We start from the raw sequence: 64,768 nt of genomic DNA on the forward strand, positions 1-64,768 counted from the left end.
GTCATGACAAATAATGTGGCAACTGATAAATTTTCAACTTTCTTGTGTAGTCATATACAGGTTGTACAAACAATGAGATTTGTGTGACTGGATTAAGATGAACATTTTTTGCCAAGTGACACCCCCCCCCTTGACAGTCAACATCTGTATAGTGTTGTCTTATCAGCTTCTGTACTAAAATAACGAAATGGCGCAAAACTTACAAGGTGGGATAAGTATCAAAACTTTGTTTTAAGGCGTCTTCGGTGTACAAGCTAAGTTTGGCTAATAAACTGCAAGATTCTGCTATGGAAGCATTTTGATCGCTGACGCGTTTGATTTTTCAAATGGAAAGCCAAAAGTTGGAATGTATGTATATTCATGAAACAGCATTAGGATGTTTTCATTACTTGCGTCCCTTTCCAACCAACAGTCCACACTGACAGCCTGTGGCACTATTCAAAGCAGTCTTGCCGAAGCTAATCAAACCAATATGGATAAAAATTATACATTTCTTTCTATTTTGGTTCTGAAATCAGTCACACTCACTCACTGTTCTCTCCTGTGTTACAATGTATCATTAATGAAAAATGAAATTGTTTCATGGCAGAACGCCAAATATTAAGTTTAAAACTTAATTAAACATGCACGAGTAGACCATATCTGATAACAGCTTTAAAGTTATGCCATTGACATTCTCTGACATCGAATGAACACACAAGTAGTCTTATTTTCAACCGAAATAGTTGCATCACCACCCAGCTGGGTACACATTTTTCAGGAGCATGTACAGCTGAAAGCCCAGAACCTTTGTTATCTTTCAGACATTTTCAGACCAGATTAGTTAGCAAAGAATCTTTTTTCCTAAACTTCATTTTCTCCTCAATAATATTTTTCATAAGGACATCGGTTATTCAGAACTGGTTAAAGATAAGTCTGTGTGTATCCTCCCCACTCACCTGAATGTGATTTGTAGCTACTGTCCCACATTTCGCTAAAGTGCACGCTAAACATTTCTCTAAAATGACAGAGACAAAAAGCCCTGTTCTTAAACAGCGAAGTGTGTCTTTGGTAGAGTGTACAGATCTTCCCCCACCACAAACCGTTTGAGAGCTTGACTTGATTCAATGTGGCCATCGGGCAAGTGGTTTGAGGCTTTGGCGTTTCCACATGCCACCTTGTGCGGCACGGTGTAGAAATCGTCTCCAGCCTGTACACGTGTCAGCGGTCCATGTCGTCCATCCCTCTGCCCGTCTTGGCTTCCTTCGCCAGCATGAGTTGAAGAGGCGGACTGGGATCTTGCAACTGTCTCGGCCTCACGCCGGCGTGTGTCGGGGATCGCGTAAAGCGCCTCGCCAACGCGCCTGTGGGCGGGACGTTGGCCAGACAAAGGAGGGGTATTTCGAGCACTCAGGGGTGTATCTCCACCTTCTCTCTGTAAGGTGTAACTACTGTATATGTGAGCATCGCTTCTTGGGAATGGGATAAAGCGTCTCAGGGTGGGGGCAGCTTGATCAACGTGTCGAGATCTGCTTCTGTTGGTTTTACGTTTACGATGACAGAAGACGACAGAAATGATTATAGCTCCAAGGAACAGTACGGCGAGGCTGCCGCCGACAGCAGCCCAGAGTACCATCGGCCGCTGTGTAGCGGTAGTGGGGGCGCTGGTAAGGTGCGTTGGTTCGTCTCTTTCCTTGGAGATCGTTCTCCATGTCAGTTCGCTTCCATCACCCAACGTCTGCTCAACCAGTAGAATCCTGTGCCAGGAACTCCGTTGGTCACAGTCTGAAGAGAATGTAACCTCACATTGAATTCTGCTCCCGTTGTCAGAGGCCACTAACGGTGAGATGATCAGCCGCTTTCCTGACACGACAAATCTGTCTGTGGTGTTAATGGAAACAGACTGGTTATCTGTTCCCTTCATGAGCCATCTAATTGCAGTTGAGTTTGGATCAGGGTCACCGTCACAGACAAACACTCCCTTACCGCCAACAACTAGTTCTTCGCTTTCACGAATATTGGTGACTTCGTTTACTGACGTTTGACAAATAGGTTCGTCGGTCACGATGAGTAATGAGGGACTTGAGGTTGCAGTTGGAATAGAGTCTATTTCTTTGTAAGTAGTGCAAGAGTACCACCCGACGTCGGATGAGGTGAGATTATTAATAAGCAGAATGTAGGTTGTCCTGTTAACCGTAGTATTCAGAATAACTGAGTGTTTGTCGACATCAGCTGATGCGCTAAGGTTTCCGCACCTGGTTACAGTTGTCCAGTTACTTTCATTTATTGCTTTCTTCTTCCAGTAGATTACTTGAGTTGGACAAGAAATGATATTCTTGGTTTGGCAATAGAATTTCGCCGTTCCACCAACTGGCACGCTCTGGTTGTGTGGGATCAGATGAACTTTGTCAGCCTCTGATGAATGTGGAACTTTCAGGAAAACGCACACGAAGAACGCAAGACCAGCTGCAGCCATGGTCACCTTGAGAAAAGCCAAATCAAAAATGATACTCACTAGATCTGAATGCTTCATGAAGAACAGGAAATGAACCTTACAAATTAAAGTACCTCCCCTCACAATAACGAAAATGTCTCGTCACTGCATTGAGAATGAAAGTATATGTTGGGCCTGTACATAAAATATGTTAAGTAAAACAAAGTTATTTCAGCGTTTAATTCATTGCCGAATTCAAATAAGCCAACGATCTACCGTAATTCAGAAATATTTTCGACAAGCACAGTTTTTGCTCGCAATCTAAACAGAAAAAAATAACAAACGGAACATTTCCTCCCTGGGTTACAATGCACTCAGCTCTCCAGTAAAGCATGGATAAATTTGATGAACTATTTCTAGATCCCTAACCGAGGGCTGGGAACAAACCCAACTCCGCCCAAGGAACCATAGAGTGCAAATTTCATAATGCTAGTGGGCGCTAGAGATTTGCATTTCATGTTGATGCTAGGATGTATTCTACAACTGGCTTGAAGCTTTCCAGATGTCTGTAATTAAAAGAGCGAAGTCAACAATTTGAACTGCATGTATACGATGAGCGTTTTACGACATATCGTGCACTATATAAAAAAAGTCTGTTGAATTACAGTGTAGATTCTATTGTTAACTGGCATTACACAAGTTGCTGTTTTGGGACAGCACGTTCTACTGTCAATTTTCTCTGTACACTAAGAAGAGACTGTTTTGGAAATGTACATGAATTTAGGACATGGTAAGAAAAAAATTCTATTCGTATGAACTGATTGCTACTTCGTACGTACAGACGCATCTCCTCATCGGTTGAAAAGAGCCACACTGGTATATAGTAGAAAGCGTTGTTTTGTTGGTAGGGCCGGACACGTACACAGCTCATGTTGCTCATTGTCATTCGGGAACCAGCAAAGTAGAGTTCCTCCCAAAGGAGACTCCGTTGTTTAGGAAATCGCCAGCAGCGTTGGGGGGGGGGCTTGGAGGGCGCACGCACCCCCGGCAGGAAAAAAAAAACGCCCCTCCCACTTGCATATTATTATTATTATTTATTTCTGACAATGTCAAGGGTTGTGGTAGAGACAGTGCAGTCAATCTTAAACATGAGGACCACAAACATCACAAGTAGTAAGTTATGTAAAATGTCATTAAGAACTCTGTGAAAAGCTTAAGCAAAGTCCAAGAAGATAATATCGACACTGTTCCCAGCATCCAAGCTGCTGCTCCAGTCATTGATGGCATCTATCAATTGCGTTTCACAAGAACGTTTGGCCTAAAACAGTGTTGATTTTCGTCAAAAATATTGTTGTTATTGAGGTGACCAATAAGATTATTCTATCAAGGGTTTTCTCACAACTCATGTGAGTGAGATAGGCCTATAACTGCTGGGATCGTCCCCTTTGCCCTTTAGAAACACAGGGACAACGTGAGCCCTTCGCCAATCCTCAGGTATAAATCCTGTTCGTTAAGAAGCATTAAACAATTTAAATAGTGAGGGTGCAAGGTATTCTGCTCCCACTTTTAGGATTCTGGGAGAAATGTTTTCTGGACCTTGACTTTTACTGATATCGATGTCTTTGAGTAATTGACACACTTCATAAGGAGTACATGTAATATCCTCCATGATGTTAGCATCGAAGTCACTATCAGAAATGGGTTCCTCTTAGCCAGCATGCATGTTAAACACAGAATAAAACTGGGCTTTCCTGATGTGATCACGATTATGCACATGTATATGTCCAAGATGCAGTCAGCTCCCCCCCCACACACGCACACTTTAGCGTGAAGCCCCCGCCCCCCCGTGCAATCCTGGTTACGCCGCTGGAAATCGCACCCTCTCTTGGTCCTGCACGGGCCCAATTAGCTGAAGGTTAGTCATGCAATTCAACATGTAGATAACGAATCTGTCAATACGGTTCAGTGATCCGTAGGTAGAATACTCCGTACCTACGAAATAGTGCAGTCGAATATTAGTTTACCCAGAGCGGTGGCGTAAAATTGTTTCCGGGATTTTCGCAAAGGAAATGACTGGTTACTTGGCGTGCAGTTAACAGTGGATATGAAATTGCGCTAAGAGGAAGGCCCCATTAAGACAAAACTAAACCATGGAAAACGAAACAAACACCTGCCATTTTTTATGAGCAATTGTTTATCACCTTTGAAAATGGAACGATACTGTCATGTGAGTGAAAATACTCAAAACACGTTTAGAAGCCAAGCCAAGGTTAGTATTTATCGAACAGTTTCCCTATCACCTTTAGGCCTACACAGTAATAACAAAGTGCGTAGGAGGGATATGAAATATAACATAGCACGAAGTGAAACAGAGTATATTAGTCATTGTAATAGTCCGAGCACGTGTATGGCCTTCCAAATCAAAGTTTGAAAAGAAAAGTTTGTGTTAAGTTTGGGGACAGTATTCTGCTAAGCTAAAGCACATTATAAAGGTTCATTGTCCCTGTTCTTTGCTATGCCACCTTTAAAAATAGAATTTCAGAGAAGAGATGATTTTTCTAGGATAGCCGTTGTTACAAGCTTTTCAATGAGACATCTCTGGAAAGAAATCGGTCTGTGGAAGTAATCATAAAAATTATAATTAATTTCAATTTTGAATTGGGGGCGTCCAACTCCTAATTCAAATAAGAAGGCTGTTGACAGGAAGTGTTCACATGCTTTCTTGCGATTGTAGTTAATGAATAATAATTTCAACACTGCACAATGCACATATAGTTCTAAAGTGGTTTGGTGCGTGCATCTATACATGTAGGCCTACATTTTGTAGTAAATCTGGCCTGCCAAGGTGATCCAGGGTGCATTCTATACGTTTCATTTTACCGCAGCTTCGCCTCGGAAAACTGTACCTAGTTTACTAATAACATACGAATTACTAAATGTTTTGCATGCCGTACTGTACGCGCCTATGTATGTCTTCAACTCATTAGTGCGCCCTCTATCCGGGTCATCATGCGGCTGATGGATTCGAACACCTGGTTGACGAACCCTCAAACGCCAGGTATTTAGGTGTGTCTTCACACGCAAAATGGAGTATGTTGCTCCTCTTCCCTCCGAACGGGGCTACATGCCCTCTGACCGTCTCCCCGGATTTGCGCCTGATTCATCCAGCCGTCGAGCTCCCCCCCCCGTTCCCATGGTATCGAGAAATACGCCCTCACATCTGTAATTTCTCCAATACACCCTGTTGTACACCAAAATTTAGCATACTCATATACCTAGTGATAGTCTGGTGTCTGGCTGTGCGTCAAATTTGCGTCTGTTTTATTACAGTATCTGGGATGCAGCGTGACAAACACAATTTTGTTTACCCCGTTTCAATGTTAAAATCATACCAGGCAACTTAATTAAGGTATCACATACCGTATTAAGGAAAATAGAAAGGGAGTTGTTAACAAGGTGGAAAGGACATAAAAATTCACGTATTCACGCAAAACGTCCTCATACGTAACGTATGTTAGCATTAAATGAATTACCAAGAACACGATGATAGAAAGTTATCATATGTTAGTGCTGCATCGAATCAGAATAGGGGAAGAAACGTAGTAGGCAAATTTGTTACCATTTTAAACGGACTGAGATGAAATGGTGTTAAGCCCTCGAGCCAAGGTTGGGGGACTCGTGCATCGGGACTTCTTAATGAAGTCACGTGATTTTGTAATTCTGAAGGGTATCTGAAGGTGAGATTTAATAGATTTTAATGCTGGAGATATGAACTCTGGGTCTCAAGGACCTTGTGGCCGTAAAACCTGACTTAAGCTATCACTAACCTTTTTGTTCACAAAAGGGCGCTATTTCACACTTTAGTTTCCACTTACATATATATCTGGAGGAAGTATTGCAAATCTATGCAAAAAAGAGTGGGTTTTACTCGTGAGTTGGTGGGTTCTTTGGCTAATGAAGCGACAGAACCACGATAACAAGCACGTAATGTGCCTGATTTCCGAGGTTAAAGAGGAACTTGAAGCGAGAACGAAGTGTCGTCACAAACCTTCTCTCCCCGGTGTCCGATCATGCATGAGTTACTTTGACCTGTTTACTGACTAATTTGAAGACTTACATGAGACTTTCTGGGTAGCTGCTACGTTACAGAAATGAAAATCGGGAAAAAATTGAAAATTTAATTGGATTTAGAAGAAAACAGTCTCACGTTGTCTCTGTATAGTGCAGAGAGCAGTAAGACAACTGGGTTTTTGCATTTACCACGTAATACGCACATTCACAATGTGACAGTAAAAACAGTCCTCTCCTTTTCTGATTCCTATTTAAAGGAAAGTAACATGTCTTCCTTCCACCTGATAAGCTACTGATTTCAGGGAATGGAGCATTTAGGACTCAATCATCTGAGACAGCAGATTTTCCTTCCCGTTTATGTATTTTTTACGAGGTCCTCGGCGCAGTCAGTGTAGGCCGGAAAAGCCGCTACCCACGCTGGCCTCAAAGGCCAAGCTACACAATATTCTATAAATAACAAATACCCCCTCATGTGAAGTAATTGATTAATCATATGACCGACTTTTTAAAAACGACTTTTCTAAATTGCTTCTCCTACAACTCCTCAGAATGAGGTCGGGCTTATGTTCTTTGGCCAGGCTGAATATCAAAAATTCATCCGTCATTTTACGCCGTACAGGTTTTTGTAAAATTGGCAGTGACACATTTTACACGCGAGCAGCTCACCTTAATTACACCTGTAATCTGGCCCCGGCAAAGTGCACTTTGTTGCTTGAACTGGACCCAAATTAATCTGGGAGTATCGTCTGGAATTCCACTGGCCTTTAGAAAGTTGGCACAATAAGGTGTTGAAGCAGCGCAGTCACATTTTCTCGGCTGACAAAGGATAGGGCTATAGGTTGATGGCGTTGCATGACGGACACAAGATTGCTTGATCAGGGCGTTCATTGCCGTATTGATGAGACGGCGCCCTCTCGAATCGAATTGCCGGCAAAAAGGAAAAATGTCTGAAGCAAAAATGATAATCTCCTCCCTTTGCCTTTTCAGTATCGATGAACTGCAGTGTGTCAATTATTGTAATGTTAATGATCTTCATGCTTTTCAAGGCTTTACACCGCACCAGTGATCTCAAAGCGTCTTGTAATATCAATCATCACCCCGTTTATAGGACGAATTAATAGTCAGTATCGGCGAAGGTGTGTCTCTATATTTACAAATAGGTCATTTGGGAGACATTTTGTGGTAAATTTTTCAGCATTAGGGAGACATTGGCATTTAGGGAGACATTTCAGTGTCTCCCGATTTTCAAACTACCAGAAGGAGGCCGAATTTTAGTGTCCAAATTTTGAGAGATGATAGATTAGGGTCTAAATTGAAAACATACAAAGTTTGGTTCAGATCAGACTAGGGAATATTGAATTATGGGACAGCAAAGTTCTTATGGGAATGTGTCCCTAACGACCCATTAGCGGTAACATATACTCCACTGCTACCTACTTCAACATTTGGGACGAGAGAGGCAGTAGCCTGTCAAGCCTGTCCCAAGGTCTCGTCGAATACCAGCAGCTAGACTGAAATCCTGTGACCCTTTGATCGCAACCCTAATTACCTCACGCCACCCACTGACGGATTGACGGATTAAGGACAAGATGTCATTCAATGAAAATTTGTGCGTATGTCCATGCATGAAAGTAGCTATCCTTGTTGAATTCTCTACGCCCCTTTATGCTAAACATGTCCCTTTTGTTCCTCGCATTCCTTGGTTGGTTTGGCTCCTTGTGCAAGATATGAAATTGCCCATAAAATTGCTCACGAGATGAAAACCATGAACTGAAGTGACAGTGAATAGTCAACGAAAAAACAGGACTTTTGTTGCTTAGTTAGGTAGGGGCTTGTGTGTTTATATCTGCCTAAGGTTACATTCCATTTTTTTTGCCAATGAGGATCATTACGGGTTTACTGAGCTAGGTTGTTATCATTCCCTGCCTTACTATAATAGACTTGCCAATTCTTAATCAAGAGGCGTGATTTTTTTTTTTTGCCAGGGACTGGAGGGATGCTTGATGGGTTGCGTCGTAAATGGAAATTATTGTCAGGCGATGGATATTTGAAAAGCGGAGGGAGGGGTGCTGACACCACATGGCATTAGAGGGCGTTGTTCCTGATTCAAATCTTTAATGAAAAAAAACCCCGTATTTTTTCCTATTCCATCTCCAGCGATAACGTATACATGTTGGTTGTTGGGAAGTCCGAAAAATTTCTCAAACTCCGCCTTATTTTTTCCCTCATCACCACGAAACAGTGGGGGTATGATTCAATAGACCACCCGTGGTCAAATGTATGGGGGTGTACACCCTATTTCCCGCGATTTACGCCTCTGCGGGAAACGTGTCAGTTATCAGCAAAGATCGTACAGCGCCGCGAAGCGGCGCAAGATGGCGAACTTCACAGTGAATACACGTAAAACGTTGTAATCACCTGGGCGCCATTTGAGCAAGCGATACGCATGCGCAATGCACATTAATGCAAAGGCGCAGGCGCCTCGGCAGGCACGTCACCTGGTGAGCCTGCGCCTAAGCATTACCGTAAACTGCGCAGGCGTATCGCTTGCTCAAATGGCGCCCATGGTAATTATACCTTTTGGACAGAGTTATCCATCTTGCGCCTTCGGCGCTATACGATCATTGGTTATCAGCGACTTAATGGATAAAAGAGTGTGAGGCCAAACAGCCCAATAAACACTTGAAAACCTTTGGGTCAGACTGACCCGGATCTGGGTCCTCTGGTATTTGACTCTTTCCCGGTCTACAGAATGGCTCTCTTCTGGGTCACCGAAAAGTCAAAGAATGACCCTCTTCTGTGTCCGTAAAGGATCAAAATGAGTCAGAAGAGAGTCATCGTTTGACCCGACAACGTGTCAGGTCCCACGGAACCCGGATATGGATCAATAATATGTGAGTTTTTAGAATGTAGTAACATTTCACCTTACGATCAAACTTATCCTGTTGTTTGCATGCTTGCTCAGTTGAATCATGGAGCTAATTAAAATAGGTCAGAAAGGTCAGAAAAGGAGTTCAAAGTTTGAGCCTGTCTGTATTGTAAGCATGATTTTGCGACCAATCAACCACGGAGGGTCATTCTTTGACTCTTTACCCTAACACTCCTAAGTCCTCCAACAGGTGAAGGATTGAGGAGTGTTAAGGTTAATAGCTCCATGGTTGAGTGGTCGCAAAATCATGCTTACAATACAGACAGGCTCAAACTTTGAACTCCCTTTCTGACCTACGTCTTACCCCAATACTGCTACTGTGGAAAGATTTCATTACAGAAAGTGTCTTGGGTATGTCACTGATTTCGCCAGAGGCGTGACCCAATCGAAACCGGCAGTTGCGTGACTGCAACACTCTCTAAACGCAAAAGCGCTGCGTTATGCACAGCGCACGCTTGAAGACACCCAGGGTGAAGACAGCGGAAGGATATGCAGGGTATCGGTTTCAGACGTCCAGTTGATTCGCAGAGGCTGGCAGCTCGCATTTGCTGTAAGGACGTACAGTAGTAAGCGAATTGGGCACGTGGGACTCAGACCTAGCGGCATAAAGGCTGACCGTCTGCGAAAGGCCACAGTGCATGTCGAATGCTCCACGGTTTTACAAAAATGTGTCAATTCTCGTTAGGCTCACTCGGGAACCAATTACACTGCACGCTGATCAATCAGGGCCTCTGCAGTGCAAAACAGGTTTGAGCGTGACTTCTGCAAGACTTTTCACCAAGTTTCAAGCTCGGGCCGATCCGACACTGATCTCCCCGTGTTGACTGGAATCGTTACGCAAGGGAAGTCGAAAACAAATTATTAAAATTGTGCTTAACTTTCACGTCACCTTGCGTGTCCCGTGGGAAATCGAAAGGACGGTGGCCGAATCGAAGCTGGGGAACTACAGGGTATTTTATCCCTTAGCGTTCTGGATGGTATTTCCTCTGATGCTCTGCTCATGGTTATTTCCGAAAGAATTTGATCCATGCGGGAAGCGCCAAGGTGAAAGGTATAACCACTGACAGCCAGGGAAGTTGTCTTCGATCTTCGGACGTCGATTGCGTCAGTTCCTGCAAGAAACAGGTTAGTGTCAGCCATGCCACGTATCCCACGTCAAAATGTAGGCATAAATGTTTTTAAGACAACGGAAGTACATGTACAACTGTTTTGGAAACGATTGGGCTCACGATTTAAGTAGATGCCAATCGGGAAATGGCCAAGTGACGCGTGACGTCTGCGAAAGAAATTTGGAAGAATTGGTTGGTCCGTGATGACAAACCACACATTATATAGTCTTTATTTTGATTTGTAATACAATAGCCACCTAATTGCAGTTAAGCCACAATTCAACAAAAGTGACAACTTAACAGTAATATTGCTAGTCAGTGTGTTCATCTGAAACTCTGATAAGTTTGTCACAGTTTGTCACACATGTATCTTACAAGTGTTAAGATTTTCACATTCTTCGCACGGTAATAGTAGTGATGAAGCTATTTATACATCAATTTGTTTGTTGGAAATAAAAAAATTATTTCTCACTAGTATACGCAGGCCTATGCCTGCGAATTCCTTTGCTCGCATTTTACAAATCTTGAGTAATTCTTGAATTTGGATCAAAATTTGCTCGGGATGGATTTTAACGCCTATATACCTTCGGTGCCAATTTAAATGGATTTGGTTTCAATATTTACCCGATTCAGCAAGATACGAAGCATGCCTTTAAGCTGGAATGCAATATTTTTTTGCTAACTGAATATTGATCTCGAGATGTAATAATTATTAATAATTAGACTTCTGTTTTGTAGCTGTTTTTATTGGTGAAGCAATGGAAGATGGAAATAGGAAGTGACCTCCCTCCATAGTAAGCCCCTGGTTCCGAGGGTATTTTCAAGTTCATGCAAAAGTTATGATCCTTGTTGTTTGACTGTGTACCCACTTTATTATGGAATTCCATATCTGCCGTCGCCCGTCGTGCGTCGCCTGTGTGTTTTTTTTTTTTTTTTTTTTTTGGTTTTTTTTTTTTGTCACGATTGCGCAGTGGTATTTTTAACTGACCCTTGATGTTTCACATGTACATGTACATCAAAAGGGTTGCACAGTATCTGCAAAAGCCGGGGTTTAACAAATGACAATGTGATGATTCCATTCACTTCTAAAGGTCTTTTCCGATTAAGGCAAGTACAAATCCCACCTGCAAAGCATACACTAGTCACATAATCAATTCTACCACTGTCTCTTGACAGGAAAATATCGCCTCTCTGAGAATTCAACCAAGTGTTTTTTGGGGAAAAACATTTTCAGCAAAAATGTTCCGGCCAACTTATCCACAGTGTTATTCTAATTTGCATACTGTAAATATGTGCCGACTTGTTTTCATCAAATTCCAGGAAGAAATCTGCCAACCGATACAGATATTCCATCTTATCCCCTCAATTTCACCTTGAAATCCAGAAATACTAGACGTGCTGTGGATAACAAACTGTTTATTAAATGTATTGTTAGGGGGCAATTACCACTTGGTTTAAGTTTCAGAAAATATGACATGTTGGTTTTTGTGGGTGTGTATGCCATGGTGGATAGACCAATGAGAACAGGTTGTCCAGCACATCAGCATTATTTATGGGGCTAACAAGTAACGTTACTGTTTAAAAGACTTCTGTGAGCCGACCTGCAACTCAAGTCATGTCTAATTTGGAGTATACAGCAGATTTCATTATAGGTATACCCGCCCTCAAGATAATTTTGAATCAGTTTGTCTCTTATGAAAACTATTAAGGAATCAAACATTGATTTATTAACAAATGATTTATTATTTACATTCCGCTCTGTGGGATATCGTGCGGGGACAGACAGAAATTTACATAGGCTATAGACCTAAAGTCAGGCTGTTAACGAGTAAAGTTACGTCTAGAGTAACTAAGTTATCGAGAAATTTAAAACAATCTACCCTAACAAAAGTCTTTTTTGTTAATTTATTTAGGTAACCAAAATGGTATTATTTCATATAAACGTTACTTAACCGATATCAGGATATTATTTCTTCTTTCAATTGGAGTTTGGCGCAACTGCAAAAACAAATACATGTACATCTTCTAGTACTATTGCTAAAATGAGAGTCGGGCATGGTGGATCGATCGAACAAGAACATGTACATGTGAAACGATCAAGGGTCAAAGTTAAAAATACCACTGCGAAATCGTGAAAAAAAAACCACGGGCGACGCACGACGGACGACGCACGACGCACGACGGGCGACGCACGACGGACGACGCACGACGGGCGACGCATGACGGGCGACGCGCGACGCACGACGGCAGATATGGAATTCCATACTCTATCCAGTCTCCCGGTAAAGCCAGTTTAGGGAAACGTCTCCTCAGGGCAACTGCAGAATAAAAAAACTTGTGTTAGCATCATTTTACATACATCCGCACTAGATGTAAGCGGACGTGAGGGTATTCAATTTCGTTGACGATAATGAACCGTTCATCTTTAAAGGCACGTGCACTCACTCTTTTTCTGCTCTAAGTCCCTGAAACTTATTGGAAGCTATAAGTTAGAAAGTCCTTTTTATTCCCCTTGTCACTCTCTGACTGCAAGGCTTAAAGATCGCGCTCTTCGTCTGACACGATTGCTATTTTGGTGCCTCCTGCGTTTGCCACCTACTCCCCAAACATGCCGGGCAGTTTGTTCGCTTAAATCTGTGCCTAAAAACGCTTTCCCCAGCCTTGGTTTTGAGACTGCTCAGGCTGCAGAGGGCCCACGGCATCTTTTAACACTTGCGCACGTGCAGGGTTCCGTCGAAAGAGACCAAACTTGTCCCTCTAGGTTCTGATCAGAATAAGCCATGTTAACATCTTTCGGAAGTGAGCAGTGAGTAAGTAGAATAGAATGTTTGTGTGCGTGACCACGGGGAACTAAATGCATCCTGACGAAGATAAATACACAAGCAGAGCGGCGGAGTGACGGGGTAACTTGGGGGAGCAAAGCTCTCAAGTGGAGATCTGAAGGCTATTATGTCTGCTATGTGTATTATACTTTATTTGTTTTGTAAATACGCGTACAGGGCTTCACACAAGTGTTCTTATGCTTTGCTTTACAGACAACATATATGCGGCAGTTATCGCTGGAATTACGAAATAGTCTTCCAGAGGTGACGGGCGTTAGGCTGTCATTTGCGTTGCGTGAAAGTCCGCGATGAAGTAAAAAAGTAGCTTCCCGATGGTTTGTTTAGAACGCAGAAAGCCTAGCACAGAGGCCAGCCTCCGGCAAAAAGTTCCAACATGCAAACGTAATAAAATGTTGACTCGATTCTTGTGGACATAACGGAAGCCGATGCTGACATAGCCTAGTTTCACCTTTCGGCAATGAAAAATCTGATTTCTTATGTGTGTATAGGCCTATAATTTATAGCTTTCCATTGAGAAAATGGTCTTTACTGCGTTTTATTTAACTCAGAATTCAATTTTTTTTCCTGCGCTACGAGTTTTAGGCCCTATAAAGCAATTCGTGCTTTAAAGAAAACTTTTTGAAAACCATGGTGAGCAGTCACAGATGAACGCTATATTATATTGAACTCTTGTGGCGTAGGTTTTCAAACCAGTCGACCTGGGGGGCATTGCCACGGAAATATGAGATTTTTTCTGTGTGAAGCTGCAAGGAAACGTACTTATTGGGGTGGCTTAATGACGTCCCCAAGCGCTATACGGTGTCTTTGCTAAGGTAACTTCTTATGGTTGGTTAGTTGCCTAGCCTAAATGGTCTCAGCCATACCTCTGGCGCGCGTAATGCTTGTATCTTTAATAAGCCCTGCTAAGTTTTAAACGTCACTCTCTGGCTTAACAAGTTTGAATTAAATCTACCATTATTAATGCCGTACTAATTTCCTGAGAGATAAACACATCATTGTTTCTCTTCAACCAGCAACGATACTATAAAGTGAAATTTCTGAAGGAGCACTTGAGCGTAGGCAATTTTTCAGGTTCATCATACAAATGAACTAGGTCTTGTACATAGGAGCACAGACTCGGGGGGGGGACATTGTTAGAATTATGACTTTTCTTTTACCTTTCCCTGCTCTTTACAGTAGTATTTTGCCTGGTAGAAGTATGGCTGGCCGTCAGTAATAAACAGCAAGAGAAAAATTCACTAATTGTAAAAAAAAACTCACGCTGCTTGCAAAATGCCAAATAATACAAACCACGACTATATACTAAACTGAAATACGACCTTCTTTGAAAATAATGGGGCAGATGTATATTTGGAGGCAAAATTTGACCCCAGTCAAGAAAAAGAATGATATTTCAATCTCCAAACTTTGGCCGCCCATGCGTATACATGTGTATAGTGGGCGATGACAGCGGTCAAAGTTCGGCACTTCTAGAGTCCAAATGACATACCCCAAATGCTAAATAGGCCTACGCGTCAAAAAGATCAATATAAGTATATAATTACAATTAGTTCCTTAGAAGCAGCTGAGTCGAATCATAAGCAATGACAGTGACAGTAAATCAGACTTGTTTTTCGTCAGCCTTGCATAGTTGAAGGCTCTTGAAGATGATTACATTGTTGAGTGTTGATGCCGTGGCACTCAAAAGATTTAGCTCTTGAAACGGCCAATAATTGAGCTGTCCGTCAAGCCTGCTCCTTGCCCTGCCGTCAATCTACTCGTGTCCACCAATGAGTCAATCTGTCTGTAAGGAATGTCATTAAGTAAGGTAGCGCTAGCTTGCGTCTGTTATCATTTCCCTATTTTCCCCAGTGTTTTCAAAAGGTAAATTCAAACTGTGTGTACAAGAGACACGTAAAGGCCAAGTCCATGGCAATAAACTGCGGCAGCAGTGGTGTTGTTCGGAAGATTGCTGAATAAGAGCAACTTACGGGATTTTTTTTTCTGTCAGCGGTGGAAAACACAACGCAGCATCACGTATGCTGATGGGTGATGACAAAGATTGTGAAAAAACTGACTGTTGAAAGGTCACAGATGCAAATTTACGTTAGGAATGCAAACTTTGGGTGAGGAGAGCTAAATGAATCAAGTTCACCAAGATACTATACAAAGCAACGCAAAAGAGGAATCGCCCTATCAGGGTTGAAGTGGACTTTATAAAAAGTATTATTTCACCTTACGATAACAGGCTTTGATATAGCATGATGGGAAGCTTTGACTGAATTTCGACACGGATAATAGGAACTCGTCAATTTCCAGATTCTACTGCAGAAAATGGTCTCCGCAGAACTGTTATAGAGACTGGCGCCAACTTCAAAGCTTGGAACCAAAATGATTGTACATTGTGTATGTAGTACACAGCTATTGTGAGCTAATTGTCAGTGTGTATACTGACACATGATCCACCATTTTGGTTCCAACGATTGAGACACTCATGTTGCAACTCTCTCTAATATCAGCTCTGGGTCTCCTCACCGGTGGAAAATGTGGCTGACCGCCTGGTTCCCGTCTCTAGAGTTAGTCGGACTTCGAACGATAACAGATAACGGGGGCCGGTCCATTACCACACTCGAATAAAGGAGGGATGGGGCCCGTGGAAAGTATCTGTGAACAGAGGTTTCGGCCCTTTCAGGGAATCATGGTGTAGGAGGCGAACACGAACACGTGACCAAGACGGTAAAGGCAAAATCTACTATTGCCACTGTCTGGTTGTGTAAAATTTGGGTCAATCATTTTTTCATCAACATTCCAAGTGTACAGGCTATTATAAAGAAAGGAAAAGGGTTACATTTTCGTGGATAACAGATTTGGCAGATCGGAATGGCATTTATGATACCCGGTACATAGTTGTGGTGCGTTAGGACATAAACTTCTAAGTTCTGTTTCTTCGTTGGAAGTGTCCCAATTCATAGAGATTTCTTTCGAAAGTTTGGACTCTGCAAGGATCAGTTAAAAAGCTATGTGTTGCCGTGGCAACAGGCTGACGCCCCTGCACCCTCCTTTTTGGGTATAATACTGAATAAAGCTCACTGAAAAATAGTAAAAAGAAAATATTGTATAGGTTGGGCCTTTCTATCGGATAGTGTTGGGTTTTTTTATTCTAATATCACCAAATTCACAACAGTGCCCAACTCGATAATTTTTTGTGAAAAACAAAATTTGAAACTCAGTATGACATTTGCTTGGAGGTGCCCGGAGGGAACCCACTGCATGACAGTTCAAGAGGTGAAGCTTTATTGCGGCAAGAATCGAAGATGCTATGAAGTGCTGCTCAGACGTGAAAATGCAAGTGTGTCAGGGCACGACAAGAGCAGACTGGAGTCACTGTGTTATCGGGTCTTTCCCTACCTCCAGAAATGTCGCCAGTGTGTTTTCCTGTGATAAGTCGTACATTTTAAGCATACATAAGTAAAAATTTGTTTGGTACCGACATATCATTACAGATTGGCTAAGAATTACTAGTAATGCTAAATATACGTATTTCTCCTACCTCATTAGGCCTGTAAACTGAATGAAGTAGTTTAGCTCTATTAGGGCTTACCAAGAGCCAACTGATATTCCTACCATGAGGATATATGCTCCACTTAGAACATGAACGATGTATACAATATACGCCATCACAGGCAGGGTATTATTCTCTAAATTAGAAAGAATGAAACTTTGGACTAGACAGTTTAGATTTAAAAATCACCGTGACTTATTGTGTGAAAAAGAAGTCCTCATAGTGGACACGCAGGTGAATTCTCGATCTATTGGAGTGAACAAATTTCCTTCGAAGTCGTCGTGGTCTCTGGTTTTAATCGGAGGGCGTGAATGTTCACTCAAATGGAGAGAATTTTCACTCTGATATTTAGAGGGTAATATTTCCCTTATCAGATTAGACTATAATGCTATTAATATCCTTTCATATGTCCAAGGAACTGAAATCATAATCTGTCTAGCTCCCCCGGGGAGATAGATTCTAATTTATTGTTCCATGAACTGCAGCAGACTTCCAACGCCCTATGTGCTAGTGAAAGGTGCCGCCCATTGGTGTATCGGAAGCATTATTTACACGAAAATGAAATTTCCAGACAGTTTTTGATTGGAAGTGATTGCTGTTTTCAGGTCAGCGCCACAGGTTTGAATTTGAAGTGGCTTTAAGGGCTTGAGATGGCTCATCGCGATTTTTTACCAGTTTACACCCCAAAATATTTTGTTGATGCCTATACTGGCGGCAGATTTTCCCTCACACGTAACTCCTGAATCATATTTCCTTTCCAGTGCCTGAAATGAAATGGTAAAAATAATCATGGGGCGCCTCAGTGCATCTTACCGTAATTTGATTTACCTTTCATCACGATACCTATTGGCCAGTTGGTTTGGCGTGGCTGGCAGACACCCGCCAGCCTTAAAATGAGCGTCGACTCCCCGGCATGACACCGGGCTTAGCGGCGATTGAACCCCGGGCCGTTTAATCCGTTCGTGAACAACTGTCTTCTAGCTTAGCTAATAACAGATACCTTTTGCTCCAAGTGGAATCCCCCATCCCTCCGATTATTGCATATTAACCTTCAACCGTAATCCCCTTGGCTTGAAGGCGATTTCCCATAACAGCGTCTACGATAGACGCAGATTCCAGCTACACCCTATACGCGATCGCCCAGCAAACACTCGCTGTACCAATTATTTGTGGATCGGTTACGCAGATCACACATTTTATATACGACGGCGATCGAGTTTCCTGCTGGATCTACTATCGATTTTTGTCTCGTATTAAAAAGGAAAGGAGAACGCCGAGAATGGAAAAGCTATCACAACAATTCACAGAATGCTGGGAACTGGCGCGGGCAGTTCCAGGGCGTTCTTTTAAATTTGCATTCGTACCACGTGCAGGCACTGCAGTTGTGTTGACAGGGGGCACAAAGGAAAAGCGATGAGCAACCGTGAACATATGCTTTATAAAAAGGCTGAGTTTGATGTGTTCAGGGCAGACGCAAGAGTCGTGTTGACCCATGCGAACGAGATAATGAATTATCCAAGGCAATACTCAAGCGCAGATCCCATGGGGTTTATTGCATGTTGTTGAATTTACCGCCGTGGTATTCTCAAAGCTGTCTTCGTACAAATTTGTCAATTCTTAATTTTTAAATTAAGAATTGAATGTTCACAGAATGGAGTTTTTCATTTTTTAATTAAGAATTGAATGTTCCCAGAATTGGGTTTATTACATGTTGTTGAATTTACCGCTTTGGTATTCTCAAAGCCGTCTTGGTACAAATTTGTCAATTCTTAATTTTTAAATAAAAGTTACATCAATAGGTATGCTTCGTTTTCCTCCCTCCCCTTCCTTTTAAACTTTTATAATTAATGACATAACGTTGTTTCAGACCGATAAAACAATTCATTTCTTATTGGAAATAAGACAGCTTTTGCGTGGACTATATTTGATATTCTAAAACTGGCTCTGTATACGACAGACCACGCTTTGGTGATGAGAACTGTACATGTACATTTTGTATAAGTCGTAGTGCAAGAATGTAGCTTTTAGTGGTCAATAAACAAGATCAGACAATACAAAGCTGAGGTTAAAATAGTAATCATGTGGGCCATGCATCCCTCAAAACACATGAATCTATAGTGAGCTGAACAGTGTTATACGTGAAGGGAAATGGTTGCTTCATCTGAGAAATTGTACACACCCTTTAATACACAAAACTGTGATGCAAGTGACTCTGTTTATCTGTCAATACGCATGACTGGTGAGACTGGTGAGGGCGTTTTCTTGAATATTAATTTTGGCCGGATTATTCCAGATTGAGGAAGAACGAGTTGTTAATACCCTTCCAAACTTGCTGAGAATGACGATCTTTTTTTTACCTCGACAATATTCTGGCGACATAAACTGGGTATGGGCCCACACGTGCACTTGACTACAAGCAAACTCCCGCTTGTTCTCATGTACTGACCGACTTCTGTCAATATCTGACAAGGTCGACACGATAAAGGTCAATGGTTAGAACACACAACATTCTCCGTCCAATATCGGTTCTGTCAGTAAAAGCCCACTCGAGCTCGATTTTGAGCATGGCTGTAAAATTTATCAGACGCGGCTGCATATCTCGTAAAAGCTAATTTGGAGATCTTCCTGGAAAGATCTATCTAGTGGAAACAAACTGTAGAAAAAAATTAATCTCGCAAGATCGAACTTTGGAAAAATACCTCATAACAATTAAACTTGAGAAGATATGTTTCGTAAAAATACCTTGGAATAATATATATATCATAGAAACGAACTTGGAAAACTATATATATATTTCACTTTTTGAAATGTTTTACTAGTCGGCTTTTGTAGTTCTTCATATTTCGCTATTGGGTCAACTGAGGCCTGGCCAACATGGCTTTTCAAATTTAAAGCCTTCGCAAACCAAACGCGTCACTGTTCAGGGTACAATAAACTACGTTGCGTTTTGTGTACGTGTACATCAGAGGAAAGGTATAGAATTGACGAAGTCTCCCTTCACAGCCTCACTGTGTTACGTCAAGGGTATGCATATCGGGAAAACTATGTGAACAGGCCAATTAATTAGATGGCCAATTCTGGGAAGTGCACCAATTAATTGAAAGGCCATTCTGGTGGGGAGAGAAAGTTATTGCATTTGCACAAATTGGCCTTAATTATCGACAAGTCAACCACACATTAAAGCAAGGATAACTTTTTTTGTTTGGGAGCAGAGAATAACATAAAAAGTTAAAAAATTAATGTCATTGATGCTGATGAAGATTGTGAAATTTGTGATTAATGATATTTATATATTGTACGCCACATTTTACAATGTGAGGCACTGAACGCAAAATAGTCTGGCATCGCCCCATTTCACAGATTACATTAAATAAGACAGATTCTGGGAACAATACAAAATGGCTTACCTCGGAATGAGGCCTATTTGGGGTTCGATTCAGGTCTTTTCCACGGTGGGCATTGTTCTTGAGCACATCGACTAGACTGTGTAGGTAATGGGTTCCGAGGTAGTTGCGGTTACAACGTCCCTATCCTGTCCAACTTTTCGCCCCAACGATGGACAGTTCTTCCCATCTCGGCACTAGTTCGGCTGGGTGGGCTGGGGCGAATGAAGGAGGCAATTCTACTCAAAGCCATCGACCACCTAAAACGAAAATGAACCATGCACTCGAATTCCAATCTCCATGACGGTTGTTTATCCCCAGGAAGTGAACCATCTTCGAACCAACCAACAAGTCTGACGAAGAACAAGCCTAGTCAAACACCCTCATTATCGGGAGGGGGGTCAGGCCGAAGATTTTTTTATACTCATTTTTGCGAACAAGAGGAAACGATGATGAAACATTATATTATGGCATACATTGTTACAATGTATTGGTGCACCATACCTTTGTACACTTTAGTTTTTTATTATTTTCCCCGTGTTTTTCCTTGTTTTGTCTCAGAGCAGGAAGTCGGCCCCTATCCACCTGGATCCGCACCTGGGCACACACGTTTGACACCTGGCTAATCGATCTCGGAATCGTACACTCTTTGCATTACCCTGCCATGATTCATGCCCTCTTTGCATTACCCTGCCATGATTCATGCCCTAATGCAATTTAAATTCCCCACGTGTTGTGGCAAGTTTGTTATCGAGATGGAAAACGGCTCAAGGAAACTTTGATTCACTGCAGTCGTAATAATAGGGTTTATATGGCCTGACATGGGGGTTAATGCAAATTCTGATAACTTGCCTTGGTTTACAACGCCAAATTCTGGAAGGAAAATTATGGCTGAAAAGCAATTTGAGAAAATGAATGGAGGCATATTTATCTCATGAAATTGAAAAGATATCAAGTTTTCATACATTTCGGCCCCACTTCTTATATACAAGACGTCCTTTGAATGTTGCGATGCATCTTTTTCAAGTTGGTACACGACGTAGTTATTTAATCGAAATTGTACGCCGCAGGCAATCCGTTGTCAAACGCGATAAAAACGTGGACGATTCCAGGAATGTCATGTCCACTGCAGATTACTGCCGACAAATTCGCTGAATGATTCCCCAGGAAACTGTAATTGTAGACTAAACCCGGAGGAGGAGGTTAAGCAAGTAATAACTGTTTGCCCACGCGAATCATGCAAGCCACACCAAGGACGTGTCGTCACCGCTGCCAGCCTCACTGAACGGCAGCTTTGGAACGTCAAGGCAGGCGCGTATGCGAAGACAGCTTCCGCAAACAGACATTTTGGTCACTGCATTGCACGAACTATACGGGAAAAAAGAGCTCTGCTTTTGTTTCTTTGCACCCTGAGCCTGTATCGCGAGCAACATTTAAAATTCAAATCTTAGGGTGCACAAGAAAGCCCGATCCTCTATAATTGATATAGTTTCAGGACCTTGGGATCGAGATGGGAAAAGCCCTCCAATGGTAACGTTTGTTTAGTCTCGACGGTCGTAGACAGAGTCCCATACTGCCCCGGTTTCGGAAGGTTAACGATGCATGGCCGTGTCCACACACTTCACGGATGCGTAAATACACTCGCAGATGATGTGCTCAAGAACAATGCCCAACATTCGACCATAACTCCACAGTGGTACGCAACTCTACCAGTTGCCGACACGCCCTAACATTCGACCATAACTCCACAGAGGTATTCAACTCTACCAGTTGCCGACACGCCCTAACATTCGAAGATAACTCCACAGAGGTGCGCAACTCTACCAATTTCCGACACGCCCAAACATTCGACGATAACTCCACAGTGGTAGCAACTCTACCAGTTGCCGACACGCCCTAACATTCGACCATAACTCCACAGAGGTACGCAACTCTACCAGTTGCCGACACGCCCTAACATTCGACCCTAACTCCACAGTGGTAGGCAACTCTACCAATTTCCGACACGCCCTAACATTCAAAAATAACTCCACAGTGGTACGCAACTCTACCAATTTCCGACACGCCCTGACATTCGACCATAACTCCACAGAGGTACGCAACTCTACCAATTTCCGACACGCCCAAACATTCAAAGATAACTCCACAGAGGTACGCAATTCTACCAGTTTCCGACACGTCCTAACATTCGACCATAACTCCACAGTGGTACGCAACTCTACCAGTTGCCGACACGCCCTAACCATTCGACCATAACTCCACAGAGGTACGCAACTCTACCAGTTGCCGACACGCCCTAACATTCGAAGATAACTCCACAGAGGTGCGCAACTCTACCAATTTCCGACACGCCCAAACATTCGACGATAACTCCACAGTGGTACGCAACTCTACCAGTTGCCGACACGCCCTAACATTCGACCATAACTCCACAGTGGTACGCAACTCTACCAGTTGCCGACACGCCCTAACATTCGACCCTAACTCCACAGTGGTAGGCAACTCTACCAATTTCCGACACGTCCTAACATTCAAAAATAACTCCACAGTGGTACGCAACTCTACCAGTTTCCGACACGCCCTAACATTCGACCATAACTCCACAGAGGTACGCAACTCTACCAATTTCCGACACGCCCTGACATTCGACCATAACTCCACAGTGGTACGCAACTCTACCAATTTCCAACACGCCCTAACATTCGACCATAACCCCACAGAGGTACGCAACTCTACCAATTTCCGACACGCCCAAACATTCGAAGATAACTCCACAGAGGTACGCAATTCTACCAGTTTCCGACACGCCCTAACATTCGACCATAACTCCACAGTGGTAGGCAACTCTACCAGTTGCCGACACGCCCTAACATTCGACCATAACTCCACAGTGGTACGCAACTCTACCAGTTGCCGACACGCCCTAACATTCGACCCTAACTCCACAGTGGTAGGCAACTCTACCAATTTCCGACACGCCCAAACATTCAAAAATAACTCCACAGTGGTAGGCAACTCTACCAGTTGCCGACACGCCCTAACATTCGACCATAACTCCACAGAGGTACGCAACTCTACCAGTTTCCGACACGCCCTAACATTCGACCATAACTCCACAGAGGTACGCAACTCTACCAGTTTCCGACACGCCCTAACATTCGACGATAACTCCACTAGGACTGCTCGTACAACGACTGTACCGAGCAGTGTATGTATGTATGTATGCGTTGAAATAAAGTAGCTATAAATGCAGCGAAAGACACGTTGACACAAGAATTACAGGTTTTCCCTGTCAAATTCAGACAGCTTTAGCATTTAACATTCATGTATGGGTAGCAGAAGTTATTTAATTTTGGGCGTCGCCTGCCATTTTGCTGGTGTGGTATCTCGACCGTGTGACCCCAGATTGTTGAACCGTCAAAGGCAATCAAATTTCAACCTTCAATGGCCAGACACTCATAAAAGTTATTCGACATTCACGCCAAACTCACGATAAAAAAGGGGGCAACCATGCTCTTCTGGAAATTTTGATTTGAAAATTAGGGCCTAAGTTATCTAAATTTACCCCAACATAATGACCGACTTTTGCTCAAGCCAGGACTCGAATGTATCGGCAGTCGACATTGTCAACCACTCTTGAACAAAATATCAAGTACATGTAGTTTATTTCTCTTTTCCTCATTCCAGAGGACAAGGAATGTTTACCTCTGCGCGTTTTCCTCACAGACTTTTTAAATCGGTTCTCCTTGTCAACCAACGTCCCTGCTTTGTACACCGTGAGGGTATGTTACTTCGAACTGCAGTCGGCTCACGTCCCACTGCACTGTTCTGTGCTTAATCGCAATACATTTTAATAGGGTATCATCAACAGACTGCTGCAATATTTAGCCAGGATTCCAGCCACCCCAAGGAACACACATACTCAGTAGTACCAAGACACGCCCGGAGAATTGACCCCTAGTTCTTGAACGAGTCCTGGGAAATGGCGCAGGTGCGCTGAGATCAACTCGGAACCAGGTTGCGTTTGGGCATCTAATACCGCACTAACCACAACTACCGACAACTTCCTCTGGGCTTCAGACGTGGTGCCAGAAAAGTTTCATGTGCCTTCTCCACTTGCCAAACCACTCGCATGAAATTTTGTCTCGGAGCCAAACGTGTTGAGGTGGGGGGCTCTCCAACTTGTTTGCATACGGTCCCTGATGTTGGGTTAAAAATGAAGTCGGCGTAAGTGCGGTTAGAAATATTTTTTTCCTCATTATAAGATTTCAATTTACAGAAATATTGACCTTCTAAACGTTAAGTGAAATAATGAAAGGATGCATGGTGTCAGTGTACACACTTGTGAAGAAAGGAGACTGGAAGTCTCTTTACTCATCGCCCCATGAATTTATTCGCACACCACTGATGCAGGTGAAAAACTAGAGAAAAATACATAGGCCTACTCACATTACTGAATACATTATTAAAGTATAAATTAAATCCACAATCAGACAATTACATAAATTCAGGAGACAACTGAACCAATCACGAACGAAGTAGGAGCTATTCGGCAGCGTTATCAGTCACTGAGTTTCAATTTATTCGGTTAAATGCACTACATAGATGCTCCTAAGACCATGAACTTACATCGTCCCCGGGGTGAGAAGTGCCCAGTGCACACAGTGATGAGGCTATAACGGATATGCTGGGTTTTCTGGGGGCTCCCAGAATCATATCGAGATGCTGTACGGACAACGAATGACAAACAAATGTATTCACATTAATGTACTATGATTCATTATTGCATATCCTAAATCGATATTTGTATAAGCACTTTAAAGTTCTGAAGCAAACAGAATTCGTGTTTGAATCATGATTATGGTAAGTGACAAAGGAAAGAATAAGAGCGTCGCCCCTGAGGAATATCAGAGTATTTTGGCGTCAACTGGATCACTTTTGCACACTTAGAAACTCTCTTACAACGTAGGCTACAGAGCTAAATCGGAGGCAAAATTCATCCTCGGAAATGTAGTTGCTATTTATGAAACAAAAAGTACTTGCAAGAGGTGGCCACAGAGATGGAACGTAGTGAGTTGGTCGAGAGCGTGTGGACGCAACTGAATCCAAAAACGCTCCACGCCCGACTACGTGGCAAACGGGCAGCCAAAGACATTGGTTGATGTAGTGAAATTCCTACTACAACATTACGTAACTACAATACTGAACATACCAACAGGTATGTTCAGTACGACTGAACATACCCCTCCGCCTTTGTGTTGGTCATTGTTGAATTCTTTACTGACTGGTCGGGGGGGGGTGTTAGGTAACAACAGTCTAAAGTGTGTGTAGGGATTGGACATGGGTGTGTGTGGGGGGAGGGTACCTATAGGCCCCATATCGTGCACGGTATCGCCAAGATGGTTAATCTTAAAAGAGCCGGGGCCAGAAGCCACCACCCTCAATATTTTCCCGGTATCGCCGCAGTGTATTTTTCAGGAGCTAAGCTTTTATGATTTTTTAGAGTAACACTTTGCGATCATTTTGACACCAACTTTGTTAAAATTGAACAGGTCGGCCAATGCGGTGCTCAATACACACGGGCTGGCACGCACGTAGCCTTGAACTTTAAATGACCTGGTTATCTCTCGGTTGTTTCCGCCGAGGTAATTCCTGTACGATTATCTTTTGAATTACTGCAAAGGCGTAACAACTAAACCATGTGTTTGATTGAGTTCAAACCTCACATAAAGATTTCTTTTAAATGCATGCTAAGTTTCAAAAAACTTCGAGCATGGTACATCCGAGTCCCGGGGGGGGAGAGAGAAGCCATCTCGGCTGTACTGGGCCAAAACATGCCAAAATAGTCAGGCTCTTTGAGCGTTAAGCGTTGTTGTTTTGTTTGTTTCGACTAGTTTTAATTTCCCCTCATGAACAGTCGCCGACGACTGTAAATGATTGAAACATTACTCGCCGTTAAAAAGAAGTATTTAATTTTAAGGCCCGTGGAAGGGAACTTGAGATCAAACGGAGTAAGCCGACCGCATCCCGGCGGTTAGTTTTTGTGCACAATGTACGCTGGCACTTGAGCGAAATTCAAAAGCTCTTCACAGGGTTCCAGCTAAGTGCTCTTGCGTTTGCGTGCGCCAATCTCCCGGAGCATACATCTTCAGTTTCTGTTTTATCGGGTAAAACACCGCTTCCACTGCTAGTCCAGAAAAGCACCCTCTAGGAACCCTGGGGGTTCACCTCAAAACGTGTGTGTGCAACGACAAGCGCTCTTAAACACGAGAAGTAGATTTTTTTCGATACTTGGCAAACCTCCCCAAGACATTTTAGTGTAGTCAACCCAGCCGGGCGGTTGCACGCGCTGATAGTGGCATGGTAAATGAAAATACGCTATTGATTAGCGGCAAGTAAGGGGGGGGCAGGTCCTTCGCTGGTCTCTCTCTGGAGGAAGAAAAAATGCAAGAACACGGTGTCACATTTAACAGTTTTACCACGGGCGAAGATGCAATCTAGCGTGTTTACGCAGAAGGCAACATGGCTAATATGGCTGTGTCAACACTCCGGCTGGAGACACGAGGGCAAGTGTAGAATGCATGAACGTGCGGGTGAACAGGAGAAAAGGCTATTTTTGAGCTTTTCAAAGCGGGGCAAAGCGAGCCAGCCTTGTTTTTCCCCACACTTTCCCTGAGAAATGGAAACGGTCACGAAAGGGAAGAAAGGTAAAAAAATTATGGCATACTCGGATTTCAACACTCAAAGGAAAAGCTGTTAACGCAGACAGCCAAGAAATTCCTTATTAAAATTCTCTCGAAAAGCCACTGTAAATTGGTTGACTTACTGGCATTAGAACACATTGAAAACATGTTACCCTCAACCATTTGATTTCAAGGGGTGCCATCATTAGTGTCTGCATCCTTATCAGGTTAAGGAATGCTATGGCCTGGCGAGAATTCAGTAATTGGCTGTCATCACTGACTTCTGTGGACAGCATGAACTGGCATAAACCAGGTCAGTTACCAATAATAAAAATGATAGGTTTCTCTTCTCAAGTATAAATTGAGTCGTGAACGGCAGGCTGCTTTTTTTTTACAATGTTCGTTTACCTCTTCGACATTATCCAGTGTGTTCACTAATAACGGGTGTGTAATTATCTCGCTCGCTCAAGCGACAAAGGATGTGTCACAGATGAACTACCTTACGTTTTATGCAACATAACTGCAAGCTTACATCGGACTCACAGCAGTACGGAGCAATACTGAACATGGAAGTTAGAAATGGGAGGGGGGGGAATCGACGCGCTGGCCTCTGAACCAGCCAAGTTGCAGGTTTCACTGGATCGAATCTGGTATCGAGTGATTATGCATTGATACTCTGTCGTATTGATTTCCCCGGAGTCGGACACACGCAGAGTTAGCACTGTCTACAGGGGGCCTCCGAACCACGCGCAACGACAGATTTTTTTGAAGTTTAAGTGTCTCTTTCCACGTGTTTGACTTTGGGAGAGGTTCAAACTAGTAAGAACAGCTTGTAATTTAAATACAAGGCTGTATGGGGCTTACAAGCACCCGAAAGTGGTGCAGCTGAGGGCACTTTTGGCCGAACAGGACCTACGAGGTACAGTGGTGCGTAGAGCTCAAATTATCTGGACCTGTTGTTCACAAAAGGAAGTCAATTATGAATTTCACATGTAATTACATGTATATATGTATATTACAACGCATTACAGCGACATTTTGCACTGATTTGCAGCAGACAATGCACCGGCTTGTTTAGATATACTTGGGTTCTGTTGGGATCGAAGTTTCTTACCGTTGTCGTATACCTTTAATAGTGTTGACAAATCGGGTACATGTATGCTACAAAGAACGGTCTTCTTTTTGCCTGTCATAGGGAGCCAATGCAATAAAGCTTTTACAACATTTTGCAAATCATTGAGGCGACATCACTCAGTAGGAAAGGATAAGTGACCAAGATTTAGGATACATGTTATTGACTGGTTCTTCGCGTGGTATATAGCTGAACCAAGCTTGCTGCTCTCTCGTCCTGTTAAAGGCGTTCCAAGTGAGAGTGGCAAATGTATTTTTCATTTGTCATTGATCGGAACCACCCATCCCATACCCAGCAATTAAGGCTCAGCTTAAAAAAAAACATTTTTCACGTTTGCGAGTTGATATGTGATACTGTGAAATTTGAGGTCTTGTACAGGTCTCGCCTAACTTCTCGATATCGTCCGTTTTACAAAGTTCAAATGTTCAAAGTCGAGAGACCTTAAAAACCCTGAAAAATCCCAATCGAGGCTTTACAACTGATCTAAAGACGAAAACCTATTGCGAGACTGTGACATGTGTAGCCTGTTTTCGTAGAAAAGCAATTATGGGTTGCAGGTTTTGTTCTGCCGTCGTACGTGCTTTTTTTTGGGGGGGGGCATGTGCAAATGGTTGCCAAATTAGACCCAACTGATTTCGGATCAAAAGCTGAAATTCACTGAGGAAGGAAACAATCCATTTCCAGAAATTGCCAGAGGTGACCACGATCATTAGGCCGCCTCGTCATTACGCATCGCCGTCATAACAAGATGAGCCTGACGAGATACCAGGTATCTCACCATTATGCACGAGTGCGTCTGCACATACAGTTGCAGCAGACGTTGTCGTAATAGTGTTTGCTTTTGTTCAAGAATAGCCACAAATTCAAGTTCGCAGGAAATACGGCGAGATAGCATCAAAATGACGAATGTCTTCTTTGAAAGCGTAAATTGGCGTGATGCCGGTAAGAGGATGAGAGATGATCGGGCATTTCGGGCTTCACACCTTATACTGACCTTATTCAAAAGTCGGCCATATTTGAAAGTGAGGTTAACTTTTTTATTTTGGACACCCAATAATAAAAAAAAATAAAAGCAATAAAAATGTTTATTACAAATTAATTTCATTTATAAACATAAATAATTTAAAGTGTGTGATTTTATGTTTTAAGCAACATTAAAAAAATGAACTTGAGGTATGGAGCCAAAAGTATTCTGGCGCCACCCCATTATAAAGGCAGGAAACATGATAAAAAATGGCTCGTTTGCTAAGGTCTGTTAGTGTTGAGGGAGAGATCCTGGAAATTATGCAGGTTTCATCAGTAAGACGAATGGGCAGAGGAGTTTCTTGAAGACGTCGTTAAACCAGATTACTTTACCGTAATGAACCATCCAATTCCGATAAGAGCAACATTCGTGCCAATATATGCGGAACGTATTGAAGTAATTTATTATGCTATCATTGATAGGGATGACGCGCTGAAACAAGGCTCAAGTCGATAAAGTGTTTAAGTGAGCTTCATTTCTCTTGCATCAAATAGTCTTTATTGCAACAAATCTGGGCAGGAAATGAAACAATCTTTTTAAAATTGACTTCTTCCAACAGAACCGTCCGTAAGTATGTACGCACGAAGGGGAGGGGTTGCTGGTGCCGTTGCATACACCAGGCGTACAGAGGGGAGGGGGGCTCAAGTCAGTGCGTACCGTACGCAAACCGAAAAATTGCCTTTCGTGAATCTTTATCGTATCAATACACTTTCTCATACAAATAACTACCAGAATCAGTTCTTGTGAGTCGAAATTCAAACATAGTTTTCTCCACCGTCCACCCCATCTTTTATTCTCCCTTGCCAATGCCCATTATTAGTAAACCGCAACATTACTCTTGACACAAAGACCGGTAGCGTCTTTCGGAATTGTGGAATGCGTTTGCGTACCGGAGGGGGGGGGTTGGAGCCACTGCGTACCCCACGCGTACGGGGGGGTTGGGTTTGAAAAGTCGGCATTTCATGCGTATGTACCTTATGACTGGCCCCTTGCCTTTTACTGTACGTGTTTGGCAAAAACAAATTCATCGTCAGATTTGTAGTTAGCCTTGTTTATTTTTTTGTTTCAAAGGGAGCCATTAGACTCCATTTATTCCGCTCATTCACCACATATATTACAGAGATTTATGCATATACATGTACTTATGAGATAATAGCAAACATTATTTACAAATTAAAAATTAGGAAATCAAGACAAAATAGAAAAAAAGCACAGAGATAACAAAACTTAAACGGTCATTTGCCCACCACAATAAAGTACATTATTCTTTGCATAGAAATACTTGAACATATCTTCACTCAGCCTTGATCTGAGTGAAGATATATTAATATAATATTAATATAATATATTATATATTATAAGATATATATATGGATTTATTTATTTATTTTTTATTTATTTATTTTTTTTTGCTTCTCCTTGTTTAGTCTCTTTTTTATCTTTTTCTTTTACAAGGAAAGAGGCCTCTGAATTTCATACGGGGACCAGATAAGAACAATCGCGTTTTCTGTTAAATTCTATTGTTCCTCTTTGCGGTAAGAAATCGTCCGTCTTCGCAGAATGCTGCATCTATGTAAACGCGAGCCATTCCACAGCCAGTCAGAAATGAACATAGGCCAATCATACATACACGGAGACGACTTCCGGCCAATGAGTTCCAACAGTGCGAGTCTTGGTATGTCAGCATCTGCTGTTGTGCACATCGTCGCCACCAGGTTTTGCTTCGAGAACTCTACACCCATGACTGGATTGGCTGGGCATGGCAGGCGGCATGGCAGGCGACATGTACTGCGCGCAACAGACCCGCGCGCTCAAGGGGCGGCCCGTCAGCAGAGGGCGTGACGTTACAGTGGTTGTGACTCGACCGCATCAGCCCGGCCTGGAGCGATTGCTTGGGCACCACGATGCCATATTATTAAAGCCAGCCGCCTGTGCAGTCATCTCATCATAATACTCTTCGCCACCTACCCTGCACATCAGCCGGTGGTTTTCATCCGCATTACTCTCTGCTGTTACCACGCGTTCCACACATTGTAGGCCGACCAATAAGATACTGATCCAGAAATATATGTGTCGCTGTGGGCGGGCAAAGGGGTAAGTCTACAGTTACTTGGTCCATTGAGACCCCGTAGGATTGCTGTATGCACGGCAGAATCAAAATGCCTCCCCGCTGTAAAAGCCACCCTTTGTTTCATATGAATAAACTATGGGACAGAGAGAACCCCCCCCTCCGCCTTTGTGTTGGTCATCTCAGGAATTCTTTTCAGACATCTAGAGGGATGTGTTGAGTGACAATAGGCTGGAGTGTGTATAGGGATTGCACTTGTGGGGGGGGGTACGCCTCCGTCCCATTTCGTGGCTGGTATTCACTTTTTGATAAGAACTTGGAAACAGATTAAATTCTATAGACCCCTTGCTTGAAGGCGGAGTCAGAGGCTGCTCTTTGTTACTTTGACTTAATGACATGTACAATGAATGCACAAAAGGTTTACTCGAGCCTATCCTAGAGGAAGAAACTAATGCCCTCTAAAGTGACGTCACACGCAGGGGGTCTATTCGTGTAGATGTGTAACTTGCCGTCTTAAACAGGAAAAGCAGATCATCCGTTAAGCATTCTTTTATAGTTTTAGTAAGCTCCTGTAACGTCAAAAAGTTGACTCTGCAGGTCGAACTTTGGGATTGCCGTTTATGTGCAAAGGGCACTTAATCTGGAAACGCATCTACGTTTGCTAAAATCGTTGTGGCATTTGTTGTGAAAACGTGTAGACTGTATACATTGTTTGCCTCTCTCTGCATATCTTGCCGACGCGTGTCTACTATGGGCCATCGTCATTTTTACGTTAAATCAAAATGTAATCCTTATATTATAAAGCATAGATATAAGTGAGAGTATATCCTTTCCCCCAATTTGTAACTGGGGGTGAGCTATTGAATCATCCCCCACTTTGTCGTGGTGAGAAAAAAAGGGCGAACTGTGAAGAATTTTTCGGACGTCACAGCAACCAAAATGTATCAAAAAGATAACAACTTAAAAAAAAACAAGCTATAATGATAAATTAGCTGTTCTGAAAATTTTACAGGGATGTTATGCATATTGCAGATTTGTATAATGAGCATCGCCCCCCCTATTAAGTGTAACAGGTGTCAGCCCCAGTCCCCCCCCCCGCTTTTCAAATTTCCCCACCACACATTTATGCCACTAACGCCGAGGTGAGGTAGTTTTTCCTACTTACTAACCCTAACAGCCCTCAGTCGCCCAACAGGTGAAGGATTGAGGACTGTAAGGGCTAAGGATCCGACTGTACACTGCGAGAGTCGTACGTCTTGGTGGGCTGTAGTTCCCTCTAGGAAGTGACTAGATACTAACCCGTGAAACCTGGTCTGCTATTTTTCTCAAGACTCTTAGAGGGTTCATGCTTGGACTCTGTTTCTGCATCAATTGAAAAAGGAAATCCCAAACACAATGATAAAAATTGGAAAATGAATAGCACAAATGGGTCGGATTCGAACCAAGGACTATGGATCTGTAGTTCAAATCACTACCAACTAAGCTATCGAAGCGACGTAATGGATTCCGTTTTTGAAATGTCTCAAATGGTGTATTGCATTGTCCCCTCTTCATGAATCATTGGTTCCCCCAGGTACTGAAAAAAAGTAGCGCACCCGGTTTCACGGGCTAGTATTAAGTCGCTTCCGTAGCTCTATGGTGTATCACAGCGACTGAAATAAGGAATCTGACCTGGATGAGAGCAATCAGAATGACGTAATCAAGTCAATTACTTGTGGTTATCAACTCTTAAAGCTTCTTCACGCCTGACCTCAAAAACCAGACATTCATCATTTCCTATTTGAATTTGGATACTCCAAGATGTAATTTTCGATGCAGATTTTCGGTAGTAGTCACCGCAAGATTATCAACCGTGCACCATAAACCTGATATCTGCATATAGGATGGGACATTCATAACCCAATCAACGGACAAGAGGGGGTGTAAACGTTAGGTCATAAAACCAAATGACAAGGTTGGAATAAGAGTAATTTTTGCAAAGAGGGGTTTATGTGTCAAGGGATGGCCATGTGGTATCTGAATTTCTACTCAAGCTGGAAGTCGACCTACAGCGGGTGGACTTTTGACCGATATGCAGCCGGTGACCTGTATTTCTGGCCAGGATTACGGGGGTATCATGCGGGCAAACTAGGTTGAACCGCCGAGAGAGAGGCTTAGATCTGTTTATATAGGTCGAGTCTTCACGAAAACATCTAGAATGCTTCAACTTCAAGTCATGATTGAAACAGCTTTGAACTCTTAAGATTGAACTCATTTGACTTCGTTGGAAAAAATTCCCGGAAATGAATAATATCAATATTTTAGTGTGGAGACACTCGTATAGGAATAACATCCCATTATGAATCTGCAAGTCTTAGTCCATGGTTCCGACGAGAAAAAAACACGAAAAAGCAAAGTACCCCTAAAAAACAATCAAACAAATATCTCACTTCTCCGCGATGCTTTGGTTTACGAGTCTGATTGCTCTTGCAGGGATGTGCATTAATGATTCGTGTTCTAATAATTTCGCTCTAGGACAATTGTTTCAAACTCCTATCGTGACAGGGCACCTACTGAGCTTTCTGAAGCTGGGAAATATATATTTCACTGAAAGGGCAGTCGTGTAAATAGTCAAGGTCAAAATGGGGTGAAGCCAGTTGAAACGACGACTCTGGGATAAAATGATATTAAGCTAAAATGGAAACCACAGAAAGACTGTACATAATAGTGTACACTTAACAAGAAATACGGCTGCATGGAATCAACTCTGGAACGTTGGCGCATAGGGACCCCTATTACTTAGAGAGGCCAGGAAAGGCATTCCGCACCACAAAACAAATCGACCACAAGTGGTTTCCCGTGGGGGTCGTAACACTTACTAAGAGGGGAAAACCGCCCCATGGAGCGATGACCCGGCCGCTTTATTTGTCGAAACCTGAGCGAGTTTTCCAAGAGATCACGCTGAGAAACCGCGCTCTAGTCAATCTTCGGTTTCGTCACGTGTAACTTGCAGGGTTCGCTTGAGAGGAATCTCTTGTTAGTTCGATTTCATCCCATGAAGAACTGTTGTTATTTTGAGAGTCAGTAAAAGCGGTTTTTGCCTTGTGTATAAATGCACAGGCCTATGTATAGTATCGCGCTGCGCACCATTTTCCGTGAGTATTGTTATTTCTTTTTACAAATATACAAGACAATACAATAGAAAAGCCCCCCCAAAAAAAATTAGAAAGAAGGAGTATATAACCTTTGCCAGCATGGGCAAGAGATGGCAAAAGTGCCCATATACACACCCCTTTGTGCCGGCAAAGGAAACGTAAAATATGGTATAATTTCTAAGAACAAACGACAAACAAACCTAAAGGTCGTTAAAGAATCTATTGAAAATATATTGCACATTAAACTGGATTGAAGTTGTAAATCATCCAGATCATACACACGCCAATAACAAGACAGATACCAGCGGGGAGTTGTAAAATAGATCTAATAAAAAATACAAATGACCAAACAAGCGTAGAGTTGCGTAGGGTGTCATTGCATGAGTTATCGCATGCGGTGATATTTCCCGGCGGCATGTCTCTCCCCTGCGCACGTTCCGACCAAATATTGTACATGTAGCCTACATGTACAGCACGCTTTGACTGCCTGTACTACTCAAGCCAAAAAGTTGCGGTTTTATTGTTCAAAGTAACCCTCTAATATGGAATATATTCTACATTAGAAGGTCTGACAGCCTTGGAACTGGGGAATTGAAGAAATATGGCACTGAACCTTTGGGCCGGACTCAGGGCTTCCAATTCTGAGAAAGTTAGATGCAGCCGGGTCTGAAAGTGGTACTATTTAGCTGTTTTGCAGAGGGATGCATTTTCAAAATGGCTAATTTCCTTCATTTTAGGGGTGGTCTGCTTTGGGTGAGAATTTCTTTAAAATTCATTGGTCAACCGACTAAAAATTGAAAAGAAAATGAAAGAGGACATGTCGAACTTCGTTTTTCTGTGCAGCCTGAACACCTATGAGAGTTGTGAGTATTTCTTTAAAAATTTCAAAGTACGGGGATTTATCACTGCTCTCTATGGGAATTTATTTGCTGCGGTGCACCCCTGAGATCCCTTCAGAATAGCCTCCGTGTAAGCCGAGAAACGATGCGCCATCTTATGGGATTACTAGACCCAAAGGGAGCCGAGCAAAGAAGGCAACAGCGGCTAGTACAGAGACGGACGTACAACGGAAGAGGCCTCCCTATAAAAAAAGTTACAAACGGCAATGCCCGCATACCAAATCTTCGTTTCGTAAAGTAAAAAAAAGAATTCCACAAAAAAGGAAAAAAAATAATAGTGTTTTAAAAAGAAAAAAACACAAAATAAAAAATATATATATAATGAAAAAAATGAAATAAATTTTAAAAAATGCTGGCACTAACAGGCTTTTGGAGGTTAATCATAAGACAAAGGACAAGTATTTCTGTTTTTCTCACATAATGTTCGAAAATCGACGCGAGTGTCTCTTCCCCTGCGTATGTTGGTTTCAAAAACGAAACACAACAAAACCAATGAACAAAAACTCGATGTATTCATTTGGCAACTAGATACATGACTGAATGTTTTAGCACAATGGTCTGACAACTTTTGCGACGACACCACTGAATTGTAAATACAGTGTAATGTCTTCATTTGCTGTTCAGTGGATGAGACGCTGTTTCTTCCTTTAGAGTGTATCGGGTACCAGACTGAAGTGACTTTTCCTTTGGTATTCTTAGCCATGCGAAATGTGGCTAGGTGCCCTCGATGATGGCGTCCAAATTCCACTCGATTCTACCTCAACATTTTTGCTTTGATACACTCAGCCACTCATTAAGACAACCTGACACTGGAAGTCATTCCGCGCAGGTACTCATGTTTTCGGTACGCAAAGGTGGAATTTGTTTTAATTACGTGGACAGCATACCATCCCCATTTTGAAGTGGCAGCTGCAAAATGGAGATCTAGATTAATTGGTTCTAGATAAACTGGTAGATAAAAACAGTACCAGTTACATGTTAAATTCAGGACATGCGGGCTTTTCGCAGCATTTTGCTTGCCAATGACAGTGTAAGCACAAAATAAATGAAACTTCGAATAGAAAATAAAATAACAAAGTGGAAAAAAGTTAAATAAAACAAATACTATTATCTTCCTTATTTTGTTGAAGTGTCGTACTGTGGGTTATGATGTACGGCAGCTCAGTATGTCTACAAAAGCGGTTGATGCGAAGAACATACTAATTGATGAAGTCGTGCGTTGACTGATAAGTCGTGTAATTTAAGTCAAGCGTGCACGCAGTTCCTCAAAATGGACGCAGGTACGTGATCGCTGCAAGAACGAGGAAAGAAAAAGAACAAACACAAAATCTAAAACACAAAGAGTACTTGACAGGTATGCAGACAGGTACTTTGAGTTTAATGTGCGCAAGGTAAGTCGTGACACTCTGTGCTGGCAGATAGACCCCCTTGACTTCGTTGTTTACCCAGCCGAAGATCGTCTCCGGCAGCAATGGCGGGAGGGACGGCGTGGCGTGCGGGGAGGACAAGCCAAATAAGACGCACCGGAAAAAATACGGAAAAGGCACTGCGTGACAAAAATGGAAATACAAGGACAAAATAATGACAGAAGCAAGACAGCCATAGAACTCAACGACGTCAATAAGCCCGACAAAATGTCTCCACTGAAATCGCTCCAAAACGAGGGCTCCGCATCTGAAGTCTTGAATCCCAGGCCACTTTCCTAAGTTTTTCTAATCGAGCAAAAGACAAATATATCGATTGCCCGAGCTCACTTCAGTATACGTATGCAGATGAAAAAAACGTTGATATTCGAGAAAATCTTAAATAGAAGCCTAATGTGATTTTCATCTCGCCCCTCAAACAGCGCAGACGTCCTTACTGGGTTATCACTACAAAAAATCCCTTGAGTAGATTAGATTTAACTCTACCGCTGCTAATGCAAAATCTGCGATGCCAACCTAGATATTTTTCTTCTCTGGATTTGTCCGTGGTTGGAGCGCATTTTGTGCTCCTGTGAGAGGACTCTGATGCCGGATTGTACTCTTTTTCCCTGCGCATTTAAAAAAACAAGGTTCTGCAAATTGCTTGCTAAATGCACGAGTTGACCTAGGACATTCAAAGCTTTTCAATTAAGTTTGGTCCTGTAACATTTTTTAAAATGTTACGGGACCAAACTATCACTGCAGAAGCTTTTTATTGGAATTAGGATGCAACAATACTTTCTTGCATATAAAAAGTTTGTTTATGAAATAAATTCCAGTTCAAGTTGTGCACACGAACACGAGCAACATGTTTTTTCCCTCTGAACACCGCTCCCCACGGATTTAAAGACGGAGCAAACTCATTCGACTTTCACACCTCAGTTCGTTCCCCTGATGTGGTACTCTGTGGTCTCGGAAGAGACCGACTTCCGCTCTGCTAAGTTCTCCTGAATTCTCTTTGAAACCTTGCGACGGGAAAATTGCTTTGCTGGCCCTTCACATTCATTAACTCTTTGCTCCCCGGTGTCAACTCCCAGGTGTCCGCCTGTGATGGATTAATAGCGCTGGCGACCTGCGCTTGCCGGACCGTGAAAGAAAAGTAATTTCTGGAGCTGAGAAGCAGTAACAGTAGCCAATTAAAAAATTCACATTCCAGAAGGGTTGTTTGCAGTTATTGCAACTCATTATCCGATCTATATCCCTTCTCGTAAGGTTTAAAATGAAGTGAAAAGAATATGTTTACTGTGGATACAGCACGTTTGATTTTCTTCATTGCTGTTGACGTAACTTCATTATTCTCATATTTTTGGCTTCGGGGAGGAACGGGGGTCAGGAAATACCCACAAATCTTGGGTATAACTCGAGATGCAAGACGGATATTCTACCAAAAGAAACATATTTGAATTCATCTAAATCGTTTATCTGAAGCGCATTTTAATTTTGAGGATTGATGGAGGAAACCACGTGAAAAGCAAGAACATCGAATGTCGATGGCAAACCAGTCAGACACGTACATTGCATGTTTGATGAATAGATGGGCAAACACCATTTGACAAAGTTCCGATGTTATTACTCTAAGCAAATAAAAATTGACCTGATAACTTAAGTAGCACACAGCGAAGTAAAAGGTCTACTCAGATAAAAAACGTGTTGAAAATGGCAAATAACGCGGTGTGCTTGAGCTGAAGAAGTTTACCACGGTCGCTTCTGTTAACACAGGGCGGATCCAAATAAAGGAAACTCGGATTAAACCATAATTTATAGGAAAAGTGCAGATTTCTTAATTAAGCATTATGTGTCCCCAGAAAGGCCTGAATGCTTTCTTTGCAATGACACCTTGGTCATGTGCTCGATGTCACGGTTGAACAGGTAACAATTAATGCATTGTTGACCAATAGGTGAAATTTGCAATGTGGCAAGTTAGCATACACTAATGATGCACATTTGAATGTGCTTAGGGGTGCACCCCTAAAAATAAATTCCCATAGACACCAATGATAAATTAATTTAAATCAAATTATATTTCAAAATTCTTTTTAAAATACTTACAACTTACACAGGTGTCCAGGTTGGACACAAAAATTATGTTGGGCATGTCCTCTTTCATGTTCCTTTCAATTTTTAGTGGGTTGACCGATGAATTTTAGAGAACTTCTCACCCAAAGCAGACCGTTGATTATCTCAACGTTACGTCCACCATTGAGATTGCCATCAAAGAAACAGGGTCCAATCACGGTGTCATCTCCTCACAGACCTATCCAAAGAGAAATCTTCTCTTGGATCATTTTTACATCGAAACTGAAGTTGGGTGGGGTATGTATCGGAGCGGGCGGACATTCTGGCTATTGATTTTGGCCATTCATGAAAAATGCTGCTTCATCCCCAATCACAAGGTGCTCCAAGAATCTGGGATGCTGATCAAAGAACCACTGGCAAAATCTTAGTTGTCTGGGTCGATCTGCATCAAGAAGTTCGTGTCACCTTTGCATCTTGTAAGGGCACCAATGGATGTCCAATCAAACCATCTTGTGGCAAAAAGATGGCGAAATTCCAAGCCCATTTCTCCTGGCAGACACATGCGGGTCTCTTTGTAGCAACTCACAGACAGCCCCGACGTTTGCATCAGATCTTGCCGTTCTTCGTCGGCCTGAGAACCCTTGTTGAGATTCAAGCTTGTCCCTTCCCTTTGGCACTTTCGGATGTACATGTATTTCCAAATTGTCGACTTTGCGGGAATTTTACGGTCAGGAAAACGCTGCTACTTGCTAGGCTTCCAGTCCTCAACCACTCTGTTACCACAAACACACGCTGTTCAGTTGCAAGCTGCATTTGCTGGTCTGAGAAAATGAACAACGTTTTCAACTTTCAAGGAGTGTGCAATGAAATAACATGCTGAGGACTGCATAATTTGGAGGGCCCAACAAAAGCCCTACACTGGGCAGACAAGGTACTTTACCAAAACATCTATCTGGTGGAAGCCCAGTTCTAACATGGTTGATTGAACTGCTTCGTGCTCAGTCATCTATTACAGGAAAAATTGAATTTCTTGGTGTCACAAGAAAGAGGACATCATTAGTTAATAAATGGTCGTTGTCGATGTCCAAAATAGTTAACCATGTCCAAGATATCAATAAATTGATCTCGGTTTCCTTTAAAAAAAAAAACACACTGTACATTGTTACAATATACGTCGGGCAGGGCGAAAATCCAAAATCAAATTAAGATCTCCCCGAATCAAATCCATCCTTTGAAATGTAGCGGTCCGCAGTCCTTCTGCAGGATAGGAGGCGCAAAACCATGCAACAAAATGGACTCGAGGCGATTGTGGCTTGATTCCCTTCGATTTATTCCCAGGTGTCAATCAGCAATAAAATTGTAACCAAAAAGAAACCAAGACAAAAACCGTGAAGAGAGACAGAGGACGTATTGTTATTGAGTGATGGCTTACATGTACATCGTGATAAACGTTACATTCGCTATGCCCATGATAAATTCACACTACGAAATGTCTCTGTGCAATTATAAATTATCTCACCCTGACGTCTAAAAGTTTGCCCAAATTGGTATGAACTCTAAATCCAACGGGAAAAGGGCTTAAGTTATCCCACAAGGAGCCATGTTGCTCCGACTGCCAGTCTCAAGGTGCAAGTCTCAAGCGTGGGGAACTGTCACTGAGAAAAGCCCAGAAACTTCTCAGGTCCCGCCAAAATGTATCTGGGGTTTCCCCGGTGAGATAATTACTCTTGATGCGAATATGAACTCTGACCTGCCGGTCTCTGGCACGAGATCAATGCATGAGTAAGTATGAGCGTCCCTTGCCGTGTGCAGACTTAAATTATCTCTAAACCACGCCCTTCGGCCGGAAGTTGCTTACATTCTATTATTCCTACACGTTCCCTGCTTGAACACCATACGCCCCGGATGGCGACTTGAAATTTGGAACAAACACTGATTAAAATTCTAACAAATCAGGTTAAGGGTTATTTGAAAATTTGCTTAAGCGTCATAACAAGTTTCTAAAACACAAGTCAGAAAACTTGTAAGTACAATAACGAAAATATGCCACTGAAATAATATCCATACGTCTGCGCAAATGATGCTGGTGGCAGTTGGGCAAATTGCAAACAGTGGTAATTTACAGCAACATGTTCACACGTGTGCATGTGTGGGTGTCTTGTCATTTCTTTTTCCAAGCAGTATATCCACACCATCCCTCTCAATATCAGGGGCCACTCACAATTTGCAATACTTTTTACATTTTGACTTTTTTTCCATTTTTTTTAACCCATCCACCCCCAATTCCTATTTTAAAAATTGATTTTTCATCCAGTACATTGTATATGCATTTAATTTAAATTCAAGTACATGTAAAAAGCTATTATAATGCAACACAGTATGACAAGATGGTGGCTGGAATTGCAATAAAATGTGCAGGTGAAAGATACATATACATGTACTTTAGTGACGTTTTGTTTTAAAAATCAGCCTTTGCTCTGTCCAGAAACTCCGAAGGTTGTTCTATTTACTGCATTTATTGCACTCACGTCTGGGCAACTCTCCTTTCACTTTTTACGGGGATTTTCTTGTTTTTTGCCACAGCTTGATTAAAAAAATAACAAAAGTCTTTTCAGTACAGTGTGGGAGATATTCATAGCGCATAAATAGTGCAATTTTGAGCATATTCGATGGAAAGGTTTAGTCAATAATTCAGATTTTCTCTATAGACCGCAACACTATTTTTGCCCCTTTGAGTTTCGAGAGTGAAATAGGGAATAGCCACCAACTGACCAATCAGAGAGCAGAATCAAGATCAGTGATGTCACCCCGACCGCGAGAATGGTCTGTCCATGGCAGCATCCTGGTACATATTTACGACTGCGATCGATCGCGCACGCAACAGCCTGCCGTGTCCAATCCGCTCAGAAAAGGACCTCCCGAGCTACGGCTACGCCTACAGTCAACAATCGGAACGGAGACGTAGACGTAGCTCTAGCCAACAGATTTTGATGCAGTTTGCTGCTGTGCGGTTAGTCTTTGATTCAAGATGATGAACAATTCACTGTCATTAGCAATTTCATGGTTCTACGTTCACTGTGTGTATCGGTAGGTTTGTATAATATGCCTGGTACCCTGCTACTACGTGACCTTTTGATCACCGCAGTAAGTGCCTAGCTTCCAAGTCTAAGAGTAAAAACCACTTCCTTCCGTGAGGTTTCACGCGTGCACGAACAGGCAAGGTCTGTATACGGAAACGAAGTTGAAAAAGATTGCATTTTTGGAATGCTGGCGCGGTGCACACGCAATAAGGTAAGTAAAAAAAAATTATTCTCAATTTTAATATAAAAAGTGAATTTTGATTTTCAATTTATTTCCTTCACCCACCCACCCATTATTTCCAAAAAAAATCGAAATTTAAAAAACATTGAAAATTTTGAGCGGCCCCTGAAACCGTTGGATATTGAAGTGACAGACGTTTCAGAGCTCCTCTCTGAGGACCATGGACGGTTTATGTTACGTTTACATGACACAGTCTAAAATATAGTAAGCAATACTTCTGTAAGATACGCATGCTAAACTGTCTGCACTATTGAACAAATTCATCCAAACATACGTTATATTGTAACTTACAACAAAAGAAGTTATTCCGGGCCCTACCAGTCTTCCGTTCGTTAATGCTGTCCAACATATCCATTTTTTTCTGACGTGAGGGTATTATATACGACCCGCATTTTTTGCAGCAATCAAACCGTACGGTACACAGATTAGTCTCTCGGGTAGGGGATAGAGATGTTGGCTGGATCATAAACACTTGTTACGGTAACCGAGGTTTATTTATTCATAAAACAATGCAGCTGCTCCGTGACACGTTTGTGTAACCCATGGCCTCAAAATTGCTACGAAGACTGATAAATGACTATTCATTTGACGGATTGAGCGCCCGTTCTATTAGCGTGTATAGCGGGTGGCATGGATATACCATTCAAAGTGCCAACGCCCGATGACTTCTTGTCCCCACTTGAGATTGAAACAATCTGCAACTGGAGTAGCAATAACGACTTTGGTTTGTTTCAAGTTTCCGAATGTTCTAATGCAAATCAGAAGTGAACTGTCTCCTTCAAGAAAGTCCAGTATCTGGCGTCTTCTTCAGCTCTTTGTTGAGTTGAAAGCCGTAAATAGTTTGATTAAACACTTACACCCTCATCAGGTTAAGATCAACAGCTTCAAACATGTAATGCTTGTGCACCAGAATTGGTAAGGTTCTTCGACTAAAATTGTTTTCCCGCAGGTTCGGTAACGTTTTCTGCAACAAAGTGGTACATTTTGCACATGGAAAGCCAAAATGTGCGATGTCCTAGCTTCGTGGCATGAAAGGCGCTTGCCTTTCATGACGTTTGTTTCAAGAAATCTCACCCATATTCTGTCTCTCCATTGGCCGAGAACGTATCATGTCGTATTTTGCCGCGTACTTCAAGAAAAACTATCATATCTCACGGGGGCCTACTTCCGTACATTAGTATATTTATGAGCCAGAGCTGAATTTTTACTTGTACATTTACCAGCACTGTTGGTCACTGTATCCGCTCCGAGCGGAACAAAAGAGGGCGTGCTTTTTTGTGCTCACCATTGACCTCCATTGTGTAATGGAGATCAGTGGTGCTCACTGCATAGGGGTGCACTGAACCAATTCATGCTCCATTGAAAATAGTGTAAAATCAACCAAGTTTGGAGCCCCATGGCAGGCAACTGAAGTCCTGAGGCCTCTCAAACAAAAAACAATGTGTTGTTTGGTCCTTCAGATTTCATTTGATTTTCAATTTTTAGCAGGTTAACCAATGAATTTTTAATTATCCGCCCAAAACAAACTCACCCCCCAAAAAGTGAATGTTGCCAAGCCTTCCCAGCGGCCATTTTTCAAATGACATCCCTCACCTTCCTCGGGCTCTTCTGACTAATTTTCAATCCCATTTTTGTCTGATTTGCCCCCAGATGGGTGCCCCTGAATCTACAGAGATGATCCTGGGCCATACTGACACAATCTCACCATTTCTTGGCCCAAACAGACCCCTCTTTTTGAAACAATTTCTGGGAGTAATTTTTGTGCGCCTCCGCCTGGCGGAGAATTTTCCTTGAATTGGGACACTGCACCCATAGGCGCGCCATAAGGCAAGTATATGCGCGTTTGACGCAGAGCCAGCTCAAGGACGCGTAACCGATTTACTTCAGCATGTGTGGTCCTTTTTTGTTCGGCACGGAGCGGATATGATACGCAGGCGCGAACATTATTCCAGCTGCAAATGAAGAGTGCGCCACAGTTCTCATGAACACCAGTGATGTGTCCCTAGACTTTGGAATTCTTTTGAAATTACTCACGGTTCAGACTGCACAGAAAAATGATGATCAATATGACTGTCGTCTTTGAATTTCCTTTCAAATTTTGGTGAGTTGACCAATGACTATGTGAGAAATTCTCGCCCAAAGCTGACCACCCCCAAAACGAAAGATATTTTCCGGACTGTGAAAAGTAGCAAAGTTTGAATAAGCGTCCCTCTGCAAATGGCTACATAGTGCCACTTTTTGCACCCTATTGCATCCAAATTGCTCAGAAATGGAAGCCCCAATTCTCCAATTCCTTGGCTCTCAGAACTCTCTAATATCGAATATCTTGAGATTATAACTTAATTTATAAATACTTCAGACAGTTTAGCTATTCCTATTGGTCGAGAGCCCGTCACGTGGCCGGTCTATAAAGCAGACGACCCGTTCACGTTACACTACGCACGCACAGCAAGCACGCCAATGCCATGCACGGTCCATGGTCGTAACAGCTAGCATGGCTGTCAACTTGACGTCGATGGTAAAAATGGCATGCAACCATCACAGTTATCACCAGAATGCCCTTTCAGATGACGTTAAGCAATAATGTGGCAGTATTTATCGATTATTTTTGCTAAAAATGAGCTTAATGTAGCAGAGCTGCTGAGACACGTTGTCAGAGCCTCTTGTACAGTGTATGTGATTTCGACATGTCGTGATTCGAATCATACGGCTGTTTACTGTAATGCTTACGCTAGGAAATATGTTAAAGAAATTTTGAGTTTAGTCGTTTCAAAAGTTTATAATTTGAAACCCCAGTTTAATTCTTATCGATATTATAGTTTTCTTTTAATGTTGATAAATACAATCATCTTGAGTCTTGAAAAGAGTTGTAGCTGTGTTTACATTTATTACCCGTTTTCCTGGATTTTCAATGGCATTGACAACTGTAGTCTGGTATCCGATCTGGTTCATACCGTTTTAAATCGAGTTGAGGCAGACACAAGTCAGTTAAGAGTGGCGCGTGAACATGAATGAGGAAAAAGGCACCAAAAAGTTGCGAAACGACCAATTTTACCTACAAAATTCCAGCAAATTTGGCCGAATTCTACAAAACGGTATTTTGAATGGGAATAAAAGTGTGCCGGGCCGGCAGCACATGAGCTTTGAGAACAGAGTCTGGCCTATTTACGTCCACTGGGTGCATCCTGAAAAGATAAAGGAAAAGTTGAGGACGATGCCCTGGATATGAGGTGTAGTAATATTGGCTAAACGGAGAGGTAGAATGGAAGTTGACAAACTAGTTCGTAGGTGTTGTAGTCATGTCCTTTCCTAAGGTCCCCAAGAACACCGTTGAAGTAGATGAGCTAGAATAATCAGGCTCGAGGAATCGAGGCAGAGGTGCCTGTGCCGTAAATGTTTCGGCACATAGAGGATATGAGTGTGGAAGAAATGAGGCATATGTATTTATAACAGAACCATGATTTGAGTGTGAGTCTTTGTTAACATTAACAGGTGTCCATACTTGTCACTGCGATTCAGTGAAGGAAAACAACGTTTCGCGTTTAAGTTTGAGGTCAGACATTTTGCGCGAAACTATTTGTAGGAAAAGTTTGGTAGCTCGCCAGCTGCCATGAAGCGGAAAAAAATCACCGAAGTGATTATAGAGTAGTAAATAACGTTTTATCATCCAAACCAATCAGCTTCCGACAAAATGAAATGAAACTTTTCACAGACCAACGGATTCCTTCAAAATAACTTGTTTTGAGCCATGCACTGCAGAGTCCGAATGAAACGAGTACAGCCCATGTATTGAAAGGTGCTCTACATACCAACTGAACGATACAAGCCTCGGGCGTTCCCGTTATGATTGATAAAATGTTGCAGCCCATCAATTTTCAGTCCATTGATTCAAGCTTGTGACACCTCAGCTTTTCTTATCCAAAATGCTGCTGTTGTCACACTGATTCATCGCAAACGGCACACGTCTTTCCTGGGTCATGTTTTTCGACAAATTGACTTTGACTGGTCCAAAGTTTGTCCCGATGTCAAATCATCCTTGCCAACAGCCGATAACGTCCTCACAGTGCTGCTTCTTTGACAGTTGTGTATAAGTGAAGATTTTGACGGGGAGAAGTTTGCAAAAAACTGTTTTCTGTCAATAGTAAACCTTTAAAAACTGGAAGCAAAAGCAGTATACGATTGGAACGCTAAATTACCTAGGAGGCAAAGGCTAGACTATAGACTCAGCATAGGCCTATATGGCGCTGGATGCCCTGTCATTGTTTTTAATCATCATTGACCAATAACCACTGCTTCTTGCCATAGTATACAGCCACGTTTTTCATGGGGACACTCAGATTTATTCTTGCCCGTTGGTCCTGTAACTAATGCTCATGTCGTCACAGTAAATTGAACGAGGACAGCATGTTGTTACTGTTGGGGACGGGCCCGTCCCATATATCATTACCATCCCATCTGTCGTATAGTCGCCGTGATTCACTGGTAGATTCACTGCAATAGATCCGGGTCAACTGAAGGAGTACAATCAGAGCAGTGCCGGTGTCCTCATCTAGGCTGATGGACAGCGAGTTGCGACCAAGCAATTGGAGTGAATCGTCGAGACCTTATTTCACCACAAGTCAGCCGGGGAAAATTCATCAACCTCCTCTGGGGATTCGCTATATATTAAGCTTCTCTTGAAGCTAGATATATAGGGTTGAAGTCGCTTCAGCCGTAAACCTGAAAATTTCGGCTGCTTGCACGAAGCTCTATATAGCGTTACATTTTATTTGGTTCTCTTTCGCAACAAAATACGGAGAGAGATCTCAAATAAAGAGATTTCTGGTTTCTGATGACCAATATCGAGGGAGCAAAATTTGCGGGTTGTCTACACCGTATTTGCAAAGCACAATGTGCTGTAAATTGTTGTGAGTTTGTTGCCGAATGAAATCAACAACTTAGTATATGGGGCTATTTTCTCATTCCTCGGCTCTGAGCTATATTTAGAATGACCTACATTACATTCTGACCTTCATTTTACATGCGCATGCAGCTAACAACGTAAAGATTCCTACCCTATATAAGAAAAATAGTCCCATTTATTTGGCTCTCTTTGTCTTTTTCTTTCCAATGAAAGAGAGTTATAATTATTGTAATGAGAAGTTGTTTCGAATACCATTTTGTGTTTACTGGACTGTTTAGGTTGAAATCCCCATTTTATTCCGTAGAAGGTGTATTTATATTATTTGTGATATCCTTGGTGATGTGTACACGAGGTGCATTGCACACATGCGCACGGGATATCGCCGAGTTTCTCCGTTTAGTGGCTGGAAATATTCGTATGCCACTTGAGCATTTTCCCTGTTTATAATCATGTCTGCTCCCGTGTGTGCGACGGTGCGACCACGATTCAGCTGTAAAGGTGGAAATGGTGTCTCCACCACCTGTGGCGTGTGACATTCCATGTAATTTTGTGAGTACCAACTTGTACAGAGTGGAGACACTTTCACTATAAAACGTTTGGTGAGCTTGGTGACGCGTCGTTACCATAGGCACAATCGTAGGTAATTATCCCTATAGACAAACATAGTACGTCTGTTCGACGTTTGACTGCCATTGCAGTGTTTACACAACCCCTGCAGCCCCTCGTAAAACATGACCGCGCGTCTTGCTGTTTTTTTAATAAAAGCGTAAGCTTATACTGACACCGTCATGCTCTTGCGGCTCTTGATCTAAGAAACTTTGACGGATCAGTGGCGTATCCAGCGGGGGCGTGGGGCAACTTGCCCCCTGACAGGCTTGTTAAATTTTGTATCAAATTTTGATTTATTTATTTTTTACAATTGAGATACTTCATAGGTGAGTAGGCAAGAAAATAACCAGTCTACAGTATCACCACATATGGGAATAGTAACCTTTCCCTACTGGTACAGCAATTTTTGTCCAGCATCAATTTTAAATATCTCAAGTTGGCAACGACGAATTTTAAATGTGTTTTAGAACTTCTTGTGTATGTCAGGGTTTTTTTGGCATAGCCAATCAAACTGTTGCAACTGAAATTTTTCGTTAGTATTTTTGCTCCATATACTGCAACATTAAGAAAAATACCCCGTAACATGGAAACAACCATACAATCCGTTGCAGACTGCTAGAACAAGCCATGTGATTGGTCAGATTGCACGAGATTTGTGACGTAATAGGCCATCCAAATATGGTAATACTCCAGACTGCTAATCGGTACGTTATCAAATAAATAGGCTAGATTTTTCCCCCATTATTGTGTTGAATGAGCCCGAAAGTGCATTGCCCCCTCCCCTGGATACGCTATTGTGATGGATCTTTATATCCCCCTTATCCTAAAAAATAAGTTTCCGGTTTCTGGTCAGGATCAAAAAGTGGTGCAGCGACGCGGCTTATTTTAGCCTCACTTTATTTTTCTGGAAATGATTTACATGTACGTATAACGGGCGATCTCCATCGTGACTGCATACACACGTTACGCTGGCCGTTACCAACACTAAAATAGACTGAGCCTAGCACATTCTAACTATTTAAAAGCATTTTAAGCTTGTACACATACACAGGACTTGAGACCACCTCGTTTGTCTGGTTCCCAGGTGTAAACGTGTAATACAGAAATGACATCATCTGACAAAGAGTGTCCAACTAATGTAGACCTATGGGGAACTACAGGGACTCCTTTACTCTACATAAGACTCAAGCGTACTCCATCAAAAACGTGTTAAAATTACGAAGTAGCACACTAGCAAAATTCCAGTTGATCAACCAACTTTGGTAGCTTTTGGACATTAACGTTTTATATATACCAAATGAAAAACTTTTTTATTTTGCCGACGCGCAGGTCTAGGGCCGACGCGCGCGCTGACCAGAAACCGGAGACTTTTTTTATTTTGGTGTAAGTGGCAATTGAACTTTATTTAAATCGTGCTGATTTAAAGTGTGATCTAAATTTTCCCGTTTAACTTAATTTGTCAGAGAGATTGTACTAATATCTTGTAATCCTGATTTCATCAGTCTCCAATTATTTCACTAAACTTTAGGATCGATTTCCCAAATCCTGCTCTGACACTTCAGCACTCATTTCACTTTTTGTATTATCTTCCAGACACAGTAACTAATTGAGTGACTTAAGTAACAGTGCAATTGGTGAATCAGTGAGCCAGTTCAGTATTCCAACAGCGCATGCCCAGCAGAAGGATATTCAGGCACAGCGATTTGGACGGATAGGCCTACGCAACGCTTGGCGCAAAATAATGTTGACATGCATAATTATGGAAAGGCGTCTTTATCATGTTGTCAGACTCAGTTATAGAGGTTTTTCACGTGACGTCACCCGACTGGCAAAGGCAGCTCAAGAAGCGTTCCAAGTCTGCAGCGACGCTTGCATTTCGAATCTGCGTCTTTCAGTTGGTAATTTCATCACGGTACTCAAGAATGCCGAGAGACTTCAAAGGCGTGCGCATTTCCGCGCAAATCTGTCCAGTTCGTAAGTGACTTCGTCATACACGCGGACGTGTCACTGATTGCAGGCTTCCATTGGACGAACACTAAAGTTGCACTTTAACTTCCGGTTTCATGTATAACTCTATGTGCTGTAGGCGTGGTTTAAACTGAAGTGACGTCACACTTACGAACCGGATTGAAAGCTGACCGTCAAAAATCACGGGACTGACAAACCTCTATTGTTATAATGTTTAGGTCCTGACTTTAAAAGAAAATTTATTAATAATCACCCGATATTACCAGATCACGATGCACCTGGTAATAGCCAACCGTGTATGTGCCTAACATATCAATTGAACAGGCGCAGTGGATAGCCCAAGAGAGTTATTTAGTGATAAGTGCTACAAAACGATGTTGACTTCAAAATTTGTCTGGAAGGTTTGCAATATACGCGATCCTGCGAAACAAACTATTAATCACCCGTCCCGAAATAATGTTTACTTGAAGTTTTCGGAAGCACTCACAGTCCATTAATGAGTCCTTTCTCAGAAAATAAGGATGACCTGTATTCTACGATCAAAATGTAAGTGATATGAAATTCATGCATGTGGCGAGACTCATCGACAGGAATACCGTCAAAAATGTGTAAAGCTCACCCATCATAAGACGGCTCGTATACCTTACAGTTCAGTTATTTTACGAAGCAGAAACTTTGTAAACTAGCTTTCTAAGACGAAATGCGACAACTCCACTTCCTTGAACCTATCAACACTGATGGTCGAATGATATACGGTTCAATTTTCACAGAACAATTTCAAGACATGCCACTCGAGTCTTCTCTACCATGAAGATACCAATACAATTTTACTGACTAATATCCCTTCCTGTTTCTCCATCTAGGAAACGTAGCAAGAAGCAGACGCATTGAAACAGAGTGTTCGTCTCATCAGCTGCCCCCCCCCCTTCATGCAAGAGGCAAGATGACAGCGGAAGAGTATTATTCTTCGTATAGTTATTACGGGAACCTGTCCCACTTCTTCATGGGCGATGACAGCGTTGACTGGGTGGCGATCGACATTTTCATCTTAGCGGCTGTCTTGGGGTTGCTGGGTAATGCCAGCATCATCGTGGTCATCCTCCTAAATCGGGAGCTACGCAGGTCTCAGATTAACGCCTTGATCATCCAGCTGGCCATCGGGGACTTTCTGTTCCTCCTCTCGACGGTTCCTATCAAGATCGAGCACGAGATCTATCCTTTCTGGCAGTTTGGAACTGCCGCCTGTAAGGCATATCGCTTTGGGGAGACCTTGGCCATTGGTGTGTGTGTCTACTCTATCACGGCCTTCAGCGTCGGTAGGTTCTTGGGAATCGTCATGAAGAAAGGCGAACGGAACTTCACCAAAGTACTGATAATCACCGAGTGGCTGTTAGCTATCACTGTCGCTGCACCGATCATCTTCCTGGTGACCCTTGTCGACACGCCTACCAGAAGCCACGCCTATTGCCAGTTTTACTACGAAACGACCGCTGCACGGGTCTACGGTGTTTTCTGGTTCAGCTTCCTATACGTCGTCCCTCTAGGCCTCATCGCCTACACCAACATCCTGGTCATTATCAAGCTCCTCCAGAGCACGAGGAAGTTTTCCGGGGAACAGGTCAACCGCTCGCTGCTCAAACAATTTAGGATTCGCCGTAACCGGGCGGCCATGTTCATCCTGATTACGGTGTTCTTCGCCGTCTTTTGGATGCCGTATTACGCGTTCCGTTTCTGGCAATTCGTAGGAAAAGACTCAGCAGTCGGCAACCAACCCCTGAGGGTTCTTGGAAAACTCCACTACTATGCCGCCATAGCCAACTCTTGCTGCAACCCCTTCGTCATGTACATGATGAGTTCAAAATATAGGATGGCTCTCTGCTGTCGATTGCCGGCCCACAGGATGGGGGTGGCATCGGGAAATTCTATCCGGGGAAGTCGAGCCAAAACGACTCGGTTCAGCCTCTCTGTAAGGTCCAAACAACCGGAATAAAAAAACGACACAGAGTTCCCAGATCCAGATTGACATTTAGAAACAGAAAAACTTTCCGCCGATGTTACAGGCAGGTATCACGTTAACAAACCGGAAGTTTGAACAGGAAATGAACGAGACGTTTTTCGACATTGAGCCGACGGATTGGCCAAAAAGCCTTGGGTAAGGCAAGTCAAAAATAAGAACAGCTTCTGGGACCAAAGTCCTACATATTTGCCTGGTTGTTGTCGAGGAATAGTGTCAAAAATCAACTGTGACTTGAAAAAAAATCATTTACTCAGCATTATTATTCCAAAATGAATACACCGGCCAGCCAACTGTTTCCCTCCAAGCATTTCTGGCTGTTATTAGTCGGCCGCGAGGAACTTCAGTCATTGATGCCCATCTACTTGGCCAGATCCCTCTCTTTGACGCCGGCATAAGAACGCTTTTTCGGGGGGGGGGGAGATCTGCAAAAACCTATAATAACTAGCAAACTGATATACCATTAACAGTGGGAAGGTTTAATTACAAGGTACGTTCGTGCACTGTTTCGGACTTCAACTCCATTTGAACTTTTTTTTTCGTTTCTCTCGTTTTTCCCCCGACTTTCATTTTTTTCCCAATTTTTCCAAGTTCGAATACGACTACTCTGATCAAGCGTGGTCGAGTGCATTTATTTTGATAAGTAAAAGTGTGGGTGTGGGAAATGAAATGCAAATACAAAATACAAAGAGCAGAAAAAACAAGCTCCATTCTGTTTTGCCGGCATGGAAATGTTACTGGATCCCAATCCTGGCCAATGGATCATTTCTTGGCTTTGCCAAGTCGATGGGAAAACGATTTCCGATTTCGTTTAACAGCGATCTTTAACGACTGAGTAGGTTCGCTGCTTGAAAGCTCAGTTTATTTCATTTTAATGCAAGTGTGCCCAATAGTACCCGGTTACTGCGTTGAGCATTTTAGTACACGTAATTCGTTTATCTATAATGAACGATACCACAACCTGAATGTGAGTTTCCTAAACTTGAACACGGTAAAATTATTCACAGTGGAACAGTGCATTTTAGTTATGTACATACTTTCGATAGATTCCTATACTCGATGTCAGCTGTCGAAAACAATTATTTTCTAGACGAGTTTGAAGAGAGTATATTATTTTACATTCCCAGAGACGGCAAGGGATGTGATTTCGACTGTGTTTTCGCGTAGCTGGTGATGTGAATTATTGTGCTTGTGGGTTTAATGGATACTATAGGAGCAGTTGGTGAACAGGTACAAAAGGAAATGTTGGTTGGAGGTGAATGATACATGGGGTGAGGAGACACGGTGAGATAGGGGCGGGAGACGGGATGAAAGTGATTCACTTGAGGGAGTGTCATTTCCTGTCCTTCACCTTTCTTTAATGAAGTTGAAATACCATCCGAACAAGGACTGGATTCCAAGAGCTTGGTCGAAAGTGGATTTATAAGTAGCGGTGGGTAGTCGAATGGAGTGATTTGTGATAAGTCAGTCGAAGGGAGGGAGAATCTATGAATGTCTTTTACGTCTTGGGGACAGAATCAAAAAGGAAAGAACCATTCGGGAGGGGATATCAAGACAGTGTGTTACTGACAGTGGAAGAGAGGGCAGAGGAATGCAGAAACAACGGTGGCGTGAAAAGAGAGCGAGATGCAGGTGAATCTGTCATAAATGTCATAAATATTTAGAGCACTTTAGTTGTCACCTTCCGCCGAACGCGTGCGATGCGAACTAACTTTCGGCCAATCACTTCTAGAAATATTCCTCCACCTTTACGGTTCCTTTTTTTACTCAGCGCGCAATGCGAACTTTCAGCCAATCACAGCAAGAAATGTCCGAAGCAAGACACCCACCCACACTTTCACATTTGCAACTGAATAGCCTTTGGTGTTAAATCTTTCAATAATAATGTAGCCAGCAGTAATCAAATATAGTGTTGGGCGCCAGCATCAACTGAATTAATCTGGCAGGGTGTCCCCGTGCGACAATTAAGAGTAATTTATCTGTCTGTTTTCATTGCACTACTGGCATTTTGCTAGAGAAACATTTTGGAAATGGTGAAGGTCGATGGTCGGTTGATCCAGTGAGCGAGACAGTATGGCTGACTCTCTGAAGGAATCCAAGGCTTCGCTCATGCTCAATCATGCGCGTGTTTGTCAGCGCCCATACCCAAAGGTCACAATCCGCCTCAAGCAGAAGCACCCCCTCATCGGTTGAAAAGAGGCATGTTGGTTGGGAGTGTTCATTTTGTTGGTGGCGACACTACCGCTACGCATGCATTTCATACAGTCGATCATGAACTAGCCAAGTGCATTTCCCACCAAAGGAGCCGCCATTGCAAGGAAAAATTGCGCCCTTTTTGGTCCCACTCTGGGCCCATAGGTTACCTAAATCATGATGAAAGGTGACAAAACTAGACCTTAGTCCAATGTTTGCACTAAGGAGAAACCTTCCCATCATAGCCGACCCTTATAATGAAAATTCTGTCTTTATCCTACTTTATTTCTGTATCATTATCAATCATCTATTTTAATTCTCCTTTGAGTAGCTAGCTTTTTGTTTTGTACATGTTAAGATAAGTAGAATATAGTACAATTAGTAGGTCTTAGATGTAATGAGCTAATCGCAATGATGTTCTGGTGTGCCTTTCGTATATACTTAGGATAAGGAGTGTTTAACTTTTGGCGAAACGCAAAGCTGTTAAAGCTATATTTGGGGTATAGGCCTCTCTCTTTCTACGTCAAAGTCGTATTTTGGTGTTCGTTTACTGATTATTAACCATGACTGGAAGCCAATACAAAGCAAAGGAAAAATCCATGTGTGAACCAATCACAAGCTATCATCAAAATACTACACTATAAAATGCCAATACAAAATGTGCGTTTTGAGGCAAACACTGAGCGCAACCATAAATTGTAATATTTCTCAAATTTTTGGCCGCACATATGGCAATGCTAGAGGGTCTATTCATGCTTTGAAAATGAAAGTTCGTGTTATATAACGTACTATACATGTCTGTGCTACGCAATATAATGTACGCACTCTTAATAATAAATGATGTATTATCCGAATGATTGTAAATATAAACCAGTTGGCATCAAGCTATCGTTCTATTAGAATAGGAACGAATTGGTTTTAAGACTATGTGGAATTACTTATTTCGTTTAGGTTGTGACAAGCCAAAAGTTTTCAAGCGTGTTATCAATGCTGTACTTGCACTGTATTTTTAGGAACAACATCAGCAAATCCGAGAACTGTAGCATTTATTTTATCAAAGATAAGGGGATATACAGGGAGATTATTGACCGCAATGGTAGATATGGCTTAGGCCTACAGCGTATCGTTTTGGTCGTGCCAGAAATACAGATTCCAAATTATTGTAGGTAAAGTTTCATTGAAATCGTTTCCATAAAAAAAAGTGTGGGAGCAAATCTTAAGCATGGACTCCGATGTATGTATGCCGAACAATATGTACACATTTTCAATCATTATTAACTTTTTAAAATTTTGAATTAGTGATTTTTAGGGTAGCCAAAAATCTTTGTGCCTCTTTAAATAATTCATTACTGGTGTGTGTAATAAGTCTACAAATTGTTAAGTCTGTAGACAACTAGTGGGAGACTGTTTTTGAGATTCTTGTTGGCTACAAGCACAGGTCCCTCGTGACTGGCTCCTTGTTTGTGTCATTTTGAGCATGCGCACACTAGCTCAAATGGGACACAAACAGTAGAAAAGAGCAGGTATGTCTGTAGTCACCAAGAATCTCCGACGTCTCTCATTCTGATAATTCTTTGGTTCGGTAGAGGTCAGATTTATGTAATGTGGCATTTATGATCTGCATGCACAGTACTTGGCACGAATTTGAAATGAATTCTTCTAGGGTGTGTATAATGTTCTAGGCTATATCCTTCTGTTAAAAACCGAAACGTGTGTACTGATCAAAATGATGCATTAAAGATAACCAATGGTATTGGTGAGTGCAGTGGATATCAATGTATTTGAAATACCATTTTGCTGGTCACGGTCTCAGAGATGGAACTCGTGCATTACCGTAATAGCGATGAGACCGTTATTCCTTCTTGTCCATGGTTTCAAGGAATAATATTGACATTAAGAGTTATGGATGGAGGTGACACACTTTGAAATTAACAAGTAACAGTTTTTCAAATATCGCTATATTTAAAAAAAACAAGGAAAAAGCCTAAAACATGTAAAAGTTAATACAGTTTTACAGACGATGTGCAGAGCTTTAAGAAACATTATGTGTTTTGGGCACTGAATTCTCCAGTGCAAAAGCACTCGGGAATTCAAAGTTTAATACTAAAAATTACCTACAATATTCGTACAAAAACATAAAATAAAGCTGTATAACAGAGAGGCAGGCGAGTGAAAAATGGCTATATTACTATGCAAATTGCGATCCGATCTTCTGTAGTCATAAGAAATTCCAGAGTATTGCGAAGTTCGTGCCTCTGGTTAATGATTTTAGCGGCGACTGGCTTCCGCTTAGAGGCGATTGTATGTACATAATGTATCTGTCGCAGTTTAGTTTTCAGAAAGTGTGTTTCTTGGGATAATCAGTGGCGTCAATCGAGCTGATTGAAACACTCGCCTGATGTACTACATCCTCGACTGCATATAGCTACACATACCACACATTTGAACTAGGGCACGGGCTCGAGTGTGTTACGAGATATATCTCATCGATGCTGATCTACGTGTATATACCGGCAATGACTGTGCCGTCCGCGCATCAATCACTGACCGTTCAGCAACTGAAGTAGAGCGGTTTGATTGCGGCTTCCCTCCGATTTCCGAAGTACATGTAGCAGCTTTCTGGATATCCACCGTGCTTGTGTAGCCTATATTGCGCATGTCCACTGTAATATTAGACTCGCGTTGGAGCCGTTCATCGGTAGGCCTCAATACCAACAAGTAAAAAAACCAGCAACTTGTGTGAACTGCGGTATTCGAGCGGTTAAAGCATTCATGGTTTGTGATCTGTGGGGTGTGGGTTCAAATCCTGTGTGGAAATTGTGGACGGGGAGGATTTTTTTCTGGAAAATGTAGTCCGAATGTTACATACCGGTAAAGAGCCTATAGCTAAGAAGCTTCACACGTGAATGGTTGGTTGAGCCCAACAGCGGCGTAGTGAAGGCATTTTCTTGGGGGGGGAGCCAGGGTCAGTTTGCCGATTGGTCGATGCACGTCAATAATTCATGACGTCAACTTCAGTTTCATTTGCCGACTGACCCTATATTTGCCGACTGAAAAGAATTATTGGGAGTGCAACACCCCCCCCCGCTCGCTACGCCGCTGGAGCCCCATACATGTGTGCATGGTTGTGAACGGTACGTGGTTTGGCTTCATGGATTACGTGTGATTGCATTTATAGCTCATTCTTGCCTTCCTTGCACAATATCTCAAACACGTAAGCTGATGTTTCACATCAGACAGGAGGTGAAAATAGTCTTAGGCAACTTAAAGACTTTACAACTGCACCATCGTTCTCCAGCTGTAAAGTATGATCTAAATAAGAGGCCACGTACACCCGCATCTGTGGTGGTATCAGCATGACACAGATCGAATATGATGCAACGACAAAGACAGATGTAGCCAGTCGCTCGCTGGTTGGTAATGCACGAAAATAAAACATGCGTTACTCTCCTGGTGTTTACCAGTTTTGAGAACTTGACGCAAACGTCACTAAAGCCAACCACGGCGCAATTAATCCGGAATACAATCAATCACTTCCACGTCTTTACATTAATCCGCATTCTGTCGTCATCACGGATCGCCCTCCACCCTACTATAGTACAGTGCACGTGAATATTGGTCAAACTAGCTGAGAGTATAGCTCATGAAAATGTCATTATCCCGATCGACATTCCATTCCTCAAACGTTCACTTCTCTTGTTTACTGCCTGTCAAGAACCCATACAGTAAAAAACCGTGGGGGCACTTCAACTGGGAGAAAATTGAATACCCAGATGTTACTGCCGTGCGTTTCCGCTAGAACTTGTGAGCGTGTACACAGAAATATCTGAAGTTGACATTTACACATTAGTGTCAGAAAAGACCATGAGCAAAGATGTTCAGTCTTTTTCAGATAAGCCAATCTCTTGAACCGTGGCAAAAAGTCAACCAACTACGCTGCAGTGCCTGACGCAGATGGACATGAAAAGTTTGCTGTCTGATGACAAGAAACTTCGAAGTATTGACATGGTTACTTCGGAACAAAATCAGTGTATGGCGATATAATTCAGGGGAAAGAAAAGAAAGACTCGATAAAAGTTCAGCTGTAAGGTTAGACTGACTCTGCCGACCGCCGATAAGATTCATCTGTACGTTCCGCCGCCGGGAAGGTACAAACTGCAGTTTGCAGACCACCACCTGCGTTTGAAATTGACAATTTATGACGAAAACGGGAAGAGGAGGGCTTTTATATTTGTTGCGTTTTTGGTGCCTTTCTCTCCATACGAATATGATCCTCTCTGACCTATTTAATTTAACACGGACGGATTCACAAGCCCCAGATGGAGAAATCCATGCACTTCCACTGAAGCAAGGAAGAGAAAAACAGGTTCAGTTGTGCCCGGGGTTACAGATGGTAAAACCAGGAAAATCATTTCATTTGCCAGGATTGCGCAGTAGATTTGCAAGGGGGGGGTTCATAGTTGCACAATGTAACAGGCTTGGGGATTTAAAAAAAATCAGGACAGCGATAGAAGCCGAAATCGTGACGGTGAAAATTGATCATGAATCTATACTGGAATGGTGAAAATAGCTACAAGCATTGTTGAAGAGATACATTCTGAAATCGACCTTTACCAACGTCCTGTCTTCAAGGCCTTATTTTGTAATTTAGCTAAAACTGGAGTAAGGTTGGATGCAGAACTGGGGGGGGAGTTGTTTACTTAGACAAATATTTCGAAATTTCCAAATCAGGCCTTTCCATATGATGGGCAAGGCGACATTTTCGGCTTTACACACGATTATCGCGAAAGAGGGGAAGTGAAAAATCTCCCCACTTGTTTTTCTCTCTTTCTCTCATCGAATAAAAAACCCTGTCCTGGGCATATGACTCTCGTTTGCCCCATCCCCATCCTGGACCCGCAAGTGAACGGAAAGAAATTATATTTTGAAATGGGTAAACAATTAAGCCCTTGCTCTAAGCGCTTTCTCGGGAATTCACAGTTCTTCTACGCATTTTCAAGGGTCACAAGTTCTTTGCATGTGAAGATTTTAGGCCAGAAGTTTGCTAGAGATGGCGTCGAACCATTTCTCCAGCCTGTGGAATCGCTCGCAAGCCGCGCCTATAGCTATTGTAAAAAGATCATTTTGATTATGCCCTCGAATTGAGAAAAGTCAAGCGCGACGTACAAGAGGGAGATAAGATTTTGAAATGCTGGAAATGTTGGACCTGATGTCATGCCGACTGCTTGTAAGGTCTACCTCCACATATACAATCAGTACACAAATCAGTGACACACTGCCGACTTTGACAGAACTGAATAGTGCCTTCAATTCGTTCGCTTCCCGTCTCGAGTTACAAATTGAAAACAACCTTAAACCAGGCTCATGAATTCCGGGATAGAGACAACAATTTAGATGTAGAATTCACGCAAATTTCGCGGCTAAGGAACTGAGCACACAGTAAATCCCTCCTCTTCTGTTCTTTCAACCGTCGTGTTAAGTGCATCGTGATCACACGGCCGCAGGGGATTAAGGAAGGAAACGCGGCGCTTGGAGGATTGGTAAACTTTAGGAAAGTGCATGTGGATCTAAAGATCACACGGGCGGGTTTTTACAAGATAATCTCTACATTTCATAGCTCTTATGCGTGACACCAGAGCGTTCAATCAACATCGTCCGTCAACGAGGTATATATAACCACACAAAAAACTAATTAAATCTTTTAAAATCCTGGAATATGTCAGACATGACAATATGTGATGTAGACTTATGCACTGACGTGATTGTAGCGGCAATCACGAGAAATTGAATTGTGAAGAAAAAATACAGTTATACCAATTAGGGCAGAAACGGTCTGTTGATTAGATTACTGCATTTGGCACTGGGGAGAAATGCTGAAACGGCAATTTCAGCATTCATATCTTCTTGACTTATTTCACACTGTAGACGTGCACTGCCGTCCTCAGATTTGAGGAGCAGTTACGCGTATGTACTTCTGATCACGAACAGATAAGCACAATTCTCCCAAGGAAGAAAAGGCTTGTCCAATTCAAAGGCGAAACGAAAGAGCAGCGTAAATTTGACTAATGACCAGACCCCGAAGTTTCCAGTCAATTCTCATCACATTACCTCTCTCAGGGAATATATTTGAAACAGGTGAGGTAAAGCAAAACAATTCCTTGTCCGCCGGTCGAAATTATAACTCCTCACTTACGGATTCTGTAGGCTACCTTGAGTGGCCTACAGCTAGTCACATGACATTCACTAGTGTTACTGTCTTGGCGTTCGGGGTCCAAAGCAGGTACACCCGTCGTACCCGTCGGCGGTATCAGCACGTTTTGACAAGACTGGTGCATGCTACGTAGGGAAAGCATTTTTTTTACACAGTGCGTTGGAAAAATCTGACTTGAATAATGGCTCTGATGGGGGATTTTTTTCAAAGGGGAATTCAAATCCGACAATCCAACGGGAGAAGCTTCCACGAGGTATTTATGAAGACTAACCTCCTCCAAAGAACCATTTTCCCATAGGAAAATACATGAACACGCCCCGGCTAGAAAACTGGGTTCAAAATTTGCGTGAAGAGATACGGTAGTTTTGACAATTGCACAGAACATTCATTACATTTGCAAATACAAGAACATTAATACCTTCTTTTTATTCAGATTAAACCAAGAAAAAGCTGCGGGAGACGAAATACTGCATGTTTATCTCGATAAAACCAGCCACCCTCGGTGGTTCATGGTGGAGCATTCTTGGTTTTTACCTCGGGGAAACACCGCTGGAAGAAATCGATAGATACTTGTATACTGAGGAGTGTATGGATCGTTGTTGTTTTTAGTTGTTGTTGTTGTTGGTTTGTTGGGGTTGGTTGTTTGTTTGTTGGGGTGTTTGTTGGGTTGTTGGGGTGTTTGTTTGTTTGTTGGGGTGTTGGGGTTTTTGTTTGTTTGTTTCTTTGTTTGTTTTTATATGGACCTTGTGGGCTTTTTAGTGATGTTTCTAGTTCTCTGTTTTGTTTATTTTCTGACTCCCACACTTCAGTGTTTCGACAAGGGACTGGCGTCTAACATCGGTCGATATCCATCACTGTCTTGTGGGGCTTACTAGCAGTCGAAACGTGTGAGTTCCCTGAGCGATAACCATCCTGAACTCACAGGGGATGATCTGTCGCCCGGTTTACTCAGCACATCACGTGTTGATATAACTCATAAGTGTCATGGGTACAGAGAGAGGGAAAGACCAGCTTGGAATTCTCCGAAAATTCGCCTTTAAATGGCATGGTATCTGTCCAGTCACAGTGCAGTTTCATCAATACAGCCTTGCTTGCCAGATTTCATGTTTATTTCATGTCCATGTGTTGACATGAACTGAAGCGAGAAATGATTATTCATCAAGAATAGAGCTGTGTGTGCATTTGGAATCTCCAGCACTTCACGCGCATCTTGAATTAAGTAAATCTCTCTGAAACTAAATCTATTTTGGGATCGAATCAAGCCGCTCTCAAATGTGCAATTTGGTTTGGCGCAAATGTGATACGCCAGTCTTACCTGAGTGTGAAGTGATGGCGTGGAGCACACTAATTTCTGAAAACGCATATTATGCTTACACGTCTCTACCAAAAGGAGACATAGCACTCTTACCTCTGTCGGTTTTGAACACTAAGAAGAGCTTAGATCGTGCTAATGTGTGAATGATGTGCTATCGTCCCTCCTTTGCCGATACCCTTGCATAACAGCTAGAATAGAGAAAATGAAACAGTTTCTGTATACACCAAGTGGCACTTTTAGACAACTGGAGTGATTTTAGATCAGACTGGTTCACTTAAGAAGCCAGGCGCGAAAAGCGTGGAGGGGCGGGGCCACAGCCCCGATCCATACACATTTTTATTTATATCATCTCAACACACTTTTGAAACCATGTCAAGCTTTCACAATGTGCACTGTTGTCCTGCAGTTTTAATGACATCAATTTCATTAAATAAGGCAAATCTCTCTCTCAAAATGTCTATTTCTGAAAGATATAACCACAATGATCGTATTGCGAATGATAGGATGCATGAGATTGCTACCGATTTAAATGACTGTAATAAAACATGTCAGACTGAATGAAATTTCACGGATGTATGAGCCCCAGGCTCCACCAAGAGAGGGCGCAATTTTCCTATAGTAACAGAGGCTCCTTTGGTGGGAATTGCATCTCACTCCTTCACAAAGGACCATGAATTGCACGCGTTGCGGTCGCGGCGCTACCAACAAAATGAACACCATCCACCAACATGGCAATGAAGGGGTGCTTCTGATCAAGGCGGATAGCGGATGGAGGTCATCTTGTTTACTAAGGCCCATTTTTGCTTACAAAATTCAATAGTCACAGTGAAACACACAGGTTGCAGGAAATGGCCGGGTTAAAAAGATGAGGTTCAAAAGGGGCACTGTTTGGGGTTGCCATCTCACATTTGGTTGGGCAAAATTGGGCATGAAGCCACCACATTGTACAAAATAATATGCAAAGATATTGACAGGAGCCGATAAAGAATTGCTGCCAGAAACAATACACGTTTACCTGAATAATGGGCATTATGACGTAACGACTTTCTTGCGGTTCATGGTGGTTAGTTTTGCATTCCTAGGATTGTTGTTACCGCATCCGCGCTGATGTTCAACATCGTTTGCTTTAAAGCCTATCCGAACGCTGTCAGTAAAATAATAGCGGAGGAGGGCACTGTCTGCTGGGAACGCGTCGCCATTTAAAAAAAAAATGAAGCGCCAAAACTTCAGAAACGGTGCTAGAAACTTATCCTGAGGGGTAGATAGGATTCTATTAATGATGAAAAATCCCCCCCCCCTTTGCCAAAAGGTGCATGGTGTTATATCCCTTCCCTCGATCCTCCTTGATGTACGCAAATAGTCTTGGGGTTTCCGCAGGTGGCTGCTGACTATAATACACAAACATTGATTGAAATGAGACTGATTTCCCTGAAGCAGCGATACGGTACCGGTACCATGGTAAAATGAACGCATCAAGTTTCAATAGATGGAAACAGATGGAGAGCAGGCTGTAACAAAGTGACCATGTAGCGAAACCTCACGTCTTTTTACATACATGGCGGCATGGTTCACAAGCACGAAACTATTCTGTAACCCATTTCAAAAATCAAAGGTTTCGGGTTCATTTCCAAACTGCTGTGAAGTAACCGTAAAGACTAACGTAACCAGTAGGTCTGCCTGAGTTTGGAATACTCGAAGGGATATTTAAGAGAGGGTTTAATTGATATCAGTAGGTATAGGTTGTTTGTGAGAAGCTACAGTATATCTTTTAATGGGAAAGGACAAAGATAAAAACCGGAAATTACCCATTTTGGTGATTTCAGTGTCATCTGCTGCGAATGTAGCCTTGCAGTTTTGGGAAAATGAGCCAACTCTTTCAAAAGAAATTGGGTATCACAAAATGACTTTGTTTTTGTCTAGCGTGGTTCGCAAACGCAAATGACTTCGTACTCGTGGGGTAGTGAATTCAGCGAAACCCAGGTGAAAAACGACAAAACTAAATATTGCAAATGCACAAATTTCGATTTCACGGGACAAAATTCAAATATACAAATCCATGAATTCGGATGACAAACGTTTCAAATTAGCCACGAAAAAGCAGATGATGAAACATTACACGTTCAGACACTTTTTTCCATTACGTGTACTAAATTCCCACTGATTATCAATGGGTTAAAGATTTTTAAAAATGCAATAAGCAGGACAAGTGAGCAGAAGTCTTAGGTTTGAATCCTTTGAATGACTTTTTTCAGATCTCTCGGATCACACTGAGAATACAGTGTGAATATAGTGGATCGATGTAGAAAGGAAAAAAAGTGGTATAAAATGGTTTCTTCGTTCTCGAAATGTTGATCAGAATAATTAACAGTTGGCCTGATTTCGCATAGCGCCACATGAGGCCAATCGGGTCAACGATAATCTACTGTGAGACCGTTAGGCGATTTGTTCCGAACAGTTTTGATTAAATCCGCTCCAGCTCTCCGCGTCCAACAGGACCATTTGTAATTGAAGACGTGACTGAGTCGAAATGAAAGTTACGCGTGGAGATTTGCTATTCGTGTACACTGACACCCAATCGACTGAATTACGGGCTACGTCCGAGAAATCTCAGCTTGAGCTAGAAATAGGATGTATGAGTCGCAAGCCGACTTTTAGAAATACCCATAGCTGTCAGTAACGCAGACATCCATCATTGCTGACTGCAGCTTGGGCTCAGATAAGATTCGTGTTTCCCATTGTTCAAGGTGATGTATGGAATTACAGGATCTGACAAATCTTCATTGATGCATGATGAAGCAGGTACGGTCATTTTAAAATAACACTGTTTAATTCCTCCAGCCTTGTGACCCAAGAGGACCTCCGAACGAGTTTTGCGAAGCAACACAGTTCACTTCGGAGGTTTGGCAGTGATTCTTCCGTCAGGCACAAGCGCCTGTCTGGATGTTTTTCAGCGTAATTTGATTGAACCTTCCCCCTATAGTTTGAATGAACCTTCCCGCCAGTATTTGGATCGACGCAGTCACGTCCAATGGCTACGGAGCACCTAGACGACCGTCGTTACGGCAAGGGAAACATCTGCCTCCTGCCTTGTGTCGAATCGTTAATGGCAACATTATTTTTTAAAACTCTGGTGTGTTGGCCGCGTATTTATTTCACATGAAATTGTTGTAAGAAGAACGTACCGGTGTACCTTAGGCAAGTTTAACTAAAAGAGTGTAGCTCTGTCATTCAAAAACACACAGAGAGAGGGTGTCGCTCACCCCAAAACACATTAATACTAATTTGTAACCCCGAAACCTTTGCACTGAAGTCCATTCGATACGCAAAATTGGGTTACAAAAAATACCAGCTTTCCAATGTCAATGGCTTGCAGTCCAAATTTAACTACAGTGTCACTTTATCCGCAGCAGAACAGTGAAACGTACTGAGCTTTTTTCACAGGTTGTTTTGTCCGAGGAAATTCGAAGCTGGCCTGAGATCACGGAAGAGACAAGGCAAACATGTACAGGTTGATGTTGCCGGGGGA

At 42.4% G+C, this 64,768-nt stretch overlaps 1 protein-coding gene across 4 annotated transcripts; it reads left to right on the forward strand.

The window, feature by feature from the left end:
- Positions 1-9,775: 9,775 nt before the first annotated feature.
- LOC110976060 (neuropeptide CCHamide-1 receptor-like) lies at positions 9,776-55,486 on the forward strand. 4 transcript variants are annotated; one of them, XM_022229019.2, is made up of 2 exons: positions 9,776-10,538; positions 50,373-55,486. In XM_022229019.2, exon 2 carries the CDS (start codon positions 50,453-50,455, stop codon positions 51,497-51,499), a length of 1,047 nt encoding a protein of 348 aa, XP_022084711.1. In that variant the 5' UTR covers positions 9,776-10,538; positions 50,373-50,452; the 3' UTR covers positions 51,500-55,486. The 4 variants fall into 4 exon arrangements, with proteins under 4 accessions (XP_022084711.1, XP_022084713.1, XP_022084712.1 ...); XM_022229021.2 differs by lacking the exon at positions 9,776-10,538 and adding an exon at positions 30,598-31,222; XM_022229020.2 differs by lacking the exon at positions 9,776-10,538 and adding an exon at positions 41,578-41,999.
- The last annotated feature ends 9,282 nt before the right edge of the window (positions 55,487-64,768 follow it).

Source organism: Acanthaster planci, linkage group LG08 (assembly GCF_054643075.1).
Source record: "Acanthaster planci isolate LZ-2023a linkage group LG08, COTS_SCS, whole genome shotgun sequence".
Classification (NCBI taxonomy): Eukaryota; Metazoa; Echinodermata; class Asteroidea; order Valvatida; family Acanthasteridae; genus Acanthaster; species Acanthaster planci.

Bases quoted from the DNA above. Each gene is read 5' to 3' on its own strand.
- LOC110976060 (XM_022229019.2), top strand. From the start codon at position 50,453: ATGACAGCGGAAGAGTATTATTCTTCGTATAGTTATTACGGGAACCTG.